The sequence below is a fragment of the Schistocerca piceifrons genome, chromosome 5 (genome assembly GCF_021461385.2).
Source record: "Schistocerca piceifrons isolate TAMUIC-IGC-003096 chromosome 5, iqSchPice1.1, whole genome shotgun sequence".
Taxonomy (NCBI): Eukaryota; Metazoa; Arthropoda; class Insecta; order Orthoptera; family Acrididae; genus Schistocerca; species Schistocerca piceifrons.
In genome coordinates this window covers 54,461,815-54,533,903 of record NC_060142.1, presented here as the reverse complement: position 1 = coordinate 54,533,903, position 72,089 = coordinate 54,461,815, and the positions used below count along the sequence as shown (strand labels likewise).

At 39.0% G+C, this 72,089-nt stretch overlaps 1 protein-coding gene and 2 non-coding genes across 3 annotated transcripts; 1 reads left to right on the top strand and 2 right to left on the bottom strand.

Moving 5' to 3' along the window:
- Window positions 1-20,215: 20,215 nt before the first annotated feature.
- On the top strand, window positions 20,216-59,986 carry LOC124798213 (DNA replication licensing factor MCM4). Its single transcript, XM_047261517.1, has 15 exons — window positions 20,216-20,342; window positions 21,231-21,885; window positions 21,969-22,132; window positions 28,973-29,170; window positions 29,293-29,527; window positions 32,056-32,298; window positions 36,691-36,919; window positions 44,577-44,771; window positions 47,090-47,266; window positions 53,287-53,374; window positions 53,469-53,629; window positions 53,727-53,844; window positions 56,088-56,329; window positions 59,311-59,521; window positions 59,614-59,986. The coding sequence occupies exons 2-15, from the start codon at window positions 21,243-21,245 to the stop codon at window positions 59,716-59,718; spliced, it is 3,009 nt and encodes a 1,002-aa protein (XP_047117473.1). The 5' UTR covers window positions 20,216-20,342; window positions 21,231-21,242; the 3' UTR covers window positions 59,719-59,986.
- Window positions 59,987-61,209: 1,223 nt separating this feature from the next.
- On the bottom strand, window positions 61,210-61,284 carry Trnat-cgu. The gene has a single exon. It is a non-coding gene; the product is annotated as a tRNA-Thr (tRNA).
- Window positions 61,285-61,496: 212 nt separating this feature from the next.
- On the bottom strand, window positions 61,497-61,571 carry Trnat-cgu. The gene has a single exon. It is a non-coding gene; the product is annotated as a tRNA-Thr (tRNA).
- Window positions 61,572-72,089: the final 10,518 nt, after the last annotated feature.

Here is a 72,089-nt window from a genome sequence, read left to right as displayed (position 1 = left end):
TTCAGTAAATGGAAAAATAAATCAGTTTTGGTTTTTAGATACCTGATCTCTGACGTGTAATGCGAAAAATGCCAAAGTCGTCATGGAACATTTGCAGTTTGTTACGAAAACAGTACAACACTATAAAATAAACACTAAGAAGACCCAGAAGCACAAAATCAATAGCCATAACATGAAAGAGCACAGTGAAAATAGGTTCACTTCCGATGCTAGCTGATGAAGACACAGTTTCCCCCATCAGTGTTGCAAGTCATAAATTTCTCACCTACATTCAAGGCGTTGGTAACCTGTGTGGAGGAGAAGATTTTAAATTCATTGTTGAATGTTTTCACATGATATCACATGACGTTCTGTTCCATCGAATGAGTCAGCCTTTAAATGTGTTGGCTGAAACCTTCTGTTTTACTGCAAATGTTTATATATCTACAAAAACCAATGGTAATTTTAGTTTTGGATTCAATGATTGCCTCTTCCTTATGGAACGAAAAACAGTTTGTTGTGAATTTTCTTAGTTGGCTGTAACTACATGAAATGTTGGGGGAGAGTATTTCCGTATCACAAATGATTACACCTAATGAACGCACCGGTTCTGTCGTGATTCATACAAAGGTTTTATTAGTAATGTCACTCGCTTATATCAGTTGGGAGAACAATGCTCTTGAACGGCGATGATTAGGGCTCGACCTCAATCTGGTATGCAGTTTTAATGTGACTGGAAGCTATAATCTATTAATCTGGTCAAGAAAGAGATCCGACATGGCTATAAGATTAAAGAAGGAAGTGTGTTAAGAGTTTACCGTTATATTGTAGTCAAGGTTGTTTGAGTGGAAGGTTCGATTGGACGAAGACATGAGATGAAAAATCTGCGATCTCTTCTCGATCAAAATATCGTGGCAATTTATAGTATTTCAAACGAGAATTTATAGGCAGTGATTTGCAACTGGGTCTTTTCGAATTCAATTTGGCTCAGTTAATGATATACTTCACTTTTTGTTATGGGATAAATTAAAGAAAGAGAAAAAAAACAGCATGTCATACGCTACCACTGAAATAAAACCTCAAGAACGTCACAAACAGGCAAGAAAAGCTAGTCTTTGTTGAGGTAGGAGATATGTCATAAAGCTAATCTCAGGACCTACTCTTACACCTTAATATGTTAAAGTTTTAGTTCTGCAAGCAGTGCAACATATGAATATTAGATATAAAAGCAAAGTATCAAGAAACCTTTAAGTTGTTTTAAACGCCAAAGTCAGGAGTATTGCCGTTAATATTTCTTTCCCTCCCTGAGAGGACCTGCAGTTTTATTCTCCAACCCACAGCAAAACTGTGCATACCTTTTCACATTCACAAACCCTTACAGCGGAGGTAAAAAGTAATGTAACTGTTACAAAAGAGAAGGTATTGAGAATTTGCATTTATTTCCAATAACAAATTGTCAATGTCCAGTCGTGATTTCAGTAGCCATTAAAGAGCAAATATACAGAGGCTGTATACAGAGGGCCTCTGTTAACAACCAAATATGCTTGCCATCTGTTACTTTGAATGTTCTCAAGCGCAGTAAACAACTTTCACGTTACAACATTCTACACTGTGTGCCATCTGTTGCTGGAAATTGTACTTCTTTCTAAGAACCTTGTGTCATGTTTTTGGTTTTTTATAATTTTATTTCTGCTGTTCTTAATAACAGTGTAACAGGTTAACAGTGAAAAGTACGTTTATAACATCAAGAACAGCATAACAGCGAAAAGTATCATTATAACACCATGACTGCAGAATTTTTGATAACTGAACTAAATTAAATTGACAGTAGAGTAGACTGAATAAGATGTCCTCAGACATAACTTGAAAACGTCTCCCTTACTAATCGGTGTTACATATTCCATGAGAAATGAGAGCCTTGCGAAATTTTACTTCCTGTCAGACACACACGAACATGGTCGAATATGTTTTAGCAGAAACCTTGTATTTGAAGTGTTACGTTACAGGGTCTTGGCTAGTACTGTTTCTGAACCTCCATTGCCATTGGTGGCAAAGCGATCCTGTGGTTCAGAATGTGCCTGCACAGTGGTTACTTGGTTTCTCAGATAAGTTAGTCACTAGCAGACTTGGGGTCCATCATACCCTACCCCCCAATACAATATGTAGGACGCCGTGTGAGGTGGAATCTGTTGTTGAGGACCTGATGGCAAGCACCACATACACTGCCATGGGTATCTGAACATTTACAACAGAGGAATTTCATGCTCCTGCAAACGCCACCACATACTGTACATTTATTAAAAACAACCAGTTAATGAGGGACATGAAGAACTTAAAAATGAACCGGAATTAGGGGACAACCGAACCTTCTGGGTAAAATAATTAATTTGTTAAGAATTTTGCTTATTAAAATGGAGGTACAAGAAAAGAAATTGATAACCCAAGAAATGAAAATTCATGCAGAGTACTTCGAACAAAAGTGATATGGAGACATAGTCAAAGAAATTATGTGAATCGTTTATCATTATCAATAACAATATTATTACAGTGAATAAAAAAGTAGTTTATTTAAAGAATAAAATGGATCAATGAATACCGAAATCGGTAGTCTTAAACGCGACATGAGTCGCAGGTTCAGAATATAAATAGACAACCTGGCTCAGAAATAGTTAAGATTCAAGAAAAGGTTGAGCCGATTGTCGAATATTAAGTGATCAAGTTGAGGGATGTACTTAAAGGACAAGATAGCTACAGCGCAACAGGGACAATTGAATGAAATCTCAAATCTTAAAAATCTTGAATTGATAGTTGATGCGAAACTTAACAAGCAGAGTGAGACCTGTCAATAGAAAAAGTTGGAGGTGGAACATTGGCCACGACCACCGCCGAAATAGCGAGTTAAGTTGCGAAACTAGAACTAACAGTTCAAGGCAAACAGTTTCATATCCTGTCATTGTTGTTGTTGTGGTTTTCAGTCGTGAGACTGGTTTGATGCAGCTCTCCATGCCACTCTATCCTGTGCAAGTTCCTTCATCTCCCAATACCTACTGCAACCTACATCCTTCTGAATCTGCTTAGTGTATTCATCTCTTGGTCTCCCTCTACGATTTTTACCATCCATGCTGCCCTCCAATACTAAATTGGTGATCCTCTGATGCCTCAGAACATGGCCTACCAACCTCCCCTTCTTCTAGTCAAGTTGTGCCACAAACTCCTCTTCTCCCCAATTCTATTGAATACTTCCTCATTAGTTATGTGATCTACCCATCTAATCTTCAGCATTCTTCTGTAGCACCATATTTCGAAAGCTTCTATTCTCTTCTTGTCCAAACTATTTATCGTTCATGTTTCACTTCCATACATGGCTACACTCCATACAAATACTTTCAGAAAAGACTTCCTGACACTTAAATCTATACTCCATTTTAACAAATTTCTCTTCTTCAGAAACGCTTTCCTTGCCATTGCCAGTCTACGTTTTATATCCTCTCTACTTCGACCATCTTCAGTTATTTTGCTCCCCAAATAGCAAAACTCCTTTACTACTTTAAGTGTTTCATTTCCTAATCTAATTCCCTCAGTATCACCCGACTTAATTCCACTACATTCCATTATCCTCGTTTTCCTTTTATTCATGTTCATCTTCTATCCTCCTTTCAAGACACTGTCCATTTGGTTCAACTGCTCTTCGAAGTCCTTGCTGTCTCTGACAGAATTACAATGACATCGGTAATTTCTTCTCCATGGTTTTTATAAGCCTACTTCGAATTTTTCTTTCGTTTCCTTTACTGCTTACTCAATGTGCAGATTGAATAACATTGGGGAGAGGCTACAACCCTGTCTCACTCCCTTCCCAGCCACTGCTTCCCTTTCATGCCCCTTGACTCTTATAACTGCTATCTGTTTTCTGCACAAATTTTAACGAGCCTTTCGCTCCCTGTGTTTTACCCCTGCCACCTTCAGAATTCGAAAGAGAGTATTCCAGTCAACATTGTCAAAAGCTTTCTCTAAGTCTACAAATGCTAGAAACGTAGGTTTGCCTTTCCTTAATCTTTCTTCTAAGATAAGTCGTAGGGTTAGTATTGCCTCACATTTTCCAATATTTCTACGGAATCCAAACTGATCATCCCCAAGTTCGGCTTCTACCAGTTTTTCCATTCGTCTGTAAAGAATTCACGTTAGTATTTTGCAGCTGTGGCTTATTAAACTGATAGTTCGGTAATTTTCACATCTGTCAACACCTGCTTTCTTTTGGATTGGTATTATTATATTCTTCTTGAAGTCTGAGGGTATTTCGCCTGTCTCATACATTTTGCTCAGCAGATGCTAGAGTTTTATCAGGAATGGCTCTCCCAAGGCTGTCAGTAGTTCTAATGAAATGTTGTCTACTCCCGGGGCCTTGTTTCGACTTAGGTCTTCCAGTGCTCTGTCAAACTCTTCACGCAGTATCATATCTCCCATTTCATCTTCATCTGCATTCTCTTCCATTTCCATAATATTGCCCACAAGTACATCTCCCTTCTATAGACCCTCCTCATACTCCTTCCACCTTTCTGCCTTCCCTTCTTTGCTTAGAACTGGGTTTCCATCTGAGCTCTTGATATTCATACAAGTGGTTCTCTTTTCTTCAAAGGTCTCTAACCTGTAGGCAGTATCTATCTTACCCCTCGTGAGATAAGCCTCTACATCATTACATTTGTCCTCTAGCCATGCATGCTTAGCCATTTTGCACTTCCTGTCAATCTCATTTCTGAGATGTTTGTATTCCATTTTGCCTGCTTCCTTTACTGCATTTTTATATTTTCTCCTTTCATAATATTTCTTCTGTTACCCAAAGATTTCTATTAGCCTCTGTCATTTTACGTATTTGATCCTCTGCTGCCTTCACTACTTCATCCTTCTTCGTCTACTGTATTTCTTTCCCCCATTCCTGTCAATTGTTCCCTTATGCTCTCCCTGAAACTCTGTACAACCTCTGGTTTAGTCAGTATATCCAGGTCCCATCTCCTTAAATTCCCACCTTTTTGCAGTTTCTTCAGTTTTAATCTACAGTTCATAACCAGTAGATTGTGGTCAGTGTCCACATCTGCCCCTGGAAATGTCTTACAATTTAAAACCTGGTTCCTAAATCTCTATCTTACCATTATATAATCTATCTGAAACCTGTCAGTATCTCCAGGCGTCTTCCATGTATACAACCTTCTTTTATGATTCTTGAACCAAGTGTAAGCTATGATTAAGTTGTGCTCTGTGCAAAATTCCACCAGGCGGCTTCCTCTTTCATTTCTTACCCCCAATCCATGTTCACCTACTACGTTTCCTTCTGCCTTTTCCTACTATCAAATTCCAGTCACCCATGACTATTAAATTTTCGTCTCCCTTCAGTATCTGAATAATTTCTTTTATCTCATCATACATTTCTTCAATTACTTCGACATGTGCAGAGCTAGTTGGCATATAAACTTGTACTATTGTAGTAGGCGTGGGCTTCGTGTCTACCTTGGCCACAACAATGCGTTCACTATGCTATTTGTAGTAGCTTACCCAAACTCCTATTTTTTTATCCATTATTAAACCTATTCCTGAATTACCCCTATTTGATTTTATATTTATAAACCTGTATTCACCTGACCAAAAGTCTTCTTCCTTCTGCCACCGAACTTTGTTAATTCCCACTAATTCTAACTTTAACCTACCCATTTCGCTTTTTAAATTTTCTAACCTACCTTCCCGATTAAGGGATCTGACATTCCATGCTCCAATGCATAGAACGCCAATTTTCTTTCTCCTGATAACGATGTCTTCTCATGTTCATACCGATTTATTAGTGAAGGAAGAGAATTTTGACTCACTCAAAAGTCAGGGTGGTCTTCATCTGACAGATTTTGTTAAATATCGTGAGAGGGTATTGCTAACAATAGGACAGACAAACAAAAGATAAATCCATCATTGAAGTTTCTGCAGAAGAAGCCAACTGATAGGGTTTAAACCTTATTATTTCCAAAGTGAGTTTTCAAGAGTTCAGAACCGAATGCATGAAAAAACATTGTATGATAAGAAGCAGGAAAGTGTATGGCGGGATTCTGTAGTGTCAAGACACTATGACAATAACACGTGAACCTCAGTGGGAGAGTTTTGCGAAAACTGGGTCCGCATATTGGAGTATTTTGCCTGACCGACTATCAGAATCGAAGATCTTGTGGAGGCTTTGGAAGAAGCTGCCGACGACTCCAAGTGGTATTATGGCGGTAAATGCAGAGCAGTTATTGCGTTTTTGGAAAAAGTAAAGGACAAAGACAACTGGAGGAGGAACCGTGAAAATTTTAGGAATTGCAGTCATAATAACGGAGAGAGAAATGAGAAGGGAAGTACCTGCTAAACGTGATATAAGGACTGCAGAAGGATAATGGAACAAATGAAGCAATCCAAATTACAGGCAAACCGACAGGAATGGTGTTGCCAACACCAATCAGGAAAATTATAAGCAATCTGGTCAGGAGGCCAACGGGTATGGGGACGTTCTGGCAGGCCCAAAAAAGAAAAAAATCTGTATTGCTGTTATGAATTCGAATACGTAAATCGGCGATACGAAAGATAGTGCATTAACTCAGACCATGACTTACCTGCTGTAACGACTGTTGAGTTAGACGAAGGGATGGTAAAGTGCTTAACTTGAAGGGTAATGAAGGAGAAGTTGTTGTTGTTGTGGTCTTCGGTCCTGAGACTGGTTTGATGCAGCTCTCCATGCTACTCTATCCTGTGCAAGCTTTTTCATCTCCCAGTACCTACTGCAACCTACATCCTTCTGAATCTGCTTAGTGTATTCATCTCGTGGTCTCCCTCTACAATTTTTACCCTCCACGCTGCCCTCCAATACTAAATTGGTGATCCCTTGATGCCTCAGAACATGTCCTACCAACCGATCCCTTCTTCTGGTCAAGTTGTGCCACAAACTTCTCTTCTCCCCAATCCTATTCAATACTTCCTCATTAGTTATGTGATCTACCCATATAATCTTCAGCATTCTTCTGTAGCACCACATTTCGAAAGCTTCTATTCTCTTCTTGTCCAAACTATTTATCGTCCATGTTTCACTTCCATACATGGCTACACTCCATACAAATACTTTCAGAAATGACTTCCTGACACTTAAATCTATACTCGATGTTAACAAATTTCTCTTCTTCAGAAACGCTTTCCTTGCCATTGCCAGCCTACATTTTATATCCTCTCTACTTCGACCATTATCAGTTATTTTGCTCCCCAAATAGCAAAACTCCTTTACTACTTTAAGTGCCTCATTTCCTAATCTAATTCCCTCAGCATCACCCGACTTAATTAGACTACGTTCCATTATCCTTGTTTTGCTTTTGTTGATGTTCATCTTATATCCTCCTTTCAAGACACTGTCCATTCCATTCAACTGCTCTTCCAAGTCCTTTGCTGTCTCTGACAGAATTACAATGTCATCGGCGAACCTCAAAGTTTTTATTTCTCCTCCATGAATTTTAATACCTACTCCGAATTTTTCTTTTGTTTCCTTTACTGCTTGCTCAATATACAGATTGAACAACATCGGGGAGAGGCTACAACCCTGTCTCTACCATCTGGTGAGCAAGATGTATGAAACAGGCGAAATACCCTCAGACTTCAAGAAGAAGTAATACTGATCAAAAACGAAGAGACATGTTGCTAAAGCAACAGTGGACTGCAGGTTCTGGTAAGGAGTGATTCACTGAATGAACTAAAGGAACCCATAGCGGAAAAAGCTGCCGTTATTGGTTGCAACTGTGAGGTAAAATCTACTGACGTTTCGTTAAATCAATTCAGTCTTATGTACGATGGGTTGAAACAGTGTAAGAAGAGATTTTGGAGTTGTGTTAATGGGAAGAGCTGACAAAAACTGACACCTCTCACACCTGCATATGTTAGCACATCTAAGGTGGACTGCTATGTGCAAGAGATACTGGCATGTCCGGAAGATGTAGATATTGTTACCAAATACAGTCCAGCTAGTCGTTGTGACTTCCACAGTAATCTATGTGAGAAGAGACAAAGTGACATTGAAAACGATGGGAGTGTACAATTTATCGGAAACTATGTACATTATAACGTCTATGAGGTAAAGCAAGATGTAGTACAGTTTGACGATAATGGAGGGGGATGTGACAGCTCAAAAGACATCAGGCTGTTACCGGTGAGGTGCATTCCTCGAGATGAATCAGAAGATGATATCTGTCTTTCCAAGGAATCATGAACAGTATAGATATGTGGGAAAAAAGGGTTGATTGATGAATTAAGCGAAAATCTTACCATGCGTATCAATTCGATTGGCTCATATTCAGAATGAAATGAGAGAAATTAAACGTGTAGAAGAGAAAAGGAGGAACAAACCACCAGATAAGTCATGTTCAAAAATAGAACCAGATGGATTTTTCGTTAAAAGACGTTCCAGAGGTGGCAACAGTGCCAGTAGTGGGAGTAAGTCTAGTGGCAGCTACAGGAAAAAGTAACAGACCTGTAAGTGATCATATATTAGTTTTTCTTAGAAGACAATAGGCAAAATTTGAACATGAATTTGTAGTGGTGCCCAACATGAATGTGGAATTAGTTTCCAGACTTGACTAGTTACTGAAGGTAACATTACCTAATAATGTAGGTTTAGTTGGAGGAAAGTATTCATAACATTTTAGAGAATGTATTAGAATTTATTAACGACAAAGTACCAGATATTACACCCCAGCAAAGGGGAGATTTGTTTGAGGTTTTAATGAAAACAGCAGTGGCGTAGCGTGAGGGGAGACTTTGAGACTTAGTCTCCCCTGTATTTGTGCTTAAAAAAGATGCAATAGTAATTCATAACAAAAATATTAACAACTTTCTGCTAAGAGCACTAAATGTGCGAAGACATCAGTTTTGTTGCCGCTCGCTGAGTATTGGTGTATCTACCTGCTTGAGACTCGATTGCTCTCAATCTCGGCCTCCCTTCCCTTACCTGGCTGTGTGCGCCTGAACATTAGTGGCATTCTCGGCTCCCCTCCACTTCCCCTCTTCCACGAAGGCTGGTGTGCTGCACTTGCTAGCAGGTATCGAGACTAGTCTCTGCTGCTTCTATGCTGGCTCTTAACATGGGACCGAGCGAGGTGGCGCAGTGGTTAGGACACTGGACTCGCATTCGGGAGGACGATGGTTCAATCCCGTCTCCTGCCATCCTTATTTAGGTTTTCCGTGATTTCCCTAAAACGTTTCAGGCAAATTCCGGGATGGTTCCTTTGAAAGGGCACGGTCGATTTCCTTCCCAATCCTTCCCTAACCCGAGCTTGCGCTCCGTCTCTAATGACCTCGTTGTCGACGGGACGTTAAACACTAACCACCACCACCACCATCTTAACATGGAAGTGAACAGTCGCGCGGTTTGTGTTCATAGTCATTCTTGTGTGATTTTAGTGCATATTTTTATTGTGTCGCCAACATGAGTGAGGCAGCAACTGAAAACCTTATAGAATTTTTATTAAATCACCTTTTTCTACATTAATGTACGAAAAAAGTGCGAATTGAAGGACAAACGACCTCCTCTTAGTGTAGTTTTAAGTGAAGCCAAACAAATTGCATTTTTCAGACAGCCTGGTACGAAAAGTACCAGGCCATGTAAGCCGAAAACCGGTTAACTATAAAAGAAATATTGTAGAACAAAAGCAAACTGTTGCTTTTCATTCATTATTATAGACTTATTTGTGGAAAGAACAGACAGGCGCATTGCACTTGTGTACAAAAAAATATAAGTGCTTCTTCTCTTGCTACTCGAGTTCTACAAATTTGTCATCGTTTCTTGAACAAGTTAGTTATTATTATTATTATTATTATTATTAGTGGCGGTGGTAGTGGCAGTAGTAGTAGTAGTAGTAGTAGTGGTTGATGTTGTTTTATTTGATGCATTTTGTTTCATTTGTTTAAATTATTGTTTATTGTACTATTTTGTCTCCCTATAATAACTGCAGAGTCTCCCCAACCTTTACAACCACGGCTACGCCACTGGAAAACAAAGACATATTGTTGGACAAGCCAATGAGTTTGGGTGTCATTTACATGTTAAACCTCATAAACGCGTTTTTTGTTAGACAGTATGCCGTACTATCAGCCAAAAAGGAAGTTGTTCAGCAAGAGATAGATCGAATACTAGAGTGAAATGTTATGAAAGGAGCACTAGCTTAATTAGTGTTTTAAATCGTGATGCTCATACCACTGAAGCAGATCGACCTGAGAGTTCGGACGAAGCACTACAAGATTTCCATAATGTACGACTAAGACAAGACTTGATCTCACAAACAGCTACTGGAAAGTGGTCTTGGAGCCAGAATCGCGAAAATATACCGCGGTTTTGCTTGCAGGCAGGTGTTAGCAGTACACAGTCTTATCAATCGGACCGGAAATATCCATTTCAGTATTAATGTAAGCTCTTGACAATTTGTTAGGTGCATCTTTATGATCCAAGCTAATCATTTACGTTGATGACTTGTTGGTTGCTACAATCACCTGGGAGGAACATAGCAATTTACTGAATGAGGTATTCAGTGAAATATGCAAGGGCAGAATGATACCCAAACTTATGAAGTGTGAATTTGCTCGAAAAGAATTTAACTTTCATGGTCACAGGGTTACAATGCCAGGAATTGCTAAAAATCCACAGAAGATGGAGGTGATAAAGATTTGTCCTCCAACGAAAACGAAGAATGAACTTAAATGTTTCCTTGGGTTAACTGGATTCTACCATAATTAATACAGCGGCAAGCGTTCAACGACAGAAATTTGAACAAGCTGTTAAAAAAGAACACGCCTTATGTTTGGACTGAAGAGCGAAGGATAGTCGAAATAACATTGCATGATTGCATTCGTGAGTTGGACATTGTCCAAATGCGAACACAACCACACGATTTCGGAGAAATAAGATTTAGCCATCGTTTTAAAAAGTATAAGGTTTATTTATGGGAGGATGAAAATATCACAATGACTCTAAAGCTCTCACCTACCTCAAAGAATGCCATTTGTGGCATGAGTGATTGAAAAGGTCGTCAGTGCTCTTGCAGCAATTTGATTGTGACATACAGTATATAAATGGGATTGACAACTGCATAGATCATGCATTGTCATGTTTACCTGAGTCTGAGGGACGAACTGCACAAGGCGTTGTGGAAGGGGTACATAAATTACTGTATTTTAAAGATGTGGAATGACGAAAGAAGATTGAAAACATTTGTATAAACGCACCATCATCAAAATGATGATGAGTGGTTGAAATATCTGAAGACTAAATTAGATGAGAAAACCAAGGACGGAGAAAAACTAAGAAAGAATTACAAAACTTACAATACCATGTTACATTTACAGAAGGATGATAGCAATGACGACTGGCATGTGTGTTGGCCAGCGATGAATATAACAAGCTTATAGACTACTACCATATTGCTTGTGGTTATTGTGGACCTAAAAAATGTAGGAAAAAAATAATGGAAGCTGTGACCTTTAACAGCATGTTACAGAACGTCAGAGAGACAGTAAATAGCTGTGACTGTAGTCAAAAAGTTAAAGTACCGAATAGAACTAACCATGGTCCTATGCAGAGTATAACACCTAATAAAGCTTTGGAATTACTATGTGTTACATTTTCAGATCTTTACCCCCAACTACGGGTAATTTTGCATGCATGTTCGTAATACTGGCAACATTTTCAAAGTTTATTAGCCTGTATCCTATCCAGAAAGTGAATATGAAGGCCATTTTTGCCAACAATGGCACACAATTCACGTCTAAATTATGGAATGAAGGGATGAGAAACCATGGAGTAGAAATAATTCATATCTTGGCCTATTAACCCACTGGGAACAAAAGTGAATGTTATATGTGTGAGACAAAAATACTTTGTCAGACATACTGCCACCATAATCGTGGGGTGTGGAATGGTATATTGCTGATTTAGAAGCTATTAAGAATTCTTGGAACCAGGAGTCTACTAGTTTTACACCAGAGGAGATATCATCGGACAGAAAATCTAAGAGCCTGGTGGAAGAAATCATTGATTGCCTCCCATGATTTATGGTTGACATACCCAAAAGAAGCAGTAGTTACAAGAAACGATGTGAAAAACTGCAGAAGCTCGAATTCGTCTCCATAACGAGAATGTATGATTCGTGAAATTCAAGTTCGGTGACCTCATGTTGATTAAGACCGACAAAAGTCAAGCGAGATTGGTAATGGGATACCCAAACTTAAATTTATATATAACAGAAGCTTCAAATTTATTAGCATACTATAGCTTAGTATTTACCTATCCAGTTTATTATTTACCTATTGGACTTAAAATTATGGATCCATAATGTGGTAAATCTAAAATGGTATTAGTTACAAACTGACAAAGAAAATGTGAAACTCTCAGAAGTAATTTTTCAGTAATTATTTCTCTGACGTAAATGATCATTAATGACGATTTTTCGTGAGTGATAAGTTTTGCTTCAAAAGCTAAGCAATAACATTAGGCCACTACAAGCCAAGGCAAGAGTACAACAACTAGTAATTATATATTATACATTTGACAAATGTATGAATGTAAAATTTTTATTTATAAAATGTGCAATGTGTCCGTAATTTATCGATGAAATTAAACGAGTTGTATAAGTTGCAGATACCAGTGTTTGTGGCAGAAATGAACAATTTTGAGTATGTCACTGTGATTGTGAGTAATGGACTTATTTGAGATTATTCCGGAGTGATATTTGTGAATGGAATGCCCTTGGATGTTGTATATGGTGTCACTGAATGAACAAAAGCTAGATGCGACATGCTGCGGTGGTGCAAACAACAATGCTATAACTGCACTGATCCACTGGTGGCTCTTCCCGATGCTGTGCCTTAATATACCATTGCTCACTGAGCGAAATGTTTAATTTCTAAAGGTCTGACTATGTCAGTCTACATATTTTTTCTATTTTTAAACAGTTTATGATTTTTAGTAGGTATCAGATAGATTATATAATGGTAAGACAGAGATTTAGGAACCAGGTTTTAAATTGTAAGACATTTCCAGGGGCAGATGTGGACTATGACCACAATCTATTCGTTATGAACTGTAGATGAAAACTGAAGAAACTGCAAAAAGGAGTATTATTTCATATGGCATTTCTGTTGCAGAACGTTGTCATTTCCTTAAAATCTACATGATTTTATTGGGAGCTTCCCTTCTCTGCAGGTCATCAGAGACTAGATTTATAGCATTATAGTGTTATTCTAAACATTTCACAACTGGCACCCATCATCTGAATTCTCACTGCATTATCACGTGTGATTCCGAGCACAGAATGTTTCCAGAGATTCTAGGCAGTTGGGCCAGGTGCAGATAATATCTTGCAGAGACAATTGTGTACAAATTAGGATCCTTTTGAATTTCACCATATTGCTGATGGCGATGGCCTGGGCAGCCAGGAGGATGCTTCTGGATAATTTGGACATTAGCTTGGCCTGCTTGTAGGACCTTGTGGAAGACGTGCAGAGCTATCTCGCAAATTAGCCCGCTCCTGAATTTCGCCACCGTCATCCTGGTGCTGATACTTGGTGGTTACTGATCTGAGCTTTTGACATAGGAAGTAGCGCACTCATTGCTGGATGATGTCTTGAAAATTAGTCATAGCAGAAGAACTGTTGTCGACTTTTGAAGATACAGAAGATGAGTTCTCTTGCCTTGGCCAGGGCTTTCACATTTTTCGAGGTGGGAGTCTAGCACCAAATTATTGAAGACTTGTTTTAACAGAAAAATTTAGGACAGTCTCAAGTAATTCCAAACTTTTAGAAAGAGAAAGGGAAATGTTTACTACATGTCCTCTCAGCGGCGGTGTTTCTAAAACTCCGTCTATTTGAACAACCAGTAATTTTTGGTAGTGTTTCCACATACAGTTGAGAGGAGCGACGTTTTTAAAGTATTCTCAGGTGGGATATGAAGCAGTAGAGTACTCTTTGCTGGGATGAAGAGGAAAAAAGTTCTTTTAGTTAGAATGTGAAGCAGATCAATACTCTTGATTGGCACTGAACTGTTACAGTTCTCTTTGTCTGGATGGGGACAAAATCGAGAGACTCAACCTCTTTGCAAGTCGTGGGCAGCACTAGCAGCTCAGATGCCTTCTGCAATTGCTGAAGTCGCAGCTGGTCTTTTCGCCTCTTAAAGTTGGTAAGTTCTGGCAGCAGAGCAAGGCAAGATGTTATTGATGAGATATGAGTAAATGCGTTTTCAGTTAATGCATAAGGGGTCTCATTTTAAACCAAGCTCAGGCAGGTGATGGCTCATCCATGAGTCAGTTATTTGAGTTCTTGCATGTATTTTTCTAAAACCACCAGAACTACACAATAACCATATCCAGTGTGAAAATGTGTTCTTAATTTATTTGAATATTCTCATTGGTTAGTTCCCAGACTGTTTCCTTCTCTTCCTAGTGGACTTCGTCATTCAGTTTCTGTCACTGTTTTACTATATGGATTTCATGTTACCTATTTCTACTCATCCCCTGTATGTGATAGAATTAACTATTACGTTTGTTTATCATGTGCTGTTCTTCCTGTGGAATATGTTGTAATAAATGATAGTCTAAGATACAGTTCATTCAGTTTGGCATTTTGAGATGAATCCTTTGGTCATTGTTATAACTATTCACTTCAACAAAAACCATGCCCAAGACTCACTTGTCAGAGTCAAACCTTTTTCTATCTGTTTCCAGTGCATGCAGTTTTCTGAATACATCAGAGTCATAAGAGGACATTGTGCTTATCGAACAGGTTCATTTGATTTAAACCAAAGGATTGTTTCTGTTTAGCCATAGCCAAGTGGCATCTTGCCACATTAACAATTTGAACAATGAATTGCGTATGTGGGAGCTGCTTTGAGTCTGCTTTGTGAATTTGGCTTTCATGTACAGCTTACTGCAGTAACTAATGCCAACAGTACAGTTGTGTTTAAAGGATAAATAATAAAAGTTTGAAAATATTCATTCTGCCCTGTAACTTATCTGTTATGAACAACTGCAGCTACAATATTTTATTTAGACCTTAATTAACAAATATGCAAAGAATTTTTTTTGAGTCGTTAGTAATCTGACTGGTTTGATGTGAGCTATCACAAATTCTCTCATGTGCTAACCTTTTCATCTCAGAGAAGCACTTAAACCCTACATCCTCAATTATTTTCTGCATATATTCAAATCTCTGTCTTCCTATACAGTTTTTAAACCTATACTGAACCCTCATGTTGTAATATAAGTCTTAACATATTGTCCCTTCTTCTTGTCAGAGTTTTTCATGTGTTCTTTGCTTTGCCGATTCTGCAAAGAACCTTCTCAATCTTTACTTTACCAATTCACCTAATTTTCAAATTTCTTCTGTAATACTACATCTCAAGCCCTTTGATTCATGTCTGGTCTGATTTTCTGGCTGACCAATATTCACTTCCATACGATGCTGTGCTTCAAAATTACATTATCAGAAATTTCTTCTTAAAGTTAAGACATATGCTAGATCCCAGCAGACTTCTCCTGGGCATGAATATCTTCTTTGCCAGTGCTAGTCTTGCTTCATTTGTCATTGGCAATTTTGTCTCCAAGGTAGTACAATCTTCATCTACTTCATGACCACCAATTTTCGTGTTGAGTTCATCTCTATTCTCACCTCTGCCAATTCTCTTTAAAATGAATTAAAAACGGTCTTGACAACATAAAACATTTTTTTTGTAATTCTAACCGGTTTTGGTCAGAATGTGGCCATCTTCAAACCATTTATACCATGACGGTAGTCAGGGGCAGTGACTGGAGCTGTGACATGGCACCACGAATGTCGAGTTGATGTTCTTGGAGTCACAACACCTTTTCTGTTCACTGCCACTACCTACCATCATGGACTGAATGATCTGAAAGTGCTTACATTCTGGACGAAATACAAATAAATATTTTATAGGGTCAAGACTTAATTTAATCCATTTGAAAGTATTTTAGCTAGAGTGATGATGTTCTCCAAGAGAATTATTACTCCTCATTACCTTTGCCTTTCTCCAGTTTACTCTAAATCCACATTTTATGTCACTAGATTGTTGGTTCTCTCCAGCAGTTCTTACATTTCTTCTTCACATTCACTGAGGACAGCAGTATTACCAATATCATCAGTGGATTGTAGTCACCATGAATGTCATCATGCTTCCTTGATGTATATATTTAACAGCTGGGGCAAAAGACTGCATCCCTGTCTTACACCCTTTTTACCTCAAGCACTTCCTTCTTGATCTTCTATCTTATTGTTTCCTCTTGTTTCTTCTGCATGTATATATTACCCACCTTTCCTCGTAGTTTACTCGTATTTTACTCAGACTTTCGAACATCTTGCACCTTTTATACTGTCTACTGCTTTTTCTAAGTCGATGAAACGTATGAGGATGCCTTGATTTTTCTTTAGTCTTGTTTCCATTATCAAGCCCAATGTAAGACCTACCTCCTTAACATTTCATAAAGCCAAACTGATCATCATCTAAGAGATACTAAATTTTCCTTTCTTTCTCTATATTATTCTTGTCAGCAACTTGGGCGTATTAACTGTGAAGCTGATGTCATCTGCCCCTGCTACCTTCGGAATTGTGTAGATCAGGGCTTCACAACATACGTGCTCGTGGAGCAAGCTGTGAGCAGCAAGGCGCGAACACAGAGCAGCGCGAGCATGCTACCCCCACTACCGGACCAGAGTGGAGAGTGGGGAGAGTCACTTGGGGCACACAACAGCTGCCGCCAGTCAATGTAAATCCGCAGCCACCTGCAGGGATATCACTCACGAATTATTACTGTGACAAATGAAACAAATAAAGGAGAATGTACACGTGCCACATAATTTTATTAGCTTAGTGTATGCCTCTACATTCGTATAAATTTGTGAACTGTTACACAATAAAAGGTGTCACTGAAGTGTGGGATTCTCTGTTATCTTGTACTTTTTGCCCTTTACAATTGCGTCTATGTTCGGAGTAGTTGTTCTTGTGCATCGTAGGCGCAGTGCGCAGTTTAAATTTCGATCAGACAGTGCGTTTCTCAGGTGCGTCTTGTTACTTTTCATTGCAGAGAACAGTTATTCACAAACATACATGGAACTGAACATTGATATAATTGCAGCCGCCAGTTTGTGCAAATGAGGAAATCTATCCTGAGGGAAGTGTCTGTAAAATTCCAAAATGTTTTTCTTGTTCTGAAATTTGTCTCTGTATTCTCTGTCACACTGCAGGTCAATAATTTCTAGTTGCAGCTCAGGACGAATCTCTTCAATATTCGCTGAATATGGAGAGGAAAACAAATCAGAATCACTGTCTAGTGCTGTCAGATCTTGAAAGCGTTGGTCAAATTCTTCCTTAAGGGCAACAAACTATGTGAATAACGTTCACAGTCTTTGTGAACATCTTGCATGGATGATAATTTAGGAAAATGAGCTAGATTTCCTGTTTCCAGCTGACTCACCCAAAGTGTCAATTTCATTTTAAAAGCTCGTATTCGATCTATGAAATGAGTAATTAGCAGATCTTTACCTTGTAGTGAAATGTTCAAAGCATTCAGATGGCTAGTTAAATCTGCTAAGAACGCAAGATCACATTTCCATGAAGGCTCTTTCAATTCAGGATCACACATGTTATTTATTTCCATGAACATATTTATCTCATCTAATAGGCAAAAATTCGATTTAATAATTCGCCACGACTAAGCCAGCGGACCTCGCTGTAATAAGGCAGGCTACTATACTGGATTTCTACATCCTCAAGAAAGCTTTTAAATAGTCTGTGTTGTTGCCCATGCTTCCTTATATAATTGGTTGCACGAACAACAACAATCATCACATTTTTTAGAGTGATAGTCTTTGCACATAAGTTTTCCTGGTGGATCACACAGTGAACGCCCCTTATTTCATTTGGGACGGTCAGTTTTTGCATTTTCTCCTTCAACAGCGCAACGAAACCTAATTTTTTCCCTATCATCGCTGGTGCACCGTCTGTAGACACTGAAACTAAAAAATTCCACGACAATCCTATATTTTCAACACTTTCTTCAACATTACTTAAAATATCACCTCCAGTTGTAGTGTTCTTCATGGCTACTATATCGAGGAGCTCCTTCCTCACCTGAAGATCTCTATTAACACCTCTAATAAATATTGAAAGCTGCGCTGTTCCAGTGATATCAACACTTTCGTCCAGAGCTAGAGAATACGCCATAAAATCTTTATAGATATTTGCAAGCTGGCTCTGGACGTCGTCTGCCATGTCTTGTATGCGACGCATGATGGTCATGTCAGATAACGGCACAATCCGAAACTGTTAAATTTGAGATGGACACAAATGTTCTGCTGCAACTACCAAACATCTTTTATTAAATCGCCATCAGTGAAGGGGCACAGGGATTTTGCTAAAAACAAAGCAATTTTGTAGCTCACTCTGAGAGCTGCCTCAGTTGATTTTTCTTCGTCATCCAGATCTTCTTCGGATAGCTTCCTTTTAAGTTTAATAACTTCCTATGTACGATCTGGTCCATCACATTGTCCACTTCCGTGGTACGACATATAATGTCGCTGCAAATTAAATTTCCTAAAAGAAATCAGCGTTTTGTGACATACTAAACATTTTGCAACACCATCTTTTTCTGTAAACAGATACAATTCCTCCCAATGGGGGTTGAACTGCGAAAGCATGGTTGGGGTTACACAACGGCGACTTGACATGATTCTTAACCAGTGAAGTGACTGTTAGAGCTGATCGTAGTACTTTTAACGTTACACAGTCGGCGCGAATTCAATAGCCACGCTGCGGTCCTATTCATACGTGCGCGCGCATTTCCCCTCCCTATCCTCCCTCCCTCCCACCCTACTCCGCAACCTTGCACCTGCTCGCGAGCACGTGCCTGAGCAGACGCGAGTACTCGCGCTCAAAACCGGCCAGTTGTTAAGCCCTGGTGTAGATGATACTTTTCCGAAATTCTGATGGTACGTCGCCAGTCTCGTAGATTCTACTCTCCACCTTGAATAGTTGTTCGAATTTTGTCAACATTGATTACCAAGTTTGCTTTGCACCTAACATCCATCAGAGCACCAAGGTGAGGTACTAAAAGTAGACCACACTACTGGTTCCTTAATTCAGATATTATATTTCGAATTCTTGTGTTTAGAATGGTATCTCATTATCTCAATATCACGTATCGTTACTGGGCTGAGAGAACTGGTGAATAGGGCTTTACGAACTCACAAATAACAATGATTTAAGGCAGATTACCACTGTATGTCAACAGCATGGAACGGAAAGTCGGGCAACGTCACCATGAAATGGTCGAAAATTCGCGCTAGATGGTACATCAACGTCATGTCAATTCGCTGAGCCTAGTACCGACCGGTGAAAGTGAGGTTGTGAGGTAACATTCGTGACAGAAAAGTCGCGGTATAGTTCCGGAATTTGCAAATTAACAGTGATATAATTTGTTGGTGAACAAAATAACTTTATAATGGGTGTTTTTGATCATTTTCATATGGTAAATTGTTGAGAAGAGAAACAGCATTGTAAATATCAACATTTATATAACATTATAGAAGTAAAAACACGTCAGACAAGTTTTATAAGGAAATAATCTAATACAATCACGCTGAAGGAAAAAATATTCAGGTCATCATGAGACAATTGCAATATATCATGAAAATAAAACAAAAATATGAAATAAATATTTAGACAACGCGGAAGCACAGAATTAACTGTTGTAACATGAATGAGAGCGATCAAAATGTTTTTGCAGGTGACGACATAGTTCCTGTCAGCAACGTCGGAGTCAAAACATTGTTCCCGAGAAACCTTGGCGGTGACATACTGTTCAGTGTCATAGACGGCTTGTGTGAATGCCGCTATTTGTAATCAATTGTGCAATATTTTGACATGACGTTGCTTTGTTTTGTCAATTGCGAACTGTCATTTATAAAGCAAGTCTTGCAGCAAGTATCGTAACAGCTAGTATGATATTTGGTGGCCACTAGGTCTGCAGTTTCCAAGTTAAATGAATAATATATACAGTTCCACGAAGTATAATGTATGGAGTGAAAATTTTAAATGATAACTGCCACGGTCACTATTTCAGACAGCCGTGTTCCTGATCGATTACCCTGGCAATAGTTCGTGGAATTGCAGCTTTTGTGTTTACATTGTGATGTCTTCCGTTGAAGCTCTTGAGCGCGCGCGAATTTCCCGCGCTTTGTGTGTATTTTGCGACTTTGGAGATTAGATGTGTGGTGAAGCTTAGTAAAGTTTGTTGTGTATTAGGTTAATACAGCGTGGGGTAAGTAGAAATGTAATGTTTAGAAACCTTATAAGTTATGCAGCTGTAACTAATTTCAATTCACCACATTTTACGAATTACAATAACAGTCGGGGTGGAAGGACTCGTTAGGTGAAACTTTGTCAGTTTGTTTCCAAATTTTACTTTGCTATATCAGATATTTTATATCACTGGGTAAGTGATAACAAATTCTGGCCCAGTATTGTGCGCCCTTTTCTGTGTTGAAGAGAACTGTAATGTGTAGTAATGAATGTCATTGTCCCATTTGGTATTTTAGTTATGTTCATCATTGTTTTTGTAGTGTAATGGATCATTTACAACAAGCATTATGTGGGAATATGTATACTGTGAAGCAGTAGTCAAAGTGCCCAATTTCTTTAATAGATGTTTCTAAGATGATAGTATGTTTGCATCTTTTATTATTCTTAAAGCATGTTTGTAAGCAAGGAAGACTTTCTCTCGTAAAGATTAGTTACTCCAGAACATAATTCTGCTTGTTGTGTATTAAACATACGATTATTTACGCTAATGGGAAACGAAGTGGGGAAACCCCTCGTGTGAGTTATCCCCAGTCAGAATTGATTGAATTACCTAGTACAACGTTTGATTCTTATGAGAGTTATTTTTCGACATACTGTTGTGATTTTTCTCTGGAACTTCTGCTATATTTAAGAAATGATTATTAAATACGTTTGCTACCTGTGACTCATCAGTTCAGTAGTCATGATGTCCAATTCTGTGGCTGGTTGTCCTTTCTCCTATTCACTAAATTCCTTATAACATGAAGTCTGTTGTCAGAATTAATGATTTATGACATTGTTTGGTTTAGAGATTAGAATTAAGGTTTACATCATAACTATGTTTTGGTAATTATTTTCTTTTATGTAGCCATAAACTATAATGCCAACGCCAACTAAAGATTCTGAGCCATCTTCTGCAAGGAAGGATGGAACACCATCACGAAGACGAGGAAGGGCTGGTTCAGAATCACGGGATGCCCCTTCTACCCCCGGAAGGGGCACACCTCGAAGGCGTCGTGAAAGAGGTGAAGAAGCGCCTGGTACACCTTCTAGATTGCTTACACCTCGTAGGGTGCAGCCAGTGGAAGAAGAAGATACACAGAGTCCAGTGCGCCGCGGAACACCAAGACGAGGTACTCCAAGGAGACCACAGCAACAAGAAAATGGTTCACCTGAACAAGCCGCTGAACAAGGGCCAAGCAATGCGTCAACGGAGAGAACACCAGCTAAACGTCAACGCAGATCAGCAACAGCTGAAGACAATCTGGATGATGGGACAAGTGCAGCAGGTAGTGATAATCCACGTACACCAGCCGGAGCAGGCCCACCAACACACACACCTACTAGTTCCAGGCGGCGTGCCCGGGACACACCTTCAAAGTCTTCAGTATCCACAGGTGTAGGGACACCACGTCAACGGAGACGTGTAACCACTGGTGATCCAAGTATTATTTCGGAATCAGATCATCAGTCAGTTCCGCCTGCTTCGCCAGCAATAAGTCTTAATCCATCGAGTCCTTTTGGTAAGTGTATACAAGTGTCAAAACTATGATTGCTATTTTGTGTTAGTAATATGTAATTTATTATTAATTTTCTTGTTTGACAGGTATGACAGAAATAGATTTGAGTTCACCATTAAACTATGGTACCCCAAGCTCAATTTCCTCAATACGGACTCCTCGATCAGGTATTCGAGGCACACCAATTAGAATGAGATCTGACATAAGGACAGACAAGAGAATTCGCCAAGTGAATGTGAATGCAGAACCAGTGAGTATATAAACATTTACATCTATATTATCTAATTGGACTTACAATAAAATCGTTATAAATTGACATACATATTTTCTCGCTGTTTTATAGTTACTGAAACACCATAAAACGGCTACAAACATTATGGTCTTAAGATAACAGCACTTCCATGTAGGGAACATTGTTTACTTTTGTTCTTTCTGTCAACATTAGCTCCTTTTTCTTGTGTTTTTTGTGTGTATTAGTAGCGCCTTTATTCACTTTACCTCCATCACAGTCCCCACAGAGCATGGTTTATGGTCTGAGATTGTTCAGTAGTCACTTGTCCTGCGTTTTACCAAGTTACCATTATATCTCAATTTTTTTCCATTTTCAGTTGAATTCCAGTGTTAAAATTATTTACATATAGGCCTGCTACTAAACGTTTGTAGTTCATTGAAGACACCCACTTACCTATGCAGATTGTGTGGTCTGAAACTGATGCATTTATCTAGCATGAAAGTACATACTGGTTTCTAGCCATTCTTCATGATATTTTGTGTTTATTCCCAAATCATGGGTCAGTATGGGGAATTATGTTATATGTGTTCACAAGACTGTACTCTGAAAATAGAATTTCATAAATTGGAAGTCTTATCTGCTTGGCCAGCACCATACCATTATGGCACACATTCTATATCGTATGTATTTTTAAAAATGCTCGTTTTAAGTTACGCGAAATCATTTTTCTTACAAGGCTTCTATACATGTGCTGACTGCCAGCAAGTAAGGCTACTAACTGGGTCGACAGAAGCGTCTGATCCCACGCGTCGGCTTTGACCCGTGACGTAAGGGTGTTGTCGTGTGTGACGTCATGACGGTGCGGAGTTTGGTTTGAGTGTGGCTGTCTCCAGTTCTGTTTTATCTTATTTTATTTACTTTTCTGATCTGTTCGTTCTATCTCGTGAGATTTTTTTTTAATTTAAAAATACTTATTACTTATTTTAATTATCTGTTTCCTCCAATTTCTGTTTTACTTTATGATATTTATCTTTCTGATCTGTTCGTTCTATCCCGTGAGATTTTTTTTTTTTTAAGACAAAAAACACAAATCAGCTACTGAAGCATCTTTATCTTGTATGGGTTGCAGGGGTTACGACCCCTGCGGAGGTGGGTGGGTATTCATGCATGGCTGTCTTCACTTACACGTTGTAGCTACGCAAGGCGTCTACATTTGTTTATATTTAGTTTGCCCCCCACCCAAAACACCCCATTTCCCGCGCTTGTCCCGTTAGTGTAATTAGGCTTCTTGTGGAAAGTGTGTGTGTGTGTTTGTTTTTGTTTCCGCCATATTTGTGACGTCATGGGTCAAAGCAGACGGGCGGGATCGGACGCTTCCGTATTTCCCTACTAACTGACAAATATTGGTGTGACTGGTAGACGACACTACTTGAATTTTATGTGGTACCTTGCATCTATCAGTTCATTGCCTTCCACTCAATGTAAATTTTAAAGTGAGAGATTGTACGTACTGTATTAATAGTGTAAAAAATTCTCACTTGGCAATCCACATCTTTCGAAATAAATGTTCAAGAAGAGTCTTCAGTCAGGGGCAGTGCCATTAAATACACATTGTGTGGGGTCAGTGTTAGTGATGCTCACACAAGGACGTGTGCCAGCGTATGGATAAAGTATCCAATGGGAGAGTGTCTTTACGCAACTGCAGATTGTCATACTCAAGTGTCAGTAATTATACTTACTAATAAGTGAGAATTCACAATGGATTGCAAAGGTAACAGCCATAATATTAGAAGTGAAAAAAATTCTCATATAGACCATTTGCTCTTTAGGATTTAGAATGGAGTCTGGTGCAGAAGTCCTCCATGTCTATATCAGGACTAGTACCAGTCAGAGCGATGTTTCTCTGCTGCTCTTGGGTCTGCAACACCTCAGTTCCGCTTAGCCAGTGGTATGCTACCTTCCACATAACTATTGAGAGAGAGAGAGAGAGAGAGAGAGAAAATTCCTATTGCTGAAATTATCTTCACTCGTGTCACGTTACCTTTTTTCCAAATGTCACAAATTTCAAGGTTGTGATTAAGTTGGAACCTAATAGCAATGCTTACAGTGCTGTGAGTGAATTGAGTAGCCATTAAATTTATAGTTTTGGTTGCCACAAATATTTGAATTATTTTTTGTAATGTGTTAAAATTTCAGAGGTTGTGGTATATTGATGTGAGAATGTGACAGTATTCCTCTCTCTTGCTTTGAAAAACACACCCTTTCATTCCTCTCATATCTCACATTGAGCATTGACAACATTGCTATACAAAACGTGTAAGTATGCCACTGGCCCTGATCTTTTTACCCAAAAGTTTATAACAGTTTGCTACTGGGTTTTGGGCAGAAAATTGAAAATCCCCTAATATTCAAAGATATAGGCAAATACGTCGCTAGCACTCCTACAATTTATCAGAATATTTTGACTTGGGAATGTAAATTTTGGATTACAGTAATACTTGTATTAGGTAGAGCCTGACTTTATCTGGACAGCTGATAGTGGTCTGTATAAAGTTATATAAATGCTTTGTCTGAAGTCTTAAGATAAAAACAGTAGCTGTTTTTCTCCTTAATGCATGTATACAAAGTAATCTAGACCCAGTTTCCATAATTATTAGTATGAGTAAATTAGCACCAATAGTAATATTTAAGAGGAGTAGCTAGCATTTGTTGCTTTAGCTAAACTTCACAAATGGGTGTCCACATGCTGCACATCTTCACAAAATAGATCAGAATGTGTCGGTGTGTCACCATATCAAGTTGAAGGCAGCCAACAGGATGATAGTACATGGTATGCCACTAATATATGAAATATTCACATGTGGTGGGTGGCCTTTTCATCAAATTCTATTTTTTGCCACACACTGAAATTTCTGTTAATAATTTTGCATTTGTTGCGAAGTTATTTCTGTTATTGATTATGTGCAACAGTTTTGCACTGTCAGATTTGAAATATTATTAATGATCCTTTCTCAAAAACAGATTCTAGGTGGTGCTAACAGATAGATCTGTAGTATAGGTCTGTGTTAGCTGACATTGGCAATTTTATTTTGTGTTTCATGCATCCCAAGTGCTGTAGTATTGACAGGGTGTATACAACCCGGGAAATCTGGGAAAAACACGGGAATTTTTTCATCTGGGAGAAAACCGGGAAAAACCAGGGAATTTTTCATTCTTTTAGCTTTCAGTTAAATTTTTGTAATTTTGACTGGTACGAATTGATTCTCTAGCAAAGAATGTTACTGAATCCTGCTACTGGAGAATGATACTGCAGCAATAAAGTATAACAGAGAGGAAAAAATAAAACTTTAGTGGCAAGGGAAATGCACAATTTACAACAACAAAACACCGTGCATGCATGAGCGTCTGCAAATAGCAAAAATATGTCAAAAGGCCGTAGGGCGAAGACTATGTAATTATTCGCAACAATAAACTGCTTGCTGTTAGCGTGACGACACAATTATTCATATTAGTTACGTTTGACCACTTGCCAGCGGGCTGATGCGCATGTGTAATTGACTCGCGTGTGAGCAGTACCTTCTCCCGCTTCCCGCTACTTGAAATGTGGCTGTTAGCTGTATGGGCAGTAGCAGTAGTAGCAAACAGCCAGATGCACATGAGAAAAAATTTTCCGGCACGCCCTAGTTGCCAGATTCGCTCATGCGCAGAGTTGTCTGAATTGTATTGGGGTAGGTGTAGTCTCGACGTGACCCGTGTTTGCGTTAGTGACGTTCAGTGATTTCACTGCTTCTCTTGGTTTACAGCTCCCACGTGAAATGAAAACAAAACGGATTTCTGTGGCTGGGAGCTATCAAGGGAATCAAAATACATTCACATAATTACGGGAGGACAAAAATATATTATTAGTTTCAGTTTTCTGATTTAATTTTATTTCCAAGTTATTAGCAGTCTAACATTAATCGCCTTGCAGAACAGTGAAGTTAGTTTTGCAAGTTTGCTAAAGAAATTGGGTTTTATTAATCTTTCCGCTGAGGCATCCATTTTATTTCGAACGAAGTGTTTCATTCCACAGTATTGGCTAGTTCCAACTGTTCGCTGAATTTCAAGTGCACATTATCATATACTGCCATGTATGACATTATGCCATAATAAACAACCAAAAATGAGATTGTAGAGTATCAGATGGGACCTACTTCATTGTGAATCTGGAAAAAACCAATATACACTTCAAGCCGAGTTATGCATTTTAGTATGGTTTACGAAATTACGGTGCCCTGGGGAGTATCCTCTGATGCCATGTTTCTTTTATGGTGTAATGTAAGCGCTCTTAGTGCTTTATACATACGAACATGTGGTCTTCCTAACACAGATTTGCAGTCCAACTAATGGAGTCACCACCTGTGCTCTGGCTAGCCTATAAGCTTGTTCAGTACCACTAATTTCTGAGTGACCAGGGACCCGCAGCAAGTGTACCCTGTTGCTTTTTCCCAGAATCGCAAGGGTTGCATGACATTCTGTAAGAATATTTGATTGTGTTGCTTGAGCTGATGGGTGTGTCAAACTGCTTGGCTGTCTGAATGAATGTAGCTGCTATGATCCTTGTAACGCCTGTGTAAGTTTCCTTTCACACACATTCTGATAGCGAATACCCCAAACTGAAATACTGTAGTCTCTTTTCCTCTAGAGATATTGCCCACTTCAGTCAAGGTATACCCCACCTCTAGCAACTTCATCTGTTTTCAGCCTTTGAATAAACCAGGCCGTCACATGAAGGATATCATGGTTCTTTCTTCCACTGCTTACTCTCCTGTGGTTACATAGAAACATTTATTGCGGCAGCTGGAGATTATTGCATAGTCAGCTGACATTTCCCCCGACCATTTGTATGCTTACCGCAACTGTGGGAATGCTGCTAATTCCATTGTTATGGCTAGGCAGACCAATCTCTGCACCTCCTTGTGCTTCTTAGCATCCGCCTTTTGTTGTACTTTATTCCACTATGTCACTCCACAAATTACCATAGGCCTGATTATTGGATTGAGATCCGTTGAGTGACTAAGACTCCAGATTTTTCCACATGTCCTCCTAGTGCACATAAAAGAGCACCTCTTGTCTAGGGACATGTATTCCTTTTATAAATGGTCTGTCAAATCATAACTGATAACAAGAAAATATATGAAAATAAAAGGTGTTTCTGGTTACATCATCTCCAGTAAATGACTAGTATCAAATAACAACAATCATTTTTCTGGAGACAACCATCAGGGGTGGATTAAGCTGGAACAACTGTTTGAATCTGGTTGTTAGTAAGGTAACTATTCAGCTAGTATTCATTTTAAGAAAACTAAATGAATATGAATCTCTGCACAGAAGGTTTAGTAACTGTTCTTGTGTATTTTGTTATTATTTAAATATGTCTGCTTGTATCTGTATGTGTGGATGGATATGTGCGTGTGTGCGAGTGTATACCTGTCCTTTTTTTCCCCCTAAGGTAAGTCTTTCCGCTCCCGGGATTGGAATGACTCCTTACCCTCCCCCTTAAAACCCACTTCCTTTCGTCTTCCCCTCTCCTTCCCTCTTTCCTGATGAGGCAACAGTTTGTTGCGAAAGCTTGAATTTTGTGTGTATGTTTGTGTTTGTTTGTGTGTCTATCGACCTGCCAGCGCTTTCGTTCGGTAAGTCACCTCATCTTTGTTTTTATGTGTATTTTGTTAGCTATACATTCCAAGTTGAATTAATTTAATGGTGTGGAAGAGCTTGAGAGACTCTTCACTGGTTTTTGAAAGTTTCATTGAAAGACTCAATGTACTACAGTGGGTGGTAACGGTAACAGTTTTGTGCCTTGGAATATTCAAGACAAGTTTACAAACGTAGTGCTCGGAGTCGCGTACACCTCTCCACATAATTGACTAATCAAAGGAAATCAGAAGGCGGGGAATGAAATAATACTGAAATTGTTGACATATCATTATTGCACGTATTCTTGTTATTAGGTTGTAACAACAAAAATAATCAATTTTTGACAATATAACATAATTGGATTGATATAAAATGTACTCACCAAGTGGTGGCAGGAAACAGACACATAGAAAGGACTTTACTTATGCAAGCTTTTGTAGTCAGTTGCTCCTTCTTCCAGCAGAAGGGTTGAAGGGGAAGGGAAAGGAACTGGAGAGGAACCCAGTTTCTTTCACTTCACACCTCTTCCTTCCCCTTCAACCCTTCTGCTGGAAGAAAGAGCCATTGGCTCCGGAAGCCCCTCCGAAAGCTTGCATAAGTAAAACCTTTTTTTGCGTGTGTGTTGTCCTACTGCTGCTTGATGAGTAGATTTTTTTATCTATCTATGTTATATTGTGATTAGGTTATAAATGTTATATTGTGATTAGGTTGTCATAGAGTAGTTTCATGAGTCTCTATCGTCCAGTCAAAATTTAGAATAAACAGAAATTAGGCTCAATCATTTCTTTTTTGTACTGTTTTTGTGAACATTTCGGTTATCTTCTGAATTGATTTGGATTATTGGTAGCAAATATCTGAAAAGTATGCATTTCAACCGTGCACGTAGTTTTAATAGTTCTGCCTTTGTCTAGAATCACCTCACTTTACTGTATTGCAGGAAATCATCGGATGAATGAAAGAAACAATCACATATGTGGAAGAACAAATCACAAGTTGGTAATTACTTTCTCAGCAAAAGCCGATTCACTCTAAATTTCCATCAGTGTATATTTGAGGAAAGGGATATGCATGAGAGATATAGACTGATAAATGAAGTAGTGGAGAATACATGGGCACACACAGGTGATGGGAAGGAAACCAAGAATGCAATTTTAAAAATTAATTGGTGATTTTTCACAGCTGGACACAATTCAAGAACAACCTGGTCCTGAAGCAGAGCCGCAGTTGGTCATCTGGGGAACAGATGTTGTCGTAAACAAATGCAAGGAAAAATTCAAGCGTTTTGTGGAAAATTATGTTGATCCAGAAGCAGATGATGATGAACGGACTGAGGGAATGGATGTTAACCAACCACTTTACATTCAGAAGTTGGAAGAGGTAGAGGTCACATATTTTCAGTCATATTGATAACTTTAATTGCCACTGTTTGAAATATGTAGTTCAATACATAGTATTGTTTCATTATTTCAATGTAATAGTACTTAAATTGTTTTTCCTAGATTCATACGTTGGAAGAACCATTCTTGAATGTGAATTGTGCACATTTAGAATCTTTCGATAAAGAACTGTACAGGCAGTTGGTGTGTTATCCGCAAGAAGTTATTCCTACATTTGACATGGCAGTGAATGAGATGTTCTTTGAGCGTCACCCAGCTGCTGTTTTGGAACACCAGATTCAAGTACGACCATTCAATGCCCATAAAACAAGAAACATGAGGGGTCTAAACCCAGAAGGTATGTTGGATGAAGTCGTCGTTAATAATTTTAAGTGATATTATTTTAATGTTGTAGGAAAGCTGCCTAAAAAAAACAATACTCCTATTAGATGGCTTCATGACTGACTTGCTATTCTGTTTGTTGTCAAATTTTATCTTACAAAGTACACATTAAGTATTTCAAGAGTAAAGGTTGGTTTGCCATAATTCTCTAGTCCTGGCAAAGTATTTGTTCAGTTGTTCCAGTCCAGCAGCAAAGGAGTTCTTGTCACTACAGATATGCCATCCTAAGTAGGCAAGGCCGTATGGGAGGAATTTTCTGGTGTAGAAGTGGCTGTCAAAATGCAGTTGCTGTTGGTGGTTAATGGGTTTAATGTGGATAGAGCCGTCGGAGAGGTAGAGGTGAGCATCCTGAAAGGTGGCACATTGTGTTGAGGAGAAATGGGTGAAGTTGATGTGAGATAAGATGTTGGAGGAATAAGGACAGGGTGTCTTGGTCATGAGTTCAGAAGTCAGAGATATCATCATTGAACCTGAAAAAAGAGGTTTAGGGTTTGAGAGGCTAGCAAGGTTTCCTCTGAATGGCCCACAAAAAAGATTGACGTAGGAGGGTACCGTGCGAGTACTCGACATTACCATGGGTGTGTTTAAAGATTTGACCTTCAAAAGTGAAATAATGGTGGTTTAGGATGTGGTTGGCTAGAATGATTAGGAAAGAGGTGGTAGATTTGATATCAAGAGGATGTTGAACTTTGCAGCCATAGGCATGAGAGATGTTAGTGTAAGACATTACATCCTCAGTGATCCTAAACGTTGCTAATCCTGGCGAAGAGTTCTCGGGCTTCCAGCCGGGTGGCGGTGTCTTCAAACAGCGACGTTTCGACGAGTGACATACTCATCATCTTCTGGCGAAGTGCCGAGACTTTACGGATGCCGGTCCCTTTATACCTGCGGTGTGCCCCCCACCACCTGGCCGCGGGAGGCTGGGTCCAGAGGAGCCGGCGGGCGAGGTGGAGGGGGAAGCGGGTGCGCCGTTCGTGTCTCCGTCAGAGCATTCTGATTGCGTCTCGTGAGCTGGACGGTTCTTGTTGCGTTCCTGGCGTATTGCGGCTAATGCTGGATTCCAGGCCGCGCTCAGTTGATAGCCTTCGTCCCTGTTCACAAGGTTCTCGTGGACCCGTATTTCTATTGATTCTTTAATGACGCTATCCCAATAGCTCCCGGCTCGGCATAGCACCTTGGTGTTTTCGAAGTCAAAGGTGTGGTTTTCTTTGATGCTATGTTCAGCTATAGCAGATTTCTCTATCTGTCCAAGTCGCACATGCCTGATGTGTTCCTCGCACCTTTTAGAGATGCAGCGCTGCGTTTGACCAATGTACTGCACACCACATTCGCAGGCAATGTTGTATATACCAGGTGTCCACGAGAACCTTGTGAACAGGGACGAAGGCTATCAACTGAGCGCGGCCTGGAATCCAGCATTAGCCGCAATACGCCAGGAACGCAACAAGAACCGTCCAGCTCACGAGACGCGATCAGAATGCTCTGACGGAGACACGAACGGCGCACCCGCTTCCCCCTCCACCTCGCCCGCCGGCTCCTCTGGACCCAGCCTCCCGCGGCCAGGTGGTGGGGGGCACACCGCAGGTATAAAGGGACCGGCATCCGCAAAGTCTCGGCACTTCGCCAGAAGATGATGAGTATGTCACTCGTCGAAACGTCGCTGTTTGAAGACACCGCCACCCGGCTGGAAGCCCGAGAACTCTTCGCCAGCTGTATACGCCGGGAAAGCATACATTCACAGTTGCTAATCCTTTTTCTTTGTCCCTTTTCTTTCACCTGCAACCCTTCTACCAGAAGAAGCTGCCAATCCGAAAGCTTGCCAATTTTTACAGCTTTTATATGCGTCTTTTCCTGTCACCACTGTGACTAGATTTTTTTTAATCAATCCATATTATATTTTCAAACACTGGTTATTTTTGTTGATTTGTTATTATTTTATGAGTAATCTCTACTGTCGCTATATAGGCTTTTATTTTATTTTGTGTGGTTAAAAAGTAGTGCTATGAAATCCACTAATATGTTTTCAAGTTACTTACTTTACTTTTTATGTAATTTAAAATATTACTAATAATGAGGTGACTCAGATGTGATTCGTATACTCTGTTATTGTTGTTAAATGTGTATGCAAAATTGCATAATTATCAATGAAAATTCTGGTGATCGTCTTGTAAGCCAAAAAAACAGTTGATTAAATTAGTTAATACTGTAGAACATCCACAATTTTGCACTGCTTATTTGTTCTGTGGTGGAAGAATCCATTAATATCCATGATTAATTTCTTATGTAAAAATATGAGGCAATGAGTGTTCCATGTAACTGTAACATCTTTTATGCCTTGATTGGATGCAGTCTTGGATAAAGTTCTTTCTAAATTTCTCAGGTTCAGCCCTTTATTTCATCTATCCTGTTAGCCTGTTGGTAGTATTGAAAACCAAATTTTAGTTGACTTGTTTGTGGATAAAAAGAAATACATGTGTTTTGCAGATATTGACCAGTTGATTACTGTCAGTGGAATGATAACAAGAACATCAAATATCATACCTGATATGCGAGAAGCGTTTTTTAAATGCCTTGTGTGCTCATTCAGTACAACTGTGGAAATTGATCGTGGGCGAATTGCAGAGCCTACCCTGTGTACGAATTGTAATACAAACCACTGTTTCTCACTGGTACATAATCGGTCACAGTTCACAGATAAACAAATAGTGAAACTTCAGGAATCACCTGGTATGTATATGCTAGTTTAGATTTTTATGTCTATGTAACTATGTTTTGTCATCCTCCCTGTTGCCATTCCTTCTTATTTCATATCTTCATTGCAGTAGGCTATTTTTCATTGCATAAACTTCATTTATATTTTTTGTTGTGTGTTAATTAAAGATGAGATGTTGAGCCTTTTGTGAGAAAAACTTTTCATCTTAAGTAATAGTTTAATGTGAATTACCGGAAGATAGTTATGACTTGTTCTTGTATTACTGTGAGAGAGAAAGAGCACTTTGAATGAATGTAGCAAAAACACATGTTCCTGGGGTTTGATAATACAGATATTAACTGGATAATTTAAAGTTTCCATTAGCAGTATTGTATGCTGAACTATTCTGAAGAATGTATTCACATAGAACTAAGTAGTGTTGCTGTTGGCTCAGTGCAACCTATTTTACTGTCCACATCATACTGCCTGTATAACAAAGAGGAGGAAAAGGTTCGGGTGAAATTTTTGTGCATGGAATCTATAGTTTGAGGTTCTTTGCTCAGTTTTCTGAAGACTAATGTTAGTTACAGTGTAGTGCGGAGTCACTTCTGTTTTGCTATTGAAGCCTGACAGTGAAATACACAGTGATGATCAGAAAATCTAATTCATAGGTTTGTTGGTCTGTCTCAGTAATGTCAAAAAAAAAAAAAAAAAAAAAAAAAAAAAAAAATTAATAAAAGAAACCTTCAACAGAATTAGCTGAGCTATGTTATTTTGTTTCTTACATTGCATTATTTGCGATTGTCGCTGCGTGTTTCCATTTGCAGTCTCGAAATATTTGTAGAATGATTGGATTTATATATCAATTAATTATGTCTGTAGGTTTTACTTTGATTTTTTGTTACTGTAACAATAGTTGACTTAATTTGGTTCATTACTGCATTACATCTCTCAAGTATTTTAAACAGTGCTTGGAACTGTTTCCAGAATCAATCATTCACTCTGTAATTGTTGTGGATTCAGTCTGTGTGCTGGACCAGCAGTTGAACCTGAAGCCTTTCCCTTTTAGAGGCAGTGCTCTTGCTAACTTGACTTACTCATGCATGTCTCACGACCCACCCTCATTGCTTCAGTTCTGCCAATACCTCACTTCCAGTTTCCAAAATTAAAGTGCTCCCACAGCCATATAACACGCAGTTATTGACTTTGAGAGAGACAACTCAATAATGACCGTGTTTTGGACATGTTATATTAGAGGAGCAGTATGGCAGGGCATTCAATGCACGTTATGTTCTGCCTCTGTCAATCAGAGGTTTAATTTTCCCAGTCGCAATTTCGGCATTTATGTCTTTCTTGTGCACAAATACTTGTATTTATTCACGACTTGGCACTAATTATTGTCCTTCATAATGCTTTGAACAATAAAATTGCAAAAGTAGCAACAAAACCTTTGACAGGAATAAGTGGAATATGATGTTATTGAAACAGTTTCATAGCTACTGTTTTTACATGGCATTCAATGTTTGTTAATTTTACAGTTACCTTTGATAATTTTATTCCAATATCAGATACCAAATATGAATTAATTATCTTTGTTAATTTTATTTTAATATCAGATACCAAATATGAATTAATTCAGTATATTTTGGGTCTGTTTGTGGTTCCATTCAGATAATTCAGAAATTTTACTGTGTGTGTGTGGGGGGGGGGGGGGTTATCAGAATTAAAATTGTACTACCAGTTCTATTACAATGTGGTCTCAAAGAATAACTTTCTGTTTCTTAAGATACTGTGACTGTGTATTTGCCTGCATTAATGTAAGTTACAGTTGAGCATAATCTAATTGATAAAACAATGCAGGTTTTATGTTCCAGTTTGAGCGTTGTTAGTGGAGTAATATTTACATAAAACATTTAAGATTTTCTTAATAATTTTGTTGCAATGTTTTATTTGTTTCATTATTTCTTGAAATACATGTGAAACAAGATTTTGTGTGTGTTTTCAACACTAGCTAAACTCAAAATAGTCACTAATAACTAATGCAAAGGTGCCACGTATTACGAATCAGTCGTAATAATTACAAATTTCCCTCAGTAATTACAACTTTCACGACCCACATGGCAAAAGTTACAAATTTTTCCATATTTTATTCGTTTATAAGTGTAAGTATATAAACCGCTCAAAAGGATGCAAAAGAGAAAACCATTCTCACTAATATTTCTTTCCACTTACTTCGTAAACAGTTCATATACTTGTCTGTTTCTGCCTCTTGCAGAATTTTGATTACGTCAAACACCATGGATGGTATATGACTTTACTTATCGCAACCTGTAATCAAGTATGAACTGATTTATCTTGCACTGTTGTTCTCTTTGCTAGTCACATGATGACCCTTCCTGGCTTGCTACCACACATGTGTCTGTTTAGTTGTGATTGATGACAAATTGAAGTCAAGCTCTCTTTAATGAATAATATGTATGTGTGTGACCTACTAACAAGCATTTATTGCATTGATCGTAAACAAATTAACATCCAGTGCTCTTCTAGTGCATTCTAAGCATGTGTTGAGGAAATAGGTTTGTAATATATTGAAATAACAGGGTGTATTCACCCAGGGAAAAACCTGGGAAGTTTCTCATTCAGAGAAATGAAGGAAAAACAAGGAATTTTTTAAAATTATGGGAACTTTTCATTGTTTTAGTTTTCAGTTAAATGTTTATTATTCTGTCTGGTAAGAAATGATATTCTAACAAAGAATTTTACATCAGCCAGCTAATCCAGAATGATAATGTTGCAATAAAACATAGAGAGAGTAACACCAAAAGAAAAATTCAGTTGCAAAGAAACCGCACCATTCACAAAATCAAAAACACACAAGTGTCTGCCAACATCAGAATGTTGGAATATGCAATACTTCGTACCAACAAACTGCTTTCGATGAGCACAATGTTACAACTGGTAACATTTCTAACAGATCATGTGAAAGTATTGTGAATGGTGGTTTGAGAAGTGTTACTTTTAAAGTAAATTTCCGTTTATGGAAAATCAATTGTATTACATGTGAGAATGTGCGATGTATTTCTTAAATCGAGGAGTGTTTAATTCTCATTCAAAACACTTCAAGGACCAGCCACTTAGAAAAATTTCAAGTACAGAAGACCAGCCATTTATGCCATTATTTAAAAATTCGCAGGCACATTGTGTTTGATGCATCTCAAAGGATAACACATACTAGAAAAGACCACGACTCCAGTTAGCTTTTCATACTTATTTTAGTTCTTTCATAGATTACAAATTATGAAATAATAATGGCAAAAAGTGTAATTATCCTTCAAAAAACAGTGCAAACTGAGTTCTTAAGCAGTTTCACCCTTAATTAGCTTTTCTATAAGAACATCAAAGTGCTCGATGGAACATATATTCAGCCAGGTAACCCGTGAAATTTTTGGAGCACAGTAATGCAATTTATAATCTTGCTTGTCAGAAATATTCAGCTGCTGCAATTCAAGCAGTGTTCTTAGTATCCTGCCTAACCACACCATCAGAAAAAAGCAATAAATTTAAGTTTTGCCGTGCATTAAAGATCTTTCCAAAACTCAATGTTTTCTTGCTGCGTTTCATTTCCTAAGTGCTGGGAAGTTCTATGCTGGTGTACAAAACCACCGTCATTCAAAGGACTGATAAGTTTTGCTGCTCCCATAGAAAACCTTTCACCCAGGAAAAAGTGCACTTTCATTTAGGAAAAAGTGTATTCGTAACTGGGAGATCTGGGAATTAGCCCCTCCCCCACCACCACCACCACTCTGCTCCCCGTCTGCATATACACCATCAATAAACAATAAAGCAATTTCTGGTGCAGCAAAATGTGTGTGGTGTGGTACTGGGGTTAGTGACACAATCAAACCAAAAATTGTTCAAAAGTTGAAGGAGGAATACTTCTGATTGAGCGACACATCAAAATATCCTGCCACAACTGCCAGTGACTGCCCCACCCCCTAGACCCACAATGTCTGCACTATCTGGTACATTCCTAATTGGCTTTCTTAAAAGTTGTTAAATAAATGCAGAAAGCCAGTACTCTGTGAAGAAAAGCTGTGTTGGAGGGCGGGAATTACAAAATTTTAAAAGGTGTTTATGACTAATTGCAGAAATAATAATTTTTATTTTGTTATTCCTTTATCCATCTCTACTGGATCAAGAGCTTGGCCAGTATTCTTAACTCTTGTTTCTTGGCAGTGGTGTAATTGTTTATGAACAATGGGAATTCACGCGTGTTGAATTCATGCGTGTTGTATGTATGTGTGGGGGGTGGGGTGAAAATACATTTATTGTTATAAATGGACCCCCTTAACATTTCTAAAGTGTGAAGTTTTGCAGTAAGTATGGTGACTTGAATAAGATACTTAAAATACAATAAATTATTTCAGATGACATGCCTGCTGGACAAACTCCACACACAGTGTTGCTGTTCGCTCATAATGACTTGGTAGATGCTGTGCATGCTGGTGACCGTGTGACAGTGACTGGAATATACCGTGCAACACCTCTGCAAGTCAACCCAAGAGTCAGTAGTGTGCGTTCTGTATACAAGACTCACATTGATGTTGTGCATTACCGGAAAACAGATAATCGCCGCCTACACGAGCAGGAAGATGGGTAGGTAACTTATTAATTGTTGATAACTTCTATATTCCCCATTTGTATTCTCTATGAATTAATATTTTTGAGTTGAACAGGTTGCCGCTGACAGTTGTTAGGCCACTAGGGTGGTGTTCTTATTGCAGTTATTATGAGATAAAAATACTATAATTGTAGTCCACATTTAAATGATAAAAGCCACTCAGCTTCAAATGACAAGTGTTTGAGGGTGGGGTGGCAGAGGAGGGCATGATACCACAAGAAAGGGCTCCTCTGATATGGAAGCTGCAGCTCTTTTTGTTAAGAAAGAAATCACCATGAAAACAAAGTACTTCACAACATACAATATTGTGTTCAGAAGTAGTGTGAGAGACTTGCTTGCCTTAATATATATAGAAACTTATTGCCCAGAAGCATGCTAGAAGAAAATTAAGCAATGCTCATCCAACTCTTCAAAGAAACAGGGATATTCATGACAGCTTCAAGTAGCAATATTCTGTAATTTAATTTCTTGTAAGTTTAGTGGTTAATTTTGGTTCAAAAAGATCAGCATTATATGTATCTGAATCTCTCTGACATGTCAGATGGTGTTCGCTGCGAGATGATAGTAGATGCATAATAAGTTAATGGAAAACATTTGGTTTTATGAGAAAAAAATTCACAAGTCAGAGGAATTCTTATGTGGTGAACAAGCACATAAGCTGTTGAACATTGTTACCCTGTGTTCAAACTTCCCTTTGTGTAATTTTCTGGGTCCTCTGACAAACAACTGGAGTTCAGTTACAGTGAAGTTGAGTTACAGTGTGTAAAATCTTAGTGTCGTACCTACTGTTTAACATTTCCTCCACACAATTTTTTCGTAGTACAATTGTTTAAATGGGGAAGTTTATTTCGACAGCAAATTAAAAATGCTTCCAACTATTGCTTGGCTCAAGGAACTGAAGACTTGTTAAAAGAGTAGCAGAATCATCTTGTTTAGTCATAAGAAACAGCGAGGGGAAAGTGATAACAGTGTACACTCTGGTTTTCTTAAAAGTGGAGCATTGTCACATACTGAAAATCTGTGCGCCAGTGCCCTGCATAGAACAACAGTTAAGGTAGACAGTTTTGTAGTGGTACAGGGTACTCTCTCCCATGCACCTTAAAGTGGTTTGCGGGGTATCTACATAGATTAATGTCTAATGTGTTTTTTAAATTATTTGCAAACAAGCCACCTCCCCTGAATTCTGTTCAATGTAGCACATGGAAACATGAAAATTTATGCTATAAATAGCTGACATGGTAAGCAGATCACTCTTATTTTTATTGTGATATACTGACTGTCTTTGCGTAGATATGTAGTGCGTGTTTAAACACATTTTTGGATGTCTGTATAATTTGGCTATGTTCTTGCTGTATCCTCTAATAAAACTGCGCAACAGCCAAAATAGCAATTGCGGTCATTAAAGCATGATCCGTATCACCTCAGGCAGGGGGGTTACCTTCATAGTCTCAGATGTTATTGAATTTAGCGTATGTTAAAATTCAGGAGTGAGAAACATGTATGTTTTTGATTTCTCCAAAAAAATTCCTTGCCGTGAGACACAGGCCTCCAAAGATGGCACTGCGAACACAATTTAGAAGATTTGAATTTCGGAAAAAATTTGAAAATTCTGTATCTCCGTAACAGTTATAATATTTTGTTAGTTTTTTTTATTTGAAAGATAATTGCTTTATGATTACAATGGTATCCTCTGTTTGGACATATCTGTCAAAGTTCTTTTACTGTCGCCTTTTGAATTTTTTTTATTTTATTTACAGATCTTTTTTCTTTCAGAATTCCAATCCAGAACAGTTACTTATTTCCTATTGATTAGTACCATGTAGTACTATATTCTCTGTAAAGGAGAGCTTCCACTTTTTAAGTTGGACAGGTTTTATTTAAAAAAAAAACCAAGGGTAATGTTTGTCTTCACTGATCTCCGGGCGGCGACTACTTGAGAGGACGTCGTTATCAGGAGAAAGAAAAGTGGCGTTCTATGGATCGAAGCGTGGAATGTCAGATCCCTTAATCGGGCAGGTAGGTTAGAAAATTTAAAAAGGGAAATGGATAGGTTAAAGTTGGATATAGTGGGAATTAGTGAAGTTCGGTGGCAGGAGGAGCAAGACTTTTGGTCTGATGAATACAGGATTATAAATACAAAATCAAATAAGGGTAATGCAGGAGTAGGTTTAATAATGAATAAAAAAATAGGAGTGCGGGTAAGCTACCACAAACAGCATAGTGAACGCATTATTGTGGCCAAGATAGACACGAGGCCCACGCCTACTACAGTATTACAAGTTTATATGCCAACTAGCTCTGCAAATGACGAAGAAATTGATGAATTGTATGATGAGATAAAAGAAATTATTCAGATAGCGAAGGGAGGCAAAAATTTAATAGTCATGCGTGACTGGAATTCGATAGTAGGAAAAGGGAAAGAAGGAAATGTAGTAGGTGGATACGGATTGGGGCTAAGAAATGAAAGAGGAAGCCGCCTGGTAGAATTTTGCATAGAGCATAACTTAATCATAGCTAACACTTGGTTCAAGAATCATAAAAGAAGGTTGTATACATGGAAGAATCCTGGAGATACTAGAAGGTATCAGATAGATTATATAATGGTAAGACAGAGATTTAGGAACCAGGTTTTAAATTGTAAGACATTTCCAGGGACAGATGTGGACTGTGACCACAATCTACTGGTTATGAACTATAGATTAAATCTGAAGAAATTGCAAAAAGGTGGGAATTTAAGGAGATGGGACCTGGATAAACTGACTAAACCAGAGGTTGTACAGAGTTTCAGAGAGAGCATAAGGGAACAATTGACAGGAATAGGAGAAAGAAATACAGTAGAAGAAGAATGGGTAGCTTTGAGGGATGAAGTAGTGAAGGCAGTGGAGGGTCAAGTAGGTAAAAAGACGAGGGCTAGTAAAAATCCTTGGGTAACAGAAGAAATATTGAATTTAATTGATGAAATGAGAAAATATAAAAATGCAGTAAATTAAGCCGGAAAAAAGGAATACAAACTTCTCAAAAATGAGATTGACAGGAGGTGTAAAATGGCTAAGTAGGGATGGCTAGAGGGCAAATGTAAGGATCTAGAGGCTTATCTCACTAGGGGTAAGATAGATACTGCCTACAGGAAAATTAAAGAGACATTTGGAGAGCCAGTCCTGACAAAACACTAGCATCTGGTGAGAGCAAGATCTATAAGACAGGCGAAATACCCTCAGACTCCAAGAAGAATAAAATATGAAACTTCCTGACAGATTAAAACTGTGTGCCCGACCGAGACTCGAACTCGGGACCTTTGCCTGCGAAAGGCAGATTAAAACTGTGTGCCCGACCGAGACTCGAACTCGGGACCTTTGCCCGCGAAAGGCAGAGGTCCCGAGTTCGGGTCTCGGTTGGGCACACAGTTTTAATCTGCCAGGAAGTTTCATATCAGCGCACACTCCGCTGCAGAGTGAAAATCTCATTCAAGAATAAAATAATTTCAATCCCAAAGAAAGCAAGTGTTGACAGATGTGAAAATTACCAAACTATTAGTTTAATAAGTCACAACTGCAAAATACTAACGCAAATTCTTCACAGGCGAATGGAAAAACTGGTAGAAGCCGACCTCAGGGAAGATTTGTGTGGATTCCGTAGAAATATTTGAAAATGTGAGGCAATACTAACCCTACGACTTAATCTTAGAAGAAAGATTAAGGAAAGGCAAACCTACGTTTCTAGCATTTGTAGACTTAGAGAAAGCGTTTGACAATGTTGACTGGAATACTCTCTTTCAAATTCTGAAGGTGGTAGGGGTAAAATACAGGGAGCGAAAGGCTCGTTACAATTTGTACAGAAAACAGATAGCAGTTATAAGAGTCGAGGGGCATGGAAGGGAAGCAGTGGCTGGGAAGGTAGTGAGACAGGGTTGTAGCCTATCCCCGATGTTATTCAATCTGTATATTGAGCAAGCAGTAAAGGAAACAAAAGAAAAATTCAGAGTAGGAATTAAAATCTATGGAGAAGAAATAAAAACTTTGAGGTTCGTCAATGACATTGTAATTCTGTCTGAGACAGCAAAGGACCTGGAAGAGCAGCTGAACGGAATGGACAGAGTCTTGAAAGGAGGATATTAGGTGAACATCAACAAAAGCAAAACTAGGATAATGGAATGTAGTCAAATTAAATCGGGTGAAGCTGAGGAAATTAGATTAGGAAATGAGACACTTAAAAGTAGTAAATGAGTTTTGTTATTTGGGGAGCAAAATAACTGATGATGGTCGAAGTAGAGAGGATATAAAATGTAGACTTGCAATGGCAAGGAAAGCATTTCTGAAGAAGAGAAATTTGTTAACATCGAGTATAGATTTAAGTGTCAGGAAGTCATTTCTGAAAGTATTTGTATGGAGTGTAGCCATGTATGGAAGTGAAACGTGGACGATAAGTAGTTGAGACAAGAAGAGAATAGAAGCTTTCGAAATGTAGTGCTACAGAAGAATGCTGAAGATTAGATGGGTAGATCACAAAACTAATGAGGAGGTATTGAATAGGATTGGGGAGAAGAGGAGTTTGTGGCACAACTTGACTAGAGGAAGGGATCGGTTGGTAGGACATGTTCTGAGGCGTCACGGGATGACCAATTTAGTAGTGGAGGGTAAAAATCGGAGAGGAGGACCAAGAGATGAATACACTAAGCAGATTCAGAAGGATGTAGGTTGCAGTAGGTACTGTGAGATGAAGAACCTTGCACAGGGTAGGGTAGCATGGAGAGCTGCATCAAACCAGTCTGAGGACTAAAGACCACAACAACAGCAATAATAAGGCAAACAAAAAACAGACTTCGTTAAGGTTGGCAATAAGTGTTCTCATTTGAAGACTGTTTCAAAGTGAAGATGTTTCCAGTGACTACATTTTGTGTTCAAAATGTTTTGACAGAATGATAACAATGATAGTATCTGAACAAGGTGAAGCCCCTCATGGTGCTGATGATGCAGTTTTGCATCAGTAGAGGAAGAATTAAATACACTGAATCAGTCAACTACAGAGGTATGTGTTAGTCCTGTTAAGAAACTGTGGTCAGTGAAGTTGAGTCATAAGCTCTACGCATCAAGAAAGTACAAATAAATTACTAAAGGTATGGATGAATAAGCCACAGAAAAACTGACCATACTCTTCAAAGTAGAAATGCAGTCTTCAGAAGAAAATAAACCAAAGCACTCCACACCTCTTGTTACGAATTTTTCACAAAAATCAATTTAGCTGTTGAATATTGTGCATCCCACAGTGAAAAGGTTCAAGTTTTAAGTATTATTCCAGAGACATTTTCAAAGAAATCAATTTTGAACCGCGTCCCATCAGTATCCAAGTACATGGTAGACAAATCAAGAAATGTGAGGTCTGTTAAAGGAGTCTTTGGAAGTTACATCCCTATTGTGGCCATCCTGTAGAAGTAGCTCAAATTCAAATAGTGCAGTTATTTTATCTGGAAGATAAATGAGACTGTTGTGCCAGAGTGCCAACAAAAAAGGCATATAACTGTAACAGTTGAAGGTCAAAAAGTTGTGAAGTGAAGATACATGACTCACAGTAATAAAGAAACTTCAGCAATTTATAAGAGCAACTGTACAACTTCAGATATTGGAAGATTAAAATTTTATGCACTACGACCTAAGTGGGTATTTCCACACCTGCCTAGAGATGTCTGTTTCTTTTTACACTGCACAAATTTTGAACTTTGTGTGGTAACCTTGAAGAACTTGCAGGAATGCGTGACATATGACACGGCACCTTGGTTGGGCATGTGAAGTCATTGGTAGTCCTTGACATAAGGCAAGAGACTTGTTTGCTTCAACAATGTGGTGACTGCCCTGGAAAGGGAGGACTGTCTGTATAGACACTTGGTCTGGAAGGCTATGTTTAGTGCTTCACTGTGATTTTGCTGAGAACTGATCTGTAACTCCCCACAAGAAGTACAAGGGTATCATTGGAGTAATGACCCGGTTTCAGTTTTTACAGGAGTGACATATATTCAAAATAAGACCACATATCATCACTTAACACTTCCGGGCTGAGATGCCGTGGTCCATACATAAGACTCTCCCCTGATGTTTCGCCTTCGACTGTGGAAGGCATCCTCGGAGGACAGCCTGTAAGTGTTAAGTGGTGACAACACCTGTCGTGAAACCCTTCATTCTATGATAAGACCACAAGTGTTGCAGTTATAAGTGATGACACAGGGCATAGCAATGAGCAAAATTCTTCAGCTGCAAACGGGGGCAGAGAAGATAATAATTATTTCTGATGATGCTCCTAGTCATTTTAAAAATCGTTACCAGCTGTTTGAATTGAGTAAGTCGCTTTTGCCAACTGACTGGGTATACAGTGCAACTGGTCATGGGAAGGGCCTTGTGATGGTGTAGGAGGCCTGCTGAAGCATCATGCTACAAAAAATAATCTTTCCAGACCAAATATAGCTGTGATTCAGAATGCTGAGGCTTTTACAAGTCGTGAAATCTTACACATCCACAGCCCTCATTCTTTTGTCCAAAGAGGAAATCGAAGAATTCCGTGAACAGAAAAAAGAATGGTCCAAACAAAGTACTCCTGTGAAAGGAATTCAGAAGACACACTTTTGGACTCAAAGAGATGGGCGAACACATAATGCACACAATTTAAAGAGCAAGAAAGAAGAAATTTCATTCGTTCGGTCACCTTGGAAACAGCAGGATGATATTCAGTTCCACAATCTGAGAAGGGAGATGTTTGTGGCATGTTTGTATGACTGTGACTGGTGGATTGCAGAGATTATAGACACCAGTTTTGAGTTAAATGAAATTGTAGTGAACTTTATGCTACCACTTGGACCAGTTGCTAGATATAGGTTTCCAGCTGAAGGACAGCAACAACACTATCAGTGCTCGCTTCCTGTTCATAATGTTTTGAAGACTGTAAGTCCTCCAGTTCCTATTGCTTCAACAGGAAGGCATCACTCTATATCAAAGGAAGATACTAAAGCAGTGGAACACATTTTTAGTTCATTGTCTCTCTAATTTCAGTACAAAACAGAGTGCACAGAAGTTCTGTAAATTGAAACCTTCAAGTCTTTGGAACTGTTTAAAATACTTGAAAAATGAGTCTCTTACTCATGTTTCAAAACTAAAATTATGTTAAATAAGGCTAAGTTTTCATTTTTATGAGCCTGTTATGTGATAATGTGTTAATAAGAGGTTTTGTGTATGGCAAAAATTTCAATTGTTTATAGAACCTATTCAACCCAAAAGTGGAAGCTCTCCTTTTCAGGGAATGTGGAACTATATGGTACTAATCAACAGAAAAAAAATCAAAATTTTATGGATTGGAATTTTTGAAAAAAAAATTACCATAACTTACAAAAAAAAGATCTGAATGCTATAGTAAAAGAACTTTGACAGGTAAGTCCACATCAGAGACTATGAAGGTAAGATTTTTTCCTAGCCTGCCTGAATTGATATGGATTACGCCTTAAATACACTCATTGTCACTTAAAATAGTGTAGTTTGAAAAATTCAGTGAGACTGATAACCCAGTAAATTAAGGAATCAAATGACAGAAATAAGAATTCTGATATTCCATTAAATGTGTACACTCTGTTAAGTTTCCTTTGTGCTTTCACAGGAAAGCTCACCGCTTCCCACCAGAGAGAATTGAACTCTTGGAAGCTCTGTCAAAGAAGGATGATATTTATGAACGCTTGGCACATGCAATTGCGCCATCCATTTATGAAAATGAAGATATAAAGAAGGGTATCCTCTTACAACTGTTTGGGGGAACAAAAAAGAATTTCTCCAACAGTGGAAGAGGAAATTTCAGGTTAGTGCTGTAATCTCTTGCACGGGGTGCAGTAGAAACTTTGTAATGGGAATGCCTATCGGAGAACCCGTCCTTCACTTGCTATCCTACCCTCACTCCCATTTCAGCAGTAAACATGCCCTCTATCCCACCCAGCTAGATAGTCCTTTCCCCTCCTCTTTTGGCTTCTCCAATCACCTCCGCACCACCAACCCTGCGCCACAACCACAATCACAGCCTCCCAGTGCTGCATCTAGCCCCCCTATCCTGTCCCCACTATGTGCCTTCACACTTCTACAGGGCAGCACTATCTGATTCCTCCACCTCTACCCTGTTATCCCTGCTTCTCACTCTTCCCTCCCCACACCTCTTCCATATCCCCACCACCCACCCCCAGCCTAGCTGGTGCTCACCCTGGATGCAGTGAGGTCTTAGTGCCTGGAGATGACAGTTGTGTGTGTGTGCGTTATGTGTGCTCGTTTCCCCCAACTCCCCACTCCCACCCCTACTTCTTGTGTACTTAGTTAGAACGCTGAAACTTCTTAGCATTTTTTCTTGTTGTGCTCATCTGCCATTCAGTGCCTTCTTTATGTGTGGAGTAACAGTCTGTCTTTTCCATATAGTTACTCCATTCCATACTGGATCTTCAAATTCAAAGTAATGTGAGGCACCTTTAACCTCTTACAACTAAACGTCCTGTGAATCATTTCTTGAACTATTCATTACCAATTGGTTTCATTTTTAGCACTATTTTGTTGCCTCATTTGTTACATACAACTGTTCACCCACTGCTTGAATTTGATGCATTGCTAACTTATATGTTGTAGACAAAAAGTGCCATAGTAAGTGCTGCGTCTCTTGTAGAATTCAGCGGTGTGCATTTCAACTTTGGTCTTTTCGCTCAATTCCAGACTGCTAGATGCAGTTCCCATTGGTTTTATATCTTTATTGTGGTTCAAAATGCTACAGAACATGCTCTTTCATATACCAGTAGTTACTTGCAATACAGAATGCAAAAATCATAAAAGCCCAATGTTGTGATACTCACATAGAAACAACACCTACTGAATGCAAATAAATTCTGTAACAATGACATAAAATTGATTAATCCTTCAACCAAACAGTAATAATAGTTCGTGAAATATTCATCCAAGCCACAATCGAAATTAATATTGGATGGTTTCAGATTAGATGAAATAACTCCAAACATACGTTACCTACTTACATATGACTTGAGAATGGTGTCGATTCCACATGGTGATGTCATTCTGTAAGGGGGAATCAATTAATGTTGTGAGCTTAAAGGGAGACCTAGGTAGGAATATGAAACGTGAAATGTGATGTACGGAGGTTTGGGTTGGGCCAGGAAGCTTGCACAAGTAGTCAAAAGTGGGTAAGGGGACCACTTGTGATAAGCAGTAAATCCGGGTTTAATTCCAGGTGCGATACAAATTATGATGTGTCACATTTGGGTAATAAATCTATACCAGCTGCAGCTGTTGACATGAAATTCACATTCAGTGCTGCGCAGTCTAAGGCGCTTTGTTGCAGTCCGTGCGGCTTCCCCTGTCGGAGGTTGGAGTCCTCCCTCGTGTGTGTGTGTGTGTGTGTGTGTGTGTGTGTGTGTGTGTGTGTGTGTGTGTTTTGTCCATGCTGTAAGTTAGATTAAGTAGTGTGTAGGCTTAGGGACCAATGAATTCTTCAGTTCAGTCCCATAAGACCTTACCACCAACTCCCAATTTTTCACATTCAGTGAATAATTTGGAATGGCATAGTATGTAACCAAAATTCCATGTTGGTGGAGGTGGGGAATCCACAAGTTGTTTTACTGTAGCACTGAACACGCAGTAAACAATTGTAGAATCCACATGTACAGGCGAGTTCCATAACAGCAAACAGGCAGAGACCCCCATTGAGCAGTTTCGTATTTGGCTTGCTATGTAGGCTCATGTGACAGCCTGTGATATCAGCCTTGTTCCTGCCAAAGGTGCACCTGCTGGATGCATGAGATGCTACACATACTGATACGTACGTATCATCCATCTGGATGTCCAGTGGGTTTACTAAACCCAGCATAACTATCTTACACAAGCCTCAAAGACTTTTGACTCGAAGGGACAGTGAATTAAGCTGTTACTGAATATATGCAATTAATTTTAATGAGTCTTAATGTTTGCTTTCTCTCAAGCTGATTTTTCTCTCTCTTCTTGTACCGTACGAAATAATTTGCATTGTTGGGCATCTTAGCAAACAGAAAGTTTACATTTACTATTTCTTGAAATTTGTAGATTCTTTGTGTGTGTTAATCAGAACATTTTTATCCTGCTTTACATTCACAGAGCGGACATCAATATACTTCTCTGTGGAGACCCTGGAACAAGTAAATCCCAGTTGTTGCAGTATGTTTTTAATCTGGTTCCACGTAGTCAGTACACATCGGGTAAAGGTTCTTCAGCAGTTGGTCTTACAGCATATGTAACCAAGGATACTGAGACAAAACAACTTGTCCTACAAACGTAAGTAGACTTTATTGTTTTAATTGATTACACATGATTTGTTTATAAACATGTTTAGTTCGTTTATTTGTGAAACTGCATTTCTAGTTGTTGATTCAGTGGATGTAATTCAGCCGATTTCAGATATACGCTATGTGATCGAAAGTATCTGGACCGCCCCCTCCCAAAAAAAAAGTATGTTTTTCATATGACGTGCATTGTGCTGCCACCTACTGCCAGGTACTCCATATCAGTGACCTCAGTAGTCATTGGAGATTGTGAGAGAGCAGAATGGGGTGCTCTGTGGAACTCATGGACATTGAATGTGGTCAGGTGATTGGGTGTCGCTTGTGTCATCTGTCTGTAAGTGAAATTTCCACACTCCTAAGCATCCCCACGTCCACTGTTTCCAATGTGATAGTGAAGTGAAAACAAGAAGGGACACCGTATAAGTGAACAGGCCAGCCTAGTCTGGTGACTGACAGACTGCCGACAGTTAAAGAGGGTCGTAATGTGTAATAGACAGACATCTATCCAGACCATTAAACAGGAATTCCGAACTGCAACAGGATCCACTGCAAATACTATGACAGTTAGGTGGGAGGTGAGAAAACTTGGATTTCGTGGTCAAGCGGCCGCTCATAAGCCACATATCAGGCTGGTAAATGCCAAATGATGTCTCATTTGGTGTAAGGAGTGTAAACATTGGATGACTGAACAGTGGAAAAACGTGTTGAGTGATGAATCACGGTACAATGTGGCAATCCAGTGGCAGGGTGGGGGTATGGCGAATGCCCAGTGAACGTCATCTGCCTGCATGTGTAGTGCCAACAGTAAAATTTGGAGGCGGTGGTGTTATGGTGTGGTCGTGTTTTTCATGGATGGGGCTTGCACCCCTTGTTGTTTTGCATGGCACTTTCACAGCACAGGCCTACAATGATGTTTCAAGCACCTTCTTGCTTCCTGCTGTCAAAAGAGTAATTGGGGATGGTGATTGTATCTTTCAACACAATTGAGCACGTGTTCATAATGCACGGCCTGTGGCAAAGTGGTTACACAACAATAATATCCCTGTAGTGGACTGGCCTGCACAGACTCCTGACCTGAATCCTGTAGAACACGTTGTGGATGTTTTGGAACTCTGACTTTGTGCCAGGCCTCACCGACCGACATCGATACCTCTCCTCAGTGCAGCAATCCGTGAAGAATGGGCTGCCATTCCCCAAGACACCTTCCAGCACCTGATTGAACATATGCCTGTGAGAGTATAAGCTTGTCATCCAGGCTAAGGGTGGGCCAACACCATATTGAATTCCAGCATTACCGATGGAGGGTGCCACAGACTTGTAAGTCATTTTCAGCAAGGTGTCTGCATACTTTTGATTGCATGGTGTACACTTTTTTATTGAATGATTTTACAGTTACTGAGTGATTGTTGCCTTCAGGGTATTTCTGAAACAAACTAACAAAAAAAAAATCTTCTGACTTGGGACAAATGACACCTCAGTCTTTGCTGAGTTTGGTTTTAGTATCCCAAATGGTCCTACTCAGTGCCACCATTCCTCTGGTAACCGTAGTATTTCGACAGGATGAGTGACTACCGTTAGGCATGATGGTGTAATGTTGTGTGTCAAGGTACTGGGGATATGGTTCAAATTCTGAGACTGCAGAGAGGGTACAAACATTTTTATAGTGAAACAATTATTGGTGAGCCACACATGCTTAATTAAAATTTCAGAATGCTAAAGATGTTGATTTGTGAAAGGAAATTTTATTGGTGTTGGGCACAGTTGTCCAAATGATATTGTGGGTGTAATAATCCTTACTTTCACAGTTGCATGTGTTACTTCTGCATATTCTAACTAACTTTGTTGTCAATAGGGTGTTAAACACTCCTCTTCCTTCCTTAACATCTGGTTATAAAAGTATGTCATATGAGATGAAGGTACCTTCAATAACCATCTCTCTATGGGAATTTAAAAGGAATTGCAGAAGCATTGTACTCGAGAGATAGATCGCAAAATGATACCCTTCTAGTCATGGCAACAAGAGTTGATGAAGTAAGTAGTTGAGTAGTATGATGTAAATGTAAAATTGCATCCTTCACTCTAGTGAAGTTCGGATTTATGAGCTAATATGATATTATATACATTGGTGCGAGAGAGCTGCTGCAGGAATAGGAAAAGTGGAAAAAAAACCATACATAAATATGGTTGCGTTGTTCTGGCCACCTGCGTTGTTCCATCACTGCAGCTTGGAAAGAATGGACAGGAGGGAGAGTTAGAGGGAAGGGTGGCTGAAGGCTGCAAGGGCGCAGTAGAAAAGTGCATGGAATAGGAATGTGGCTCCAGTGATCTCACTCTGTTGCAGGCAGGGGTGTTATGTATGGCTCACAGCAATGTGGAGAATTGGATTGCAAAGGGGATATACAACAGAAAAAAGGACTGTTGAGAGGAGGATGTGAGTGTAGAATGAGTGAAATGATGGAATACCACTTTGGGAAAGATGGGTTGAATGTTGCTCATTTATGGGCACTATATGTAGTTGAAACACTGGTAAAGGATATGGTTAAGATGTTGCAGTTTTGGTAATGAGTTGGGAGCTCCGTTGTAGTTGTTTCATTGAGGTGGTTGGAGGGCTAGGGGCGTGTGTGTGTGTGTGTGTGTGTGTGTGTGTGTGTGTGTGTGTGTGTGTGTGTGTGTGTGTCACAGCAAATCTGTTTGTGACTAGGTTCAGTGGGTCCTCATATCCCTAATCCTAACACCTCCTCATTATTATGTATCACCAAGAGAACTTAACAGTAATCTTAGCCCCTGCTTTTGTTGCTAATCATTGCACCCCAAACTGAGGAACATTTTACCCACAAGCCTCCACGCTCCCACCCAAAGTGGTATTCCGCTGACCACCTAATGTAAAAAATGTCAAGGTCCATCCTTATACCGCTGTTACTCCCAACAACTTGCCCCCATGGCTCATGCCCCTGTGAGCTTAAACAGACTGTAGCCTTTATTCTCATCTTTAGCTTCCACCACTGAAGAAGGCGCTGAGGAACTGAACTTTATTCTACAATGCTAGGGCTCAAATTCTCATTGAGTTGTCCATAGTTAAAAAGTTTTTTTGTTGTTTCACCATATTTTCTTATGAAAAATGCTGGAATGATTTCATTGAAGAAAGGAGGTCGGAAGATTAGGGTGTAACATCATGTCAACAGCGAGGTCATTAGAGGTGGAATTCCAGTGAAAAGGATGCAGCCAGTTTCCATCCTTAGTCGAGGCTTGAACTGATAGTGATGATACGTTAAACCTTTACTTTCCTGTCAGCATACCTATGCTGCGAGAACATTTTACAGTTGAATTCATTTTCTTGGATGGCAGTTCATACCAAATCTATACAGTGCATCGAATGGCAATATTATGGACACACAGTCATCTTTTATGTAAATCATTGCTGGAGATGTAGTTCATTTGTACATATATTAACCACCAACCTATTATCCAACCTGTCTGTATAATCGCTCGAAAGCCTATCCACCTTCTAATCATGTGTCCCATTTTCATAAAAGAGAAGGGAATGAGAAATAAAGGCAAGAAGCATATACCACAAATGGAAGTGAAGATGATATTTAAGAGAAAACACTGTTAAACCACCTTCACCAGTGACTGATGATGCTAGAACATGAACATCAGCAATAACTGATGACCCCAAAACCCACATTTGTAAATGTAGTTGCTGAAGAGCAGCCCTTATCAAACAAGTGCCCAAAAAAAAGGCATATCCAAAGAACCTGCACTCTGGCAGCTGAAAAATGTCATTTCAAGGTCATTCCACAAGTGCCATAAATTGGCAGTATGATTGACAAACAACCCAGGAACATGAGGCACTGTGTCTTCTGAACCAATTATAGCACAGCAACAAAAGCTGGTTTTGGTGTTGATGCTACCATGTTGCTGGCTACTGTGTAAACATTGTGTGTTAGTGGGCGACCGCCTGATTCTTTATAGCTGTGTTGCGTTATCGCGTCACCTACAGTTTCTCTTTATTAAAGGCTGTCACCAAAATGACGATGTTCATATTCAAAACAAAAGCTGGTTTTGGTGTTGATGCTACCATGTTGCTAGCTACTGTGTAAACATAGTGTGTTAGTGGGCGACCGCCTGATTCTTTATAGCTGTGTTGCGTTATCGCGTCACCTACAGTTTCTCTTTATTGAAGGCTGTCACCAAAATGACGATGTTCATATTCGAAACAGTAGAAAGTCTTTTACAATAACAGAAGTGGAAAGGCTGCTATGTGTAAGTCGGACTGCTGTAGATGATGCCTCGTGCAGGAAGAAAATAGACAATGTTGGTAAGCTCATTAAAGCAGCACAGGCTATAGATGGAACTATAGACAGGAATGACCAATTAATGCTTCTTCTTGATAACAAATGCGAAGAAGGTTTTGGCTACAACAATAAAATTTACTTCATTGGAAAGCTCTTTTAAAGAGCTTTAATATGATACCAAAGATCATTAGTTTATTATATATACACACACATTGTTTCTAAAAACAACATTGTTGAATTTATCGAATTTTGAAAAACTGTATTTTTAAAATTCTCAAAAAAATGTATGTGAAAATACACTTTACATCTACATATTCTGAAAGTTTCAACTTGGGATGAGCATGGGATCACTATCAAAAGCAATTTTATATTTACCACGATTCTCCAAAATCACAGTCAGATAGGCGAATTTCTTTTATTTTACAACACATGATAATATTAGTGTTAGATTTTGTTAGATAGTCCACAAATTGTACTTTTGAAATGAATAACTGCTTATTAAACTTTAGTGCTAACTATTTATTAATAGCTGTAAAACCACGGGGAAGCTAGAAGACGAGTTGTAAAGAAAACAACATTGTTCTGCGAGTCAAAAATTTGTCATTTTTTTTCAATTTTTGAAAGTCCATTACTCGATAACTTTTTATCAGAAAAATGTGAAAAAATTAATTTGTGGTACTATTTATGAGTACTATAGGCATACTTAATTTCATTTAAATCCAAGAGGGTAAGGTTGAAAATGATGGTTTCTTTTGTTGATTTGATGTGGAATGACCCTTGACAGACAAGTCAGTTACTGAAAGAAAGCTTATGAGGTGGATGTAATGCAAGATAAACTGGATGCACTACAGAAAATGTCTGTGTTTGAATACCATACCAGTGTCTAGGAGTGGGCAGATCACTTTAAGATCCTGTTTTACCAAGTCACCGGTGTTTGTTTGGTTTCAGAAAGTGAAAACACAGCTAACACACATTTGGTTTCAGAAAGTGAAAACACAGCTAACACACATTTGGTTTCAAAAAGAGAAAACACTGCTAATACACTATGCACTGCGTGTTCTTTCATTCATCATGTTTTGTAGATACCATTAAGAAGATGAGAGAACCTTCAGGAATGTTGAATGGCTCAAGGTATATATAACCATAAGACAGGATTTTCCCCACATTGATGTGCACCATTTTACATAGCATAGAATTTTTCACCTACCATAGAATTGTGTTGATAGATTTTGCATCCATGTGATTCAATTATAAGATGCATAATGTAAAAGCTAATTGAGCTTACATGTGAATCTTTGAATTATATACTGTGTTCTTTACTTGAAATGTTTCTGAGCAAGGCCAGTGGAGCATATTTGATCCAGACTGTAAAATAAATTTTGCAATCTTCCTGTGTTATGTGTGGAAGGATCATGTAAAAAACAAGATAACAATTTGTGTCAAGTCTTGATTTTTCACCACCACATTTGTAAGTGAAACAGAAAAGAAAATACAAATAATAGTATGAAGTACTGTTCACCAGATACTAAGGGTAGCTTGTAAAGTGTTATTATATAAGTACAGAAACAAATGGCCCTGTGGAAGAATGAACACGCTGAACGTAATTAAAGAATAGGACAGGCAGGACTAAGTTTTACTCTAAATCTACATTATTTCAGGGTACTTGGTATAATTCGTGTTAAAATAAGTATGTGTTCTTTTTACTGTGTGGCTTTAGGGGTGCGTTAGTTCTGGCTGACAATGGAATTTGCTGCATTGACGAATTTGACAAAATGAATGATGCAACACGCAGTGTCCTACATGAGGTGAGCTCCATCAAAATTAATTAGTCTTACCAGTAGGTGTACCTGTAAACATACTATGTGTTATACATTCCATGCCTTTCTTTTTCTTCTACAGGTTATGGAACAGCAGACATTAAGTATTGCAAAGGCTGGAATTATTTGTCAACTAAATGCACGTACCTCAATATTAGCTGCAGCAAATCCTTGTGAATCTCAGTGGAACAAAAACAAAACAATTATAGAAAATATTATGTTACCCCACACATTAATGTCCCGGTAAGATATATTTTTATGCTTTTTTAATATTTTATTTCTTCCTTTATTTTTTCATAACAATAGATTGCAAATGGTGTTTCAAATCATCTTGTTTCAGATTTGATCTAATCTTTTTAATGCTTGATCCTCAAAACGAGGTGTATGACAGGCGACTTGCACGTCATCTTGTTTCACTCTATTATCAGAGTCGTGAGAGGGAACAAGAAGAACTTATGGTAATTACATTTTTTATTTATTTTTTACTCATATTTTAAAGTCCATGTTACGAGGGTGATTCAGATATAAACCTTGTCCACAGCCTGTGGTCTAGTGGCTATTGTTGCTGCCTCTGGGTCCCGGGGTCCCGGATTTGATTCCTGGCCGGTCTGGGGATTTTCTCTGCCCGGGGACTGGGTGTTTGTGTTGTCCTCATCAATTGACTATCATTATCATTCGTGACAGTGGCTCGATTGGACTGTGGAAAAATTGGGCCTTTGTATGGGTGCAGTTGAGCACCCAACAAACCAAGGTATAAACCTTAAAGGTACCATAAAATTTCCAAAAGCTGTACTACCGACTTGGCAGTTTGTTGCGTCACAGGAAAGGAAGCTGCGTCACTACAACGATGACCACCCCATTGTCAATTTACACTACATTGAAGTAGCAATCTCATGTACATGTCATTGGATGTAAGGAACTTCAGTGTCATTTCCAGATCAAAGGTGATGGATGTATTGACAGAGTTGTTTCAGGGGAACACTCGGTATTATCACCAACCTGAAATGAAAAGATTGAATAAGGAATGGTGCCATAGCTCATATGAGTCAAGAGGGACAGACCTACTAGTATAATAGGAGGCAGTGGAGTATTGTGTTTTCAGTAGAACAGCAGAATGCGTCAGTCAGCAGAGCTCAGTGACTTTGAACATAGAGTAGTCATCGGGTGTCACCTTAGTAACGAATCCATCTAGGGCATTCCAACCCATCTAAAGCTGTCCAAGTCAACTATAGGTGATAGTATTGTGAAGCAGAAATGTGAAGGAACAACTACAGTTAAACCAAAACCATGCAGATTTCATGTACCGATGGACAGGGACTGTTGTGTGTTTTGTAAAAAATGGTGTGAAATCAACAGAAGAAATCACTTGTGAGTTCCAAATTGCTACCAGCAGTCCAGCTAGCATATTTACTGTGACTAGGGAGTTAAAAAGAATAGGTGATAATAGTAGATCATGTTCAGTGCTAAGTGATGCTTGAGGAGGTGAACAGAGTGACATCAGTGGTCAGTGCTAAGCGACACTCAGTGTGATGAAAAGAGCTACATAATTTGTCAGTGGATGACTGGTAACAAAGTGATGAATCATGCTATATTGTGGCAATCTGGTAGAAGAATTTGGATTTGGTGAGTGCCTGAAGAGCATTACCTGCCCTCAAGTGTTGTGCTAACAATGGAAAAGGTGGTGTTATGGCATGAGGGTGTTTCTTGTGGTGTGGTCCACTTATTATGCTTAAGACAATGCTAAATTTGGAAGGATACACATACAGTTCAGCAACAGTTAGGAGGTGATGATTTATTTATCAGCATGAAAATGCAGCCTGTCGCAAAGCTGTCTTTATGAGGTAGTGGCTTGTGGACAACAGCATTATTGAAGTGGACTGGCCTCCAGAGAATCCATGGATGAACTCAGTTGGAATGTGTTAGAACATATACTTTACTCCAAATCTCAGTGTCAAACATCACTTCTGTCTCTGTTTTGGACCTTGAGTAAGAATGGGCTGCCAGTCTTCCAGACATCTCTTTGAATGTGTCCCCAGCAGAGTTCAGGCCTCAATAAAGGTGAAAGGTGGGAATGTCCCATAGTAATGCCTGCTAACACGTTTCCGGATAGTTTTGTACAAAGAGAGTGCGCAAAGTGAGGAAAAAAATGGGCTGTTTTGTTGAACATCAGTGCAAGACATTGCATAGGCCATTGTTGTATGACACTGAGAAAACAGTTCCAAATCTATTATGAAGAACACAAACCATCATGAATAAATTGTCATTAAGAAATTGAAAACTAGAAATGTCAATCATGAAAATCCCTGGTCAGGTTAATTTATCGAGAAGCCTGTCTTTCCTGCTGGAATCTTGTCATACGTACCTTTTCCTGACTGCTGCTCATTGCTTTTATAATCATTCATAATTATTTCAAATGATTAGCTACGACAATAATGCTACATTACAAATAAAACATGGAGAGGAGTTGGATGTCAAAGGCATTGTCAATTTTTGAGAAAACAGAGTGAAGGAAGCCTGTAGATTTATGTAAGGGAAAGACAAAGGTAAAGACATTATTGGCAATGTAATCTAGTGTTTGTAATTGGTATTTGTACAGATAGTGAAAGGTACGAATTGATCATAACTGATACAGCTACTCTTTAACAAGAGATGAAATTAACATTCCTCCTGCTGTAAAGAAATTTAACCTTTCTTTTTCTAGGATATGGCTTTGTTACGAGACTACATTGTTTATGCCAAAGAGCATATTCATCCAAAACTAAGTGAGCTCGCATCACAAAGACTTATACAAGCATATGTCGACATGCGTAAAGTAGGCAGTGGCCATGGTCAGATAACGGCATATCCTCGCCAGCTGGAATCCCTCATACGTCTGGCTGAAGCTCATGCCAAAGTAAGGTTTTCTCAAGTTGTTGAAGTTCTGGATGTTGAAGAAGCCTATAGGTGAGTGGGGTCAGCAAATATCTCAATAAATTTTATGTTGCCACAAGATTTAAAATTGAAAACAGTTCTTTTCTGATTTAATTGAGACTTCATAGTGGTACCAAAAGTGACATTAAAAGCGTTGTGGAAGCTTTAGTGTATGACATCAATGATGGTCTATGGTTCAGGAGTACTTATTTATGAAAAGTCTCTGAGCATTAGATAAGTGATATGTAATATCTGTATATGTAGAAACTAGGATTGGTAGGTCAAAACATTAAAGTATCCACAAGCGTTTCTTTACAATGAGACCACGTGACTGTTGGATTTTTGTAAATTTTTTTAAATATGTGAGAAGTTCATAACTCAAATATAAATCTTTCAAAGTAGTATGATGCAACTTGCAAAAATTCTCGAAAAAATTGGCTTCAAAGTTTCCTGAGCATTTTCATTTGTTCCTACAGTCTGCTTACATACATCAAAGATAGTTCATTTGTTACATATTTTTCCATCTTTATACATCTCTTACATAAAATAGTTCATTTTATTTTCAATGATATTTCAATTTGATAACAATTCTACTTCTTTTTCATTGCTATGAAGGAAATGCCAATAAATACATTACTTAATACGGGTGTCTATTCAATTTTGAAAAATATGCATTGGTTTTTTATGCTTGTGTCATAAGAATTGTTTTTCTCATCGTGCATGAAAATTTTGTAATTTTCATATTTATTTTGTGGTCTTTGTTTTACTAAGTACAGTTAGATATTTGTTGTCAGAAGTTTGTCATGTTTAACATTGAGTGACAGACTGACATGGTGTGTCAAATTGAAATTTATTTAGATGTTCTGTAGATCTCGTCTAAATATATTGGTTGGGCTAACAGACCTATTGTACGGGACATTTGTTGCTTAGAATTGTAGGACATTTGTTGCTTAGAATCGTAGTGGCAGAGCTGAAAAATTTATTTCTCCTGTGTTAGTGTAATGAGTGTACCCTGAGGAGAAAGCAAGTCTTATTTTGTATAGACCTAAATATAGCGGCATTTTATCTGAGCTGCCACCAAAATGTTGAATGTGAAATGTACAGTGTGTTGATTTAATGTTGTTTTTAGTTTTATTCTTTTGTATTCCTTCTCTAGTGGTCTTTGACTTACTGTGTATAAGTGAAGGTGGAAATACATTTGGCGTGTCTGTGTCTAATATTTAACACAACAACATCCATGCAGCTTTGAATCCACCTCTCTCTCTCTCTCTCTCTCTCTCTCTCTCTCTCTCTCTCTCTCTCTCTCCTCAAACAAAGCACAAAGCTGCCATCATGGTAGGTGTTGCTTACAAGGGAACCTCCTCATTGCACCACCTTCAGATTTAGTTATAAGTTGGCACAGTGGATAGGCCTTGAAAAACTGAACACAGATCAATCGAGAAAACAGGAAGAAGTTGTGTGGAACTATGAAAAAAATAAGCAAAATATACATAGTGAGTAGTCCATGCGCATCATAGGCAACATCAAGGACAATAATAGCTCAGGTGCGCCGTGGTCCCGTGGTTAGCCTGAGCACCCCCCAAACGAGAAGTCTTCCCACGAGTGAAAAGTCTAATTTTTTATTTTCAGACAATTATCAAAGTTCAGGCACTCACACATAACCAACTTTGCTCTCCAAAATTCCAGGACATGTTCAGATATGCTTGGACATATGCAGGATTTGACGGTCTACACACGGAAAAATTTGAAAACATTAGAACATATGTTTTGACAAAGCACAGGGAAAACTGTGCAACTGTGAAACTGTTGATTTGTTGCAGTTCATGTGACAAACTCTTATGTTTTCATCACTTTTTTGGGAGTAATTATCACATCCACGAGAAAACCTAAATTGAGCAAGGTAGAAGAAACTTTTTACCCATTCGCCAAGTGTACAAATTAGGTGGGTCGACAACATATTCCTGTCATGTAACGCACGTGCCGTCACCAGTGTCGTATAGAATATATCAGACGTGTTTTCCTGTGGAGGAATCTGTTGACCTGTGACCTTGCGATCAAATGTTTTCGGTTTCCATTGGAGAGGCATGTCCTTTCGTCTACTAATCGCACGGTTTTGCGGTGCGGTCGCAAAACACAGACACCAAACTTATTACAGTGAACAGAGACATCAATGAACGAACGGACGGATCATAACTTTGCAAAAATAAAGTAAATTTTTCACTCGAGGGAAGCCTTGTTGGATCCTAGGGGTTCTTGTTTGAAACAAAAATTGTGATTGCTGGAAAATATTTCATTATGAGGAAAAAACTTTGTTACTCTCGGTGTTAAAATCCAAATTAAGCTCCTCATGCCTCTGTTCTTAAATTTTTTTCCAGAGGTAAAAAATAGATAAGAATAAGTCTCTTCCAATAGTGAAGCGCTGTAGTTCTGAAAGAGAGCTTAGTGTGATGGCCTTTGTTTGAATTTGGCTTTGAGACCAGTCTTAATAATGCTTGCTGCCACATGCCCTATCACTGAAAGCCCAAGTTTTGCACAAGGAGGTTCTGGTCATTTTTTGTTGCTTACGTTAAGCGTTCAAATATGTGAGTCACAGCTGCAGTGTCAGTAGCTACTGTGTGCCACTTACATTCACACGTATGTAATTAGAACTTCTTGGCTGTCCGTGAGAAGGCTGATGTTCTTTTCTTATACTAGACCAAAGTGAATCAGTCACGTCTCTGACAATGGGTAAAAATACAAATTTATTGACTTTTTGGGCATTCAGTGTAATCATAAGAAAGATGGTCCATCAATAATCATAGCTTCACTGCACTAGAATCTTTTGGGACAATTCCATCAAATGGGCAGTTGGACCTACTATTTCAATTTGTTACAAAAAAAGGTCTGTTTACTAAGAAACAGATCAACATTTTTGTATATACTAAAAACAGAAATAGATCATGATTCTGCAACAAAATTTGAAGTGTTTCTGATGTAACATAATGTGTAAACTTAAGTGTTTATTTTTCCTCCAGGCTACACAGAGAGGCTTTGAAGCAGTCAGCAACAGACCCACTATCTGGCAAGATTGATGTAAGCATCTTGACTACAGGCATTAGTACAGCTGGCCGTAAGCGTCGCCTAGAAGTGAAGCAAGCTTTAGCTAAATTAATTAGTGCTAAGGGCAAAGTTACAAGTTTGAACTACCAGAAGACTTTCAGTGAATTCAAAGATAGCTCTGAACTGGTGAGTGAAGAAATCTAGTTTGTCCCCTAGTTAATTTGCTCACTAATAATCACAAAAGATATATATAACTTGTTGCCATACTTTTGTTGCAGATGATAACACGAGAAATGTTTGAAGATGCGCTGAAGGACTTGCAGGACGATGGTGTTGTCAATGTGGTTGCAAAAAATATGATCAGACTGAATGTTCTTAGCTAGCTTTGGGGTGCCTCGTAAAGTTAATTTTTCATTTGTCCTTTTTTCACTGTCAGTTTCACACTGTATATTATATGGACATATTTTAATTCCTTGTTAATGAGTTGCGAAGTATGCACAATAATTGTAAAACTATAAATAATTGTTGCATTTTAATTGCATTAATTACATTATAACCCAAGAAAAATTCTACTTTAAATATTTTTCACGCTCTTATACGTTGCTGTGTTGTAGTAATTTCAAATGAATTAAATGTCAGCTGGTTATCTAACATCTGCCTGCGCATTTCATGAGCCACATAGAGAACCTGTTTAATTCAATTAGTGTTATGATTGAGGATCAGAATTCAGCCATAGCACTAATGTGACGTATAATGTTGCTTAATTGTTTTATTCCATTCTGAGACTATGCATGGACCAAATGTGTTAGAAAATCAAATTAGTAATTACACCTTGTCTATGTAACAATTTAATTTTTTAATGATTCATTATGTAAAACGTCCATGTCTCTAGCTGTGTTGTCAGCATGACAGAAGGCCATGCAGAGCACCCGTGTTTGATTCCAAGTACTGTCATTAATTTTTCCTTGGTGGGAGGATTGAAATGAGGTACACTCAGCCTCATGATGCCAATTGAGCAGCTACCTGACTGTGCAGTAATGGCTTCAGGTCACAAAAACTGACAAAGGCTGGGGGATCTGTGTGCTGACCCCATGCCCCTTCATACAACATTTGATGATGCCACTGGTGGGGGATGAAAGGGCTATCAGTCGGTGCCAATGGACCACCCAGGGCTTGTGTACGGAATTCATTATCTAAAAGACTGTTGCTATATATACAGAATATTTTATTTCCAGAAAGAAAAAAAAAATAACTTTCTATTACTGTGGTATCATTGTATATTGATTGGGGTAGATTTTGATCACCCTCTTTCCATCCAGCTCCTTGAAATAAACAGATGGCTTCACAAAACTTTTGCACGTTGTGGAGTAGAGGTAAAAACATTCTTAACATTACATTGTACTTTTTAAGAAGGAAATTTGCCAAACAGCTGTGCAGATTGAGAAGTTACTTCATTTTTGCTACCAGTTTCGGCAATTCAATATGCCCTCTTCAGGCCCATATGTGCCTCTCAAAAACCATCAATATTGGCATACTGGGAGCATCTGTTTGTCCATGTCTTGAATTCTCGAGTGCTTCCTTTGAAGACCTGATTGCAGCTTGGGAGCTGCAGTCAAGCCTCCAAAGGAAGCAGTAGATAAGCCATGACACCAAGAAACAGATCGCTTCAGTATGTCAGTATTGATATAGAGGTGCATATGGGGCCTGAAGATGGTGTATTGAGTTGCCAAAACCGGTAGTGAAAATAAAATAACTTCTCAATTTGCACAGCTGTTTGGTGAATTTATTTGTTAAACATTTGACCAGCCATTGTCCCACATCCACAATGGACCAACAGAGACCTTCACTGAAACTTCCTGGCAGATTAAAACTGTGTGCCCGACCGAGACTCGAACTCGGGACCTTTGCCTTACGCGGGCAAGTGCTCTACCAACTGAGCTACCGAAGCACGACTCACGCCCGGTACTCACAGCTTTACTTCTGCCAGTACCTCGTCTCCTACCTTCCAAACTTTACAGAAGCTCTCCTGTGAACCTTGCAGAAAGAAAGGATATTCCGGAGACATGGCTTAGCCACAGCCTGGGGGATGTTTCCAGAATGAGATTTTCACTCTGCAGCGGAGTGTGCGCTGATATGAAACTTCCTGGCAGATTAAAACTGTGTGCCCGACCGAGACTCGAACTCGGGACCTTTGCCTTACGCGGGCAAGTGCTCTACCAACTGAGCTACCGAAGCACGACTCACGCCCAGTACTCACAGCTTTACTTCTGCCAGTACCTCGTCTCCTACCTTCCAAACTTTACAGAAGCTCTCCTGCAAGGTTCGCAGGAGAGCTTCTGTAAAGTTTGGAAGGTAGGAGACGAGGTATTGGGAGAAGTAAAGCTGTGAGTACCGGGCGTGAGTCGTGCTTCGGTAGCTCAGTTGGTAGAGCACTTGCCCGCGGAAGGCAAAGGTCCAGAGTTCGAGTCTCGGTCGGTCACACAGTTTTAATCTGCCAGGAAGTTTCATATCAGCGCACAGTCCGCTGCAGAGTGAAAATCTCATTCTAGAGACCTTCACTGTAGAGTCTTGCCATCCCATAATTTTAGTGAGGTTTTTCATCCAGGAACAATACATGCGCTGACAATTTCACATACTTAAAACTGCATGTTACTAAAAACTCTGGCCTTTTCCGTTCAACATGCTAATTATTCTAGGTAATCTCTCTCTCTCTCTCTCTCTCTAATTCAGATGAAGTAAATATACGAACTATGGAGATGAACTATTAAACAACTTTTTCATATGTGGATGGTACTTTCTAGTTTCCTCTTAAAATTAGTGACGCTTAGCCACCAAGTCCGACTTCAGTGTCCTATTCAGCAAATACCCTGCTCTAATTATCTAGTTTTCAGTGAGAAGTTAATACTGTAATCATCGTTCTTTTATTCTAGAATGATCATTTCTTGTATTAAATTTTGTGAGAAGTGCTGTGAGATATTCCTGAAAATCTAAAATCACTATATTACTCTGCATGAGATTTGTAGCCGAAGTAGAACAGCTGTTGTGGTCAGTTTAATATAGGCTACTGGAGATGAATATTGTTCTCCATGACTAAGAGATATAGTGTGGCATTCATCTAGATGATGATTGGCAGAACTGTCTTAACAGGAAGTCTCCAGGAATAATGACCTAACGTGAATTAAATGTTCTCACCATGATAAACAGCATGGGTTTGCAGAAATATGAAACTTGGGACCCAGCATGTTGTCCTAAATGAAGGGACATCCACAAATAGAGAAATAATGTCTGATGAGCCCAGGGAATTGGTACGACTACCACTGTGTACTTAATACTTCAATAAGGTGTATTGAAATAATAGGAAGTTCAGAAATTTTGTAGATAATGCAGTTGTCTGCGTAAGAAAAATTGAACCAACTTTCATATAAACTATTTTGTTATTTTCACCATTACAAATTGTAGAAGAATGATGCAGTTTATCTTGTGTGTGCTCTGTGAACATAGTTTCTCCAAGAACACACAAAAATTATTCTGCACTATTTGGCATCTCTGGTGTTCACTGGTCTCGTCAGCAAAAAGACTTTTAAATTCATCCGAATTCCACATTCAGCCATTTTGACCATTCTCAAACTTGGATGATTAATAGCCATTGGGACAAGGTTGCATAAATTCAGAATACTGTTATTTTCGTGGGATCCTTGTTCTTAACAACTTTTTGGCAAAAATCGTGTAAGTCATTAGTTTTATTTTTTAACTTGGTAGAAACCAAGTTCTTAGTTTTCAGGTTTAGTTTTGCCTTAGTTTGTGTTCGTTTTATTGCTGCAAGACCACCAGCTCTGTACACAGCTTTCTTCCAACCTCAGTTGAAGCTAACATTTTTTTTTCTTAAGGTATTATTGCTTTACCCATTTAAGAGAGTAAAAGTAACTTATCATCTGGAGATTTTTGTAGTAACAGTTCCAAAGCCATATTTGACTGAATTTGTAATTTTTCCGTAGATTTTTAAAACTAGATCAGATGAAATGATATCTTTGAGTGTGATAAATGCTTTTGTTCAAACTTAAATTTCTGGTTTCATTGTTTGGTGAGGACACAAGCAGCTTGGATGTAGCCTCAAAGAAGGAAAGTTGGGACCAAAATTAGGACAATGGTAATGGGCTATATGAAAGGGTTTCTGCAGTTAATGTCGCAAGATACGATAACAAAAGCAGGTGGTACAGAGAAGAATGGAAATAACTTGCTTCATAACAAAAACAGTGGAGATTAGATTGCTTTAGTGGTATGGGAATGCATAGAGAATGCCTAACCATAGGTGGAAGGAACATTTTAAACTGGGAACCACTTGAAAGAAGAAAGGGAGGAAAGCCAGTGGTGAGAAGGGAAAAATAGGTACATTTAGTAATCGAAGACTGAATGACTGGAACAATAAGAGGCCTGTGGAAGTCGTAAATAGCTAACTCATATTGGGGATTACCCAAGAATATATTTCTGATTATTCCCCCATAAATTTCTCGGGTGTTCGACAATTGTAGTGTAATACGAAATAAACTTCCTTAAGCATCCTGTTAGTCCTAGGAAACTTTTTATTGCTGGAGGTAATTTTGTTTCTGGAAAGCTTTGAGTAGCGTCTATCTTCTAGAAGGGTGTTAGTTTTACCCACACTGTGTAACACATAAAAGCTGCTTTCCAAACCATATTTGGTAAACTTGATTCTGGAAGTGTTTGCCAACAATTTCTTTCTCTTCTGGTGGCTGTCATCAGGGCCTTCTACATGTTAGTGGCTCTTATCTCCATGGTGTATACGCCCCGGGAAAACGCGGAAATTTTTTAGAATTCTGGGAATTTTTCATTGTTTTAATTTTCAGTTAAATTTTTGTAATTTTGGCTGGTAAGTACTCATATTCTAACAAACAATTTTAGTGTATCCCACTACTGCAGAATAATACTGAAGCAGTAAAACATAAATGAGAGGAAAAAATAAATAAATAAGACTTATGTTCCAGAGAAAATGCGCCATTAACAACAATAAAACACCGTGCACACACAAGCATCTGCTAACAGCAAAATGTGTCTAAGGCTTTAGGACGAAGACTATGCAGTACCTCATAACAACAAAGTATAGACTGCTTCTGATGAGCGTGGCATCATAACGGTTCACGTTAAGTTCATTGCCAGTGGACTTGTGCACATGTGCAGTTGAGTCGCGAATGCTTCTCCGGCTTCTGGATACTTCCAGTGTGGCTGTTAGCTGTATCAGCAGTAGCGGCAAGTACCCTGACACTACCCAAAAAAAATTTCGCTGTGCGCCCATGCTGTCAAATTTGCGCATGTGCAGAGCAGGCTGAGTTGTGGGGAGGGGGTAGTCTCTGTGTGACCCATGTTTATGTTTAATGATTTTTGCTGTTCCCTCTTGGTTTGCAGATCTCACATCAAATGAAAACTACTGATTTCTGTGGTTGGGAGCTATCAAGTGAATTAAAACACACAATTAAAGAAGGCTAAAATATATTATTACTTTCAACTATCTGATTTTATTATATTTCAACTCTTTTGGCACTTCCATTAGTCGTCTTTTTGTTGGTTTCCTCAAGAAATTTGTCTTTTATTAATCTTTTCCGCAGAGGCAGTCAATTTACTTGAAGCGAAGTGTTTCATACCACATTGTTGGCTAGTTTCAACCAATTGCTGAGTTTAAAGTACACGTTTTTGTCTTCTGTTATGTATGGCACTATATCGTAACAAAGTGTATGGCATTATATCATAATAAAATAATCAAACATGAAATGATACAGTACTGGTACTCCAAGAAAATTTGCATCCTGAAACCCACACCGAAAAGGTTAATATCAGGTTGGAGCCTACTTTCTTTGTGAATCTGGACATACGGATCTGCACTTTAACCCAAACTATGCACTATAGTGTGGTTTATGAAATTACAATGCTCTAGGAATATTCTCCAGTGTCCTGTTTCTTTTATGAGGTAATGCAAGAGCTCTTAATGCTGTATACGTATGAACATGAGGGCTTCATATGTAGTCATAGCTGTGTAGACATAGTCATGCCCGTTCTCTGGCAACTGCTGAAACAAACCTATTTGTTACAGGTCATGGGAAAATATTGCAAATGGTGGTTTGAAAAGTTTTACGTGCAAAGTAAAAGACCTTTTACACAAGATGAATTATCTTACATGTAAGAATGTGCAATGAATTTCTTCTTAAATCACAGAGCGTTTGACTCTCATTTAGAAGTATTTCAAGACCAGACATTTTGTCATTATTTTAAGTTTTATGGGATATTAGTGTGATGTATCTTAAAGTGTAACACGAAAACCGTGGAACTGACTGCCCAAGTGAACCAAGGGGCTACCAACTGTGTCTCCTCAACAGTTGTTAGGCGAATATTGCTGCGTAAGGGCCTCCGCAGCGGGCACCTGGTTCATGCCCCCTTGCCGACTGCTGTCCATTGGCGACGGAGGTTGGAATTTGCACACCAGTACCGCAGCTGGACGTCTGTTGAGTGACAACATGTTGGCTTTTGGGACAAATTATGTTTTATGCACCATCGGACCGATGGCTGTTGCTGTGTGTGGCATGAAACGTCCAAAAGAAAACAGCCTTCAATGCGTTAAGGTTTGGGGAATGTTGTCGTTTCAGTCACGGATGATCTCGTCATTCTGGAAGGCACAGTGGATCAACACGAGTATGCATCTATCCTTGGGGACCATGTCCACCTCTGCATGCAGTTTGGTTTTTCTTCGGCTCGATGGCATCTGCCAGCAGGACAGTGCAACGTGTCACACAGTTCGTAATGTGGGTGCGTGGTTCGAAGAGCACCATTTATCGCCTCCCCTGGCTACCAAACTCCACAGATTTAAATAAACCCATCCGAGAATCTGTGGTACCCACTCGATCGGGCTGTACGCTTCATGGATCCTCAGCTGAGAGACCTATCGCAGCTGGCCATGGCCCTGGAGTCGGCAGGGCTCCACACCTCTGTGGGTACTTTCCAGAACATGAGTAACACATGTACTGCAGCGGCCCGCGCCCTGCAGAAGGTGGTCATTCAGGCTTTCAGCAGGTGGTCACATTGTGACTGGGCAGTACGTTCAAGCATACATTTCTCCGTTTTCATATTTTTTGTGCAATGCTTGTGTTGCTTCTTGTATTACTAAAATGACTTTTCCTTGTGATGGTAGGTGCAAAATAGTGTTATTTTACAAAAAATATGAATTTTGTGCGCTTTCATTTTTTATGTAAGTTATACATCTACATTAGTTCTGTGCGAATCACTGGAAAAATGAATCCTTATTTTAGCTTTATGATCGGTGCGGCATGGATGCGTAGGGGACTAAGGAACATTCGCGGCTTCTACAGTAAAACATTACTCTTGAATTTTTAGAAGCACGTTCTTCAGTTCGTAGCTGCAACAACGCCACTTAAAATTTTCTAACACTTCTGTTACACTCTCTCGCCAGTCAAACAAATCTGTTTCCATTCGAGCTACCTTTATTCCACTGATAGTATTTCCAAACCAGACGAGTCCTGGCTCACTGTGGAACGTGAGTACTTTCTAAATATGTTTTTAGCTTGGAAAAAGAACGTACAGGTTTTGCTGCAGCTGTGGGTTTTGTTAGATTCATTCAGACGGCACTACATAAAGTTCTTATCAATATTAGCTGTTCTGGAAACAGTAAGTGCTTCATTTTTTAGATCTTCGTCAGAGGCGGTAGATTAAAAAAACATTATTATCACGTATGCATCCATAACGCGCTTCGTTCCTTATGACAGGTAGACAGTTGCGAATAATATTGTCAACATTGGATAAAACTGTCGGGCATCTCATCTTTGGAAACATCGTCGAAGAGCTTCTCTGCTGCTTTAATTTGTTTGTTATGTAATATGGCCCATCTTTCACAGGTATTGGAAGTTTCGTCATGTAGTTTGTCGTATAATCCTTTGATGCGAGGTATTTCTGACAGCAACCAAGCTATATGTAGCAGTGGTTCAGACACACTTGACTCTCAGCTGGGAGGCCAGTGATTCAAATCCCCGACTTCCCATCCTGGTTGAGGTTTTCCGTGAATATCCCCTAAATATTTTGAAGCAAAAGACGGGATGATTCTTTTTAAAAGGATACTGCCCGTTTCTTTACCCATCCTGCGACCTGTGTCTAATAATGTCGTCTTCCACGGGTCATTAAACTCTAATTCTCTCATCCTTTTTCCTTACAGTGCCGTTCCTAAGAAGTTAAATACAGTCGCAATGTCCATACTTGCAAACTGAGAGGCGTTAGGGAGTGTATTAATTGTTTACAGTAGTTTACTTTTTGTCGGAAAGGGTAACTTTATGTTTTTAAGACCTGTTGCTTCATTTCATTGCATTTCTTACTCTTGCGTATTATACAGCGTGGCGCACGAAATGTGTTACCATTTTGTTTTTGACTATAAACTTTATTGTCAATACGATATGCTCAATATGTCCACCATTTCGTTTCCTAATTTCCTTCAAACGAACACTGAAGTTAGTGATTACCTTATGGCACATGTCTTCCGTAAATGGCACATGTCTTCTGTAATTTCACTGCAAGCTTGAAGAATAAGTCTTCTGAGCTCCAAAAAAAGTCACATGGATTGAGGTCTGGACTATTGGGGGGGGGGGGGGGTGTCATTGAAGCTACCTGGAAACCTGAGTGAAATGATCCGCATGTCGAAAAGCTCGTGTAAAAACCCCAACACAGTGTTTGTGGTATCTGACCTTGCTCCATCCTGCATTAACCACTGCTTGTTGAAGGGCAAAGCAGTAGCAAGAAGCTGTAGAATGAAGCTATTGCGAAGCATGCTCAAATAACGCTCGCTGTTCACAGTTTCTTCAAAGAGAAAGGGTCCAATAAGTCCATGGCTGGAAATTGCTGCCCACGCTGTAATCCTCGGAGCGTAATGTTGTCGTTCATGAAGCATTTGTGGGTTTTCAGTGGCCCAAAAGCGTACATTTTGTTTGTTAACCACACCGTCTAAATGAAAATGCGCCTCGTCTGAAAACCAAACGTTTAGAGTTTCTTCCCTATCCTCCACCCACTGAGCAAACAGTAGTCTCTGCTGCTTGTGTTCTTCAGTGAGCTTCTGTGCACACGTCATCTTGTATGGGAAAATAAAGAGGTCACTTTTAAGAATGCGTTGAACGGAGCATCTGGATATTCCCAGTTGCACTGCTGCCTTTCTACACGATTTCCCGGGGCTTCTCTGTACAGCAACTCGTACTGCTTCAACAATCTCCGGTGAACAAACAGCCTTAGGCTGAGGTCGCTTCGCTTCCAATACTGTTGCCTGTACAAATTTATTGTACAACCTGTGGATGGTCTTCTTTCAAGGGACCCATCGTGTGTTAAACTGTTGTCGAAAACGCCCGAGTCACAACAAGGCTTTTCGTTTCATGAAAAAGTAACACAATTGCCGATCGTTGCTGTGTCGTCAGGCTTCCATTGTCAGCCATTGCTGCTTACTATATAGTCTCCTAGCGGCAGTATCGTGAATTACACGTCATTTCATAACTCATTTGTTTTTCCAAGCTCTGCTGGTACTGCTGTAGAGATCCCTGCGGGATATCTAATGTGCGTCGTAAATTGTGAAAGAAACAATTGGTAACACATTTTGTGCGCCACCCTGTATTTGTTATGGACTGAAGAACGTCAATGAATCTCTATGTGTACAGGTGGTTTCTCGTCTGTCATTAGCATTATCCAATGTTCTCGAAACAAGTTTTTAAATCGTATAACTGGAGACTACTGTGACCAAAAAAATTTGTTCAGGTTATGATCAGTTTCTAAATACAGTGCCCTTTCTTGACTAGTCTCTACAGCACCTTTAAGCTTCATTTTGCTTTGCACCTCTTTGTATGTGCCACTCGCGAAGGATGCTCCGGCAGTCTTGGACAGTCCACTTGCTTACATTTACCTTCTATATATTCAAGTAATTGATGTTTGTATCCTGTTGTTGTTGTTGTGGTCTTCAGTCCTGAGACTCCATGCTACTCTATCCTGTGCAAGCTTCTTCATCTCCCAGTACCTACTGCAGCCTACATCCTTCTGAATCTCCTTAGTGTATTCATCTCTTGGTCTCCCTCTACGATTTTTACTCTCCACACTGCCCTCCAGTACTAAATTGGTGATCCCTTGATGCCTCCGAACATGTACTACCAACCGATCCCTTCTTCTGGTCAAGTTGTACCACAAACTCCTCGTCTCCCCCATTCTATTCAATATCTCCTCATCAGTTATGTGATCTACCCATCTAATCTTCAGCATTCTTCTGTAGCACCACATTTCGAAAGCTTCTGTTCTCTTCTTGTCCAAACTAGTTATCGTCCATGTTTCACTTCCATACGTGGCTACACTCCATACAAATACTTTCAGAAACGATTTCCTGACACTTAAATCTATACTCATTGTTAACAAATTTCTCTTCTTCAGAAACGCTTTCCTTGCCATTGCCAGTCTACATTTTATACCCTCTCTACTTCGACCAATGATAATTGACGCGACAACGTAGGTCAGTGACTCGCACATTCAAATGATTTTCAAAACAATCTTTTGGTTATTTTAACAAAACGAAAGACTTTCCTTGACCGATCGATTTTATTACATTTTTACACTTCTCCCTCCGATTTTAATTTTTCACTATTTTTCGTCTTCTTTTTTTGTTGGAATTGTGTGAACAATATATTTCGTGTGTGACGGCGCAAAGTGCACTGTGTAAAATAGACCTCTTTGGCATTGTCTAACACTCTTTGTGTGCGCTAATTATTCTGTTGTGTTCGCTGTAAATTTTTTTTGTTCTTGAATGTGCAAATATAGTTATTAGTAAAATGTCCTTTTTTTCTCCTTAATACTTATTCAGCTGCGCAAATTCCAATAGGTTATGGGCCCAGGCTGCATTTGGAATAAGTATATCAATAAAATAGTAGGGAGAAAGTATTGGAAAAGTTCCAATTTACGTGAAGTGCAAGTTATCCTTACAAGACGATCGCAATATTTTTCTGCATTATTTTTCGGTATTCTTTACGGCAATAAAAAGCAAGTTACCGTTAAGAATGAGTGCGGCACAATTTCCACAGATTGAAAGACTTAAAGGTCGCGAAAACTATGCAACCTGGAAGTTCGCAGTAGAAGCGTATTTATGTTTAGACGACCTATGGGACGTGGTAGACGGGACAATGAAATCCACAGAACAGAATTATTAAAATAAGGATAGGAAAGCAAAATCAAAATTGATATTACTGATAGATTCGGTGAATTATGTTCACGTTGAAAAAGCTGCTACAGCGAAAGAAGTCTGGGACAATTTACGAAGTTCATTCGAGGATGGTGGTCTTACGAGAAAAGTAGGATTATTACGAGAGTTAATTACCACTTGTCTGGACAAATGTAAGAGTGTAGATGAATACGTTAACAAAATAATAACCACGTCAAACCGACTGAGAAACATCAGATTGGAGATCGTTGACGAATGAATAGGAACATTGCTGTTGGCAGGACTGCCCGAAAGGTATATGCACCTATGATTATGGGACTTGAAAGCTCGGGTATACCAATCACAGCCGACATTGTTATGGTGAAAATCCTGCAGGACGTAAAGAGTGCTCGAAGCTGTTGTACATTGGAGAAGGAAGGTGCGTCTGCTCTCTACTCAAAAAACAAAAAGGAGAAATCGGCGAGGTGTTATAAATGTCAGAAGATGGGACATATTGCGTCTCAGTGCAAAGAAAAAGTAGGCCCAAGATCAGACACTCAGCAAAAGAGGTATGTTACTGATAGCCCAGAGAGAAGGACTAATAACAAAGGTAAGGCACACTCATGTTTTTATTCTTTTGGTGGGATGAGTAATCGTCATATGGAATGGATTTTAGACTCAGGTGCATCTGTGCATATTGTTAAAGATAAATCACTTCTTTATGACATCAAAGATAAGACTCATATGGGAATATCTACTTTTGACAGTAACAAGCTCCAATGTCACCTGGCTGGGAAACTAGATCTACATGTAAGTGTAAATGGTGAATCAGATATGGTTACAGCACACAATGTTCATTATGTGAAAAATGTGGCAACTAACCTGCTGTCTGTAGGGGAAATTGTCAAGAAAGGAAATAGTCACTTTTGACATGCAGGGTGCAAGAGTAATCAGTGAAAGTGGTGAAGTTATAGCTACAGCAAGTAATGAAAGGGGTATTTTTAAGTTGGATACCATTGACAGTAAACATAAAAATGTTAGTGATTCAGTATATTCAGCAGAAGGTTTTTTATGGCACCGGAGGCTTGGACATCTAAATAGAAAGAGTATGTCTATAGTAAACGATATGGTAAAGGGAATACAGAATTTTTGTGTCCAAGGATCCTTGTGAGACATGTATAAAGGGAAAACAAGCAAGGTTACCCTTCAAGACTAGTAAGAGTAAACCACAGAAGTCTTACAGTTAATCCACACAGATGTATGTTGCCCGATGGAGTGTGAATCCATAGGTGGGAATAATTATTTTCTTACGTTTATTGATGATTACTCGCGATATACTCATGTTTATTTTCTTAGTTCTAAAGACCAAGTGAGAGGTATCTTTGAGGAATATTGCAATATGGTTGAAAGGTGGACGGGAAAGAAGATCAAGATCATCAGGTCTGATAATGGGAGAGAATATATCAACCAGAAATTGAAAAAACTTCTGGCAGAAAAGAGAATCAGGCATCAAACTACCATAAGGTACAGCCC

Excerpts from the sequence above, each read along its gene's own strand:
- LOC124798213 (XM_047261517.1), top strand. The coding sequence starts at position 21,243 with ATGCCAACGCCAACTAAAGATTCTGAGCCATCTTCTGCAAGGAAGGAT. Across the intron at positions 32,299-36,690 it reads GAAACTTCAGGAATCACCTG|ATGACATGCCTGCTGGACAA; the intron begins GTATGTATATGC and ends AAATTATTTCAG. Across the intron at positions 59,522-59,613 it reads TCAAAGATAGCTCTGAACTG|ATGATAACACGAGAAATGTT; the intron begins GTGAGTGAAGAA and ends CTTTTGTTGCAG.